Source organism: Microtus pennsylvanicus, chromosome 20, assembly GCF_037038515.1.
Source record: "Microtus pennsylvanicus isolate mMicPen1 chromosome 20, mMicPen1.hap1, whole genome shotgun sequence".
Classification (NCBI taxonomy): domain Eukaryota; kingdom Metazoa; phylum Chordata; class Mammalia; order Rodentia; family Cricetidae; genus Microtus; species Microtus pennsylvanicus.
Window position 1 is genome coordinate 30,287,653 of NC_134598.1, and position 71,375 is coordinate 30,359,027.

Genomic DNA, 71,375 nt, shown 5'->3' on the forward strand with positions numbered 1-71,375 from the left:
AGAAGACTGCTTCCTATTCCTGGAAGTCACTTGATTTGCATTCCATCACAACTGACCACAGAACCATTAAGTCTGTTTTCATACACAGTTTCTGGATTGTCAGTCCAGTTTCTTCTCCTTTGGATGCCTTCCTATCCCAGGGCTTTTCCTCCTGTGATCTTGCCCTGCTCATTGATCCTCAGGGTGAGTTCGATATTCACAGCTTATGTTTCCCTTGATCTACTTTTCTTTTGCTCTCCAGTTAACAGACTGAATTTATTTGGAGGCTCCTTCTTAACAAAACACTTGGTTGGAGAGATGGCTCAGTGGTTAAGAGCATTGCCTGCTCTTCCAAAGGTCCTGTGTTCAATTCCCAGCAACCACATGGTGGCTCACAACCATCTGTAATGAGGTCTGGTGCCCTCTTCTGGCCTGCAGACATAACACACAGACAGAATATTGTATACAAATTAAATAAATAAATATTTAAAAAAAACACTTAAAATCACACCTTTAATCCCAGCACTTCGGTGGCAGAGGCAAGCAGATCTACGTGAGTTCAAGGCCAGCCTGGTCTACAAAACAAGTTCCAAGACAGCCAGGGCAGTTACACAGAGAAAGCCTGCCTCCTCAAAACAACAACAATAACGATTAACAATAAATAAACCTTTTCTGTATAAAGTTAGTGATACAGACGTGTTGGAAGGGTTGAGGGTGTGACTTTTAGAACAAACACTCGCCTGAGATGCTCCAGGTTCTGGACTAGATCTTCAATACTGGAAAAATGCAGATAAGAGTGATTGTATTTCCATTTTATATAAAAAAAAGAAAATTACAGTGTGTAGTGGGTTAAAAGACAAAGTGTCTAGTTCCATTATTTTATTCATATTTCTGAGCTTGACAGATTCCATGGTTGTCAATTACAACAAGTCTTTATTAAGCATATTTTTTTTTTACTGAAAGTGCAATTGAGAGGGAAAAGGATAACCAGTTAACGAGTGTGGTGTCACGTGTCTCTAACCCCAGAACTTGCTGGACAGAGGCAGGCAGATCTCTGTGGGTCTGAAGCCAGCCTGGCCTACAAATATCAATTACAATGCCAGAAAGCAAAAGAAAAATTAGGGTAGGAAGTGAGGCGCAGAGTGCCAAGTTAGGAAGAGAACGGCAATCTAAATTAGAGCGAGTCTCACCACAAAGGTGCTTTTTAAGTGAAGAGTCTAAGGGAATAGGGAGGGGGGGAGCCATGCAGAAAGCGGAGGTGACATCTAGGGCAGACTCCCTAAGGCAGGAATAGGGTTTGCTGCAAAATCGTGAAGAAGGCAGTGACTGGCGAGTGGGAGGAACACGCTTAAGTCAGCCCTTGAGTGCAGCTGCGGTGGGGTCTGTAGTGGTGATTCCTTGGTGTAGTTTCAGGGGAAGCGAGCAAGGGGAAACCGGGGTGTTCAGTGTAGCATGGTAAGCCTTTGCAAATGTAAAGTAATAGCAGAAGATGAAGAGGAATTCCAAATGTTTTACTCATCCTTCTCCTTTGGGTCCAAGAATGGGTCTTTCTGTGTTCCCTTTCTCCATCTTCTTACTTTAGGTTTTAACTAAAACAAAAGAAGGGTTTGTGACTACCGTGTGGAGGCAAATGCCGGTCAAAGGTGAATTTGCTCTCAAAGAGTGAGTTATAAGGGCTGGGAACATCACCGAGTTGGTAAAATGCTTACCAGGCAAGCATGAAGTGCTGAGTTCAAGCCTCAGAGCCTGTGTATGTATGGTGGCATGCTCCTGTAATCCCAGTGTTAGGGGGGCTGACACAGTGTCAGGGAGGGTCCTTGGGGTCCAGTATCCAGCCAGCCCAACCTACTTGATGAGTTCCAGACCAGTAAGACCCTCTCTCAAAAACCAAGATGGGGCTAGAGAGATGGCTCAGTGATTAAGAGCACTGACTGCTCTGCTAAAGGACCTGGGTTCAGTTACTAGCACCCATTCTGTGGCTCACAACCATCTCTAACTCCAACCTCTCTGAGTATCAGGCACACATGTGGTCCACAGGCACACATACAGGCAACACCTTTACATATAAAGTAAATAATTATTTAAAAGGTGGACAGTGTTTAAGGATTGCACTTCTGGCCACCACACACATGTATGTGCACACACATACACTCAGAGCAGCATAGGACGACATTTGCACTCATGTGTGTAATATGCACGCCTGCACACGCACACACATTATACTTTGTTGGGACTGGAGGGATGGCTCGGCAATAGAGATCAGCTCACAACTGTCTGTGACTCCAAGGGATCCAACACCCTCACACAAACATACACGCAGGCAAAACACCAATGCACATAAAATTTAAAAAAACAAATAATTCTTGAAAAAAAAACTATACTTTGTTGAAATGAGCAACAGTATTACCTGATCAAAGAAATATATGGGCCCAGGGCAAAAAGGTGTGGTGTCAATAAATTCCTCCATTCTGCCATGAGACCTGAGGAAGGGAAAATTAGAAATCTTGAAAATGAATTTCCACAACTATAGACGATAATCCAAAGCGCCCAATGGTTTTAAGGTTCAGATGTTTTATTTTCAGTGAAGTGTACACCGTTCTGGGATGGACACCATTGCTCTTTTATCTTCTCCCTCATTTCGTAGTGGGGTCCCAGACACGACAGGATGCAACAGATGCAATAAGTGCTGCAGGGAGACTAAATGATGCATGACTGCCATCGCGGGCATTCTCGGTTTAGAAACTGCTGATGTTTTGGATCAAGTAATTCTTTGTACTAAGGAGCTTCCTTGTGCCTTACATAAAGGATGTCGGGCAGGCCAGGCGTGTGGCTCACACCTTTTATCTCAGCATCTGGGAGGCAGAGGAAGGCAGATCTCTGTGAATTCGAGACCAGCCTGGTCTACAAGAGCTAGTTCCAGGACAGGCTCCAAAACCACAGAGAAACCCTGTCTCAAAAAAACCAAAAAAAAAAAAAAATAATGATAATAACAACAACAACGACATCTCACAGAGGCAAACCTGGTCTCCACCTACCAATCTTCCAAGTGTGAATATACACACTTTATTCTAGGACTGGCACAATCCAAGAAGAAAGGCCTTCTGGTCTACCATGAGTCTACTGTGGGTCTACCTTCAGCAGATGCACTGGAAGACCGAGCAGCAGCGTGTGAGAACCAGACACTGAACTGTGTGGTACATCGATTATTCTTATCACCAGTAGAAATTAAGAGAGTTTTGCAGCCGAACAGTATTGGCATATGCTTTTAATCCCAGCACTCGGGAAGCAGAGGCAGGTGGATCTCTGTAAGTTTGAGGCCACCTTGATCTATATATTGAGTTCTGGGCCAGCAAGAGATACTCACTGAGACCCTGTCTAAAAGACAGACAGAGACAGAGGGAGTGGAAAAGAAAAGAAGAAATCTGTGCTAGCCTGTCACCAGAACATAAACATAAGAGGCAAATGTTAATTGGTGCATCAGGAGGAACTTAGCCCAGGCAGGCCACTGTGGCCAGATGCTGCTCCCGAGGATGCTAGTTTACTGGTTCTTTAAAGGCAGCAGGAAGCCATCTGAGACTGTCTGCGTCAGTCATCCTAGCACTCAGGAAAGCGATGCAGGAGGACCGCTGAGAGTTCAAAGGCTGCCGGAGCCACATAGCAAGCCCTGTGTCACCAGAGTGATCGCTCAATACCCTGTCTTGGAAAAACAATTAATGAAAGAACAACAGCAACAAAAACAAAACAGAGAAAGGTCAGAGTAGCAACACAGACTTTCCGGTGCTGAGACCCTGAATGGAAGCTGTATGACTCAGTGAGCTTGTCATCAAGCCCGATGTCCCGAGTTCCCTCGCTGGATCCCACATATGGAAGGAAAGAACTGACTCCTGAAGGTAGCCCTCTGATCTCCACAAGTGTGGTGCATGTGCAGGCACGCGTGTGTGCTCACACACACACACACACACACACAAACACACACACTATTAAATATATGTAATAAGACGTGAATTATATTTTTAAAGGAATTTAGCCAGCTCCATCTTCCACCTGTGCCAGCCTAGAGGTATCAACAGCTAGGGATCAAGTCTTCAACAGTATCTGTGCACCTTACAACATGCCTGTGTATCCTCTTCTGATGTCTGCGGGCACCTGCACACGTGTGCACAACCCCCACACAGGCTATGCAGAATTAAAAATAAGCCTTTGTTAAAAGAAGCCTTTTTAAAAGAAACTACCTGTGTGTACTGGGGAATAGAGCACTCGTTGGGCACTCACAAGGAAGGCTTAGGTTCAATTCTTTTTTTTGGTTTTTCTTTTTCTTTTTCTTTTTTTTTTTTGGTTTTTCGAGACAGGGTTTCTCTGTGGTTTTGGAGCCTGTCCTGGAACTAGCTCTGTAGACCAGGCTGGTCTCGAACTCACAGAGATCCGCCTGCCTCTGCCTCCCGAGTGCTGGGATTAAAGGCGTGCGCCACCATCGCCCGGCTTTTTTTTGGTTTTTTGAGACAGGGTTTCTCTGTGGTTTTGGAGCCTGTCCTGGAACTAGCTCTTGTAGACCAGGCTGGTCTCGAATTCACAGAGATCCGCCTGCCTCTGCCTCCCGAGTGCTGGGATTAAAGGCATGCGCCACCACTGCCAGGCTTTAGGTTCAATTCTTAACATCACACACACACACACACACACACAAACAAACATGAGAGAGGGAGGAGAGAGTGGAGAGACAGGGGAGAGAAAGGAGAGAGACAGAGAGATAGAGATAGAGAAAGAGAGAGAGGGAACATAAATAACCTACCTTCTGCCTCATCTGCTTCAAATTTTGAGAGCTCCCCTGGTTCTGACATGGAACACCTCCCCACCAAAGTTCCATTTAGAACTTTCAGCCCAGCTGATTCCACTCCAGACCTTTATCTTGACCCACCTTAGTCACACAGAGATAAGGTAGGAGACCATAACAAGCTCCTGGAACCTTGTCAAAGTAATAACAGTGAAAAACTGAAAAACAGCCGGGCGGCAGAGGCAGGAGGATCTCTGTGAGTTTGAGGCCAGCCTGGTCTACAAGAGCTAGTTCCAGGACAGGAACCAAAAGCTACGGAGAAACCCTGTCTCGAAAAATCAAAAAAAAAAAAAAAAAGAAAAAAGAAAAACTGAAAAACAGCGGTCTACAACACACAGAATTGGAGCAAGGCTTCGGGGGACATGAGCTATAAGGCTTCTTCCATCTGAAAAAGTCAGAAAAGCAAGCAGTAGGTGTGTAGACCGAGACTGCTTGTTCGCTCCCAGCCACCCAAAATAACCACGCCGAAACGGATTAATTAAAACACTGCTTGACCTATTAGCTCAGGCTTCTTATTAACTAACTCCTACTTCTTAAATTAACCCATTCCTATTATTTGTATTTTACCACGAGGTTGTGGCCCACCAGTAAAGTTCTGGCTGGTGGCTGGTGGCTGGTGGCTGGTGGCTGGTGTCTCTCTCCTTGGCAGCTACATGGCATATCTCTGACTCCTACCTCTTTTCCTCCTCTATCTCCGCTTGGAATTCCCACCTTGCTCTATTCTGTAGGCCCAAAAAAGCTTTTATTAACCAAAGGTAATAAAACATATTCACAGCATACAGACAGGAATCCCACATCACATGTGTGTGTGTGTTGGGAGGTGGGGCCATGACTCAGAATGGTTGAGGCATAGACTAGCATTGGGTGGAATAAGCTGCTGTTGAAGAGGGATCCAATTTTCCCTGTAAGAACAGGGGAAGCTGCTGGGTGGTGGTGGCGCACACCTTTAATCCCAGCACTCGGGAGGCAGAGGCAGGCAGATCTCTGTGAGTTCGAGACCAGCCTGGTCTACAAGAGCTAGTTCCAGGACAGGCTCCAAAACCACAGAGAAACCCTGTCTCGAAAAACAAAAAGCAAACAAACAAACAAAAAAAGAACTACCAGGGGAACATGGGAACTTCAGACACTAAATCTGCCACAGTAAGGTATGGGGTCAAAATGGAAGGATTAATTCAAAGTCTACATGAAGATCCTCTTAACCTGCTGGAGCAGTGGTTCTCAACCTTCCTGATGCTGCGACCTTCCAAAGCTACAGAGAAACCCTGTCTCGAAAAACCAAACCAAAGCAAAGCAAAACAACAAGCAAACAAACAAAAAACCACTATGACTAAAAGCAGCTGGGGAAGGGAGGGGTTTATCTGTCTTACACATCCAGATCGGAGTCAAAGGCAGGAATCCAGACCCGGGTACTAAAGCAACACTGCTATTGGCTGACTGTTCATGCCTTACTCAGCTTGCATTACTCTCTCTCTCTCCCTCTCTCTCTCCTCTCTCTCCTTCCTCCCCTCCATCCCTCTGTCCCTTCGTCCCTTCGTCCCCCCCCCCTTCCTTCTCTCCCTCTCTGCTGGGGGAGTATTCAAGACACGGTTTTTCTGTGTAGCTCTTGCTGTCTTAGAACTCCCTCTGTAGACCAGGCTGGCTTCTGACTCATAGATCTGTCTGCCTCTGCCTGCAGAGCACACCACCACCACCCAACTTTTCAGCTTGCTTTCTTATGCCACCCAGGACCACCCGGGGTAAGGGTGTCATTGCCTACAGTGGCCTGGGCCCTTTCACATCAATTATTTCATCAAGAAAAATGTCCCTAGATTTGCCTACAGGTAAATCTGATGGATGCATTTTCCCAGTTGAAGTTTCCTCTTCCTAGATGTCTCTAGCTTGTTTCAAGTTAGTAGGATAGAGGTCATTTGCACAGAGGTTATGGGGGAAGGTGAAGAATTCTACTGCTGAGTATCTAACATCTTACAATTGCAAAAAAAAAGGCTAATACTACATTGCAAGGTAAAAGTAATTTAAGATGTCATTGGATGCTGTTAAGATAGGAAAAATAGCAGAGGCAGGCGGATCTCTGTGAGTTCGAGGCCAGCCTGGTCTACAAAGGGAGTTCCAGGACAGGCTCCAAAGCTACAGAGAAACCCTGTCTCAAAAAACCAAAAAAAAAAAAAAAAGATAGGAAAAATAGGGTTGGAGAGATGGCTCAGCACTTAAGATCACTGGCTGCTCTTCCAGAGGACCCAGGTTCAATTCCCAGCAGCCACATGGCCGCTCACAAATGTTTGTAACTTCAGTTTCAGGGGATCAGACACCCTCCCAGAGATATACATGCAGTCAAAACACTAAGGCACAGAAAATAAAAATAAATCTTTCTGAAAAAAAAAAAGATAGGGGAAATAGTGCGAGGACAACATGTTTAATTCAAGAAAAGTCCACTCTAGACATGAAGGAGAGATTACGAGTTGCCAGTGAAATGAGTTTGAGATCCATGCTCCTCAAGCAAGGCGGTGAACCCCAATTCCTCCTTCATATCCTTCGTTTGTATCTCCTAGCAAAACTGTTCCTGTTGTCATGTCAGTGGCTCCCTAAGATCTGAAGCCTGTGCTATCTATGACCGTGCCATTGACTCCTCCGTAGCAGTTGATTGCCCGGGCAACCTTTATTTCCTGAAACATCGTAGCTCTTCACTTGCGTTAATCATTTTCTATGGCATCTTCTGTCTGACCATTCCTTTGAAGTCTCCTTGACAGAACTCTCCCCCCTCCACACACACACACACACACACACACACACACACGCACACGCACACGCACACACCTTGAAAACACCAGAGCCCTGCCACACTTGGGCCCACCGTATTCCTATCTCTAGATCCACGAGTCTCTCGGACTGCTGGGTATCTGTGTCTGCTTGCCCTGCAGCCATCTCAGACTTAGGATAGAGGCAGCTTATCTACCCTCCGACTACCATCCAAAGCCTTCTCAGCCCACTTCATCCCTTATCTCAGCGAGCTCTACCACTCCCCACCCAGGAACCCCGCCCAGAAACCTGGGTGTCATTCTTCTCCCCCTCTAAGGTCAAGGACTGTTACAGTCTCTTAATTATACTCCAGAAATATTTTTGTCACGCGGCCTCTTATCTCTGGTCCCCAATTATAGCCTTTGCTTAAAACTCCATCAATATCATTGTCAATGGTTAATTATCAATTCTCGGGTCCTCCTAGCCTCTACCATCTCTGTTCTAAAGAGACTTAAAGATCTTATTGCTGAGTAAAGTTTGAAGAATTGGCGTTGTGTTGCCTTTGGAAATTAATACCAAGGCGCAGAAGCCCATATCCTCATTGGGATTTCATAACGAATCAGATGGACTCTTTAACTTCAAAAAGTAGAAGCTACCACGTTTTCAGTGTAAAGTCAGGGTCTCTTCAGATGAGGGGCGCTGAGTTAGAATCTAGATGGCAGCAGAGAGACCTTTCACAGAGCAAAACAAGTACATCATTCCTCAGCTTGAGAGCGTATCTACATGGTCTAGATGTGGCTCATTTCCCTGGCTATGTAATAGTCATTGCATTGGCCGGCTCTGGATGTTTCTATCTTCTTCTATTAGGCACTTGAATTTTTTTCTATTACTAAAATCTAAGTATCCCTTGTTATGTAATAAAGACCATACTCTTTAGGGCTCCCTATAATTTGCCACCGTTTGCATATTCCTCAGCCAGAACTCAGGCTGGAGCATTTCATTTCTTTCATGCCCATGGTTTTCACCTGGGCCGTTCTTTCCCAGACCTTCGCGTGACTCGTGTTACATAACCAATGTGCCTCTCACCAGCTACATCCGTGTGTTCAGGCTCCATCCTCCAATGTGGCTCCAGCTGGGGACAGACTTGCTAAGGAAGTAATCAATATCAAATAAAGTCTCAAGAATGATGCACTAATCCTACAGGACATTTTTTTAATAATAAGATTCAGTCACAGCACATCTAAGAAGGGCATCTGCCAGCCAGGCGAGGGACCACACAGCATCTAACCTGACTGTAGCAGGCTCTTTCTTTTGGGCCACCAACCACCTCCCATGACACGGGCGGAGGCTTATAATCAGTTGTTAATGTTCGGCGTTAGCTTAGGCTTCTTTCTTACTAGCTCCTATAATTGAACCTGTTTTGCCTTTCTTTCCTTATGCATATCTTACTTTCACTGCTTCTTATGTCTGTCTAGCTGGAGGTTGTCTGGCTCTGGCCCTGGGGTGTCCCTCTCTTTCTCCCTCATTCTCTTCTCCTTCCTCCCCTTCTCCCTCCTCTCCACCTTTCTCCCCTCCTCCTAGATTTCTCCTCCTACTTACTCGCTCTGCTTGCCATCCCCACCCATCCCTCCCCTGCCTAGCTTATAACCCAGCACCTCTGACATCTTTAGGCCCCGATGCTAGCTAGCATCCTGTGACATCTGTGCTGGAGTTGCGGCAGAGATGGCCAAAGTATCCCTAGAAATGAGAGATAAACAGGAGATTCACAACAGATCCTGAATGCCATTGATGGAGCAGATGTCACGACTGAGGATGTTAAAAAGCCTCTCATACCAATTTAGCTGGAGCTTGGGGGAGGGTGACTTGGGGGACTCCCCCAAGACTCAACAGTACATCCTTGCTCCAGTATGAAGGCCATTTAGACCCACTAAGAGCCCCTCAGCTTTGTGAAAGATAAGCTTGGAGTGGAAAACAGAAAGTAAACCACACACAGACACACACAAACATAATTAAAAAATAATAAAGCTAATAAAATTTTAAACGAGTTAATGACTGTAAAATGCTGGGTACTTCTTAAGTGCTATTTAGTCAGTGAAGATTTACCGACTTCCTATGACGTTTTAGGCCTCAAACCGGTCCTGGAGACAGAAAAAGAATACGTATTTCCTGTAGAGTTTGTGGCAGATGGAGAGACAGCCAAAACATAAATCTGACAAATAAATTAGAAGTAGTGATGAGTGCCATGAAAAAGGGGGTTTACAGAGTCGAAGAGATGCAGAAGATGTAGCTCGGTGGCTGAGTGCTTGCCTAGCATGTAGACCCTGGCTTCCCCTCCAACACTGCAGAAATGGAGTTCAGTTGTAACAGGGGTTCTGAATTACAGAGCTGTAGCTATCCAGGGAAGTGACATTTCAGCTGTGGCTTGGAGGCTCATAGCTCCTGTTCGTCCCTCTTTAATCTGTGTCCCATCCCAATACTGGGGCAGGGCCACATACGTGCAAAGCAAGTAAGTCCTCTGAGCTGTAGCTTCAACTCCCATTTTCCTACCTACATAGCTGTTGCTAAGATCACTGGGAGCTTCCATACCACTAGATTCATCTGACCCTTTTTAGTCCTGTGACTTGACCTCAGCACGACTTAGTCATGCTCTCCAGTGACTCTGTCTCGCCTCTTCTGGACCTCTTTTCCACTTTAGTGTCCTTTAATATAGTCTGTATGTCCTACCTAGCCATCAAATGCCCCACCAGGCTTAGATCTAGACCTTTCATTCTTTCTCTAAACTTACATCACTCAACACAAATACTGTAAGATTCATTCGTGTAACATTTAGATTTCTATTAATCGGAGTTTAAAAGTAAAAAAACAACAACAAAAACAAAAAAAAGAAACAGGACACAATCATATAGTTTCTTTTATTGAACTCAGTGTTTAAAGATTATTCCCATAGGCAATCTGTGAGAATGCTTATACACTTATTATTTATTCAGTACAAGTTTTCGCTGTATAGCTCTGGCTGCCCTTAAAGTCACAGAGATACACCTGCCTCTGTCTCTTGAGTGCTGGGATTAAAGGCACGTACCACCATACCTGACATGTGCTTTTTTATGTTAAGCTTTTGTAGTCTGGCATAGATTTGACTTGATGGCCCATCTCTAATTGGACGGGCAGCAGTTTAAATACTTAGTAGACTCCTATGTGGTTACCATAATGAACACTATGGATAGAGATTCCTGGGTCTAGGGTCATTCACTGTGTGATCTTTGTCAAAGATCTGATTCTCCTGTATTAGCCAATGGCTAAATTTTTTAAAATTTATTTTTAATTGTGGGTATGTGTGTGTATCTGTTTGTGGGGATGTACAGGCGAGTTAAAGGTATCTGTGGAGGCCAGGGGCATCAGATCTTCCAGGAAGTTCTGGACCTCCTGAAGTGGACCCCAGAAATTAAACTTGGGTCCTCTGAAAGAGCAGTACCTGTTCTAAAGCACTGAACCACTTCTCCAGCTCCATCTCCATTATTTTTTATTCAGCCCCTTATTTCATCTAAATGCCAGTCCCTTATCATCATGTGCCTTCTTGACATTTCATTTGGATGCTCCCAGATGCCAGACTCAGTAATGTCTACAGCAAACTTATGATCTGTCCCACCAAAATGAGACTTTTCCTGTCTCTGTGACCTACATCACCATTTATCCGGCTGCTCCTTTACAAATGTAAGAGGACTCAAATATCTCACTCTCTCTCAATGTATAAAATTCATTACTAAATTCTACCCATGTAATCTCCCATCTCTCTCTCTCTCAACTCTATCCATTTCCTATCATACCCTTTGGTCTAAAGCACCACCACCTCTTCCCTGGCGAGGCAACAGCCCCTACCCTGGCTTTCCTGCGTTCCCTCTGACCACCCTCAGATCCGCTCTCCACACTGTAGCCATGCAGTCTTCCTCAGTCTGTTCAAGCTAACTACAATGCCACCAGGCTCACTGTGCCTTTCCCCTTGTAGGTACTTAGGAGGCTTCCATTGCCCTTCAGTACTGACGGCTCTGTACTCTCATCGCTTCCCTCCTGCAAGGCTGGCTCTTCCCTAACCAGCCTCTCACCACATCACACTAGCTTCCTCCTTCGCCTCTTCTCATTCTGGGAATTTTGATCCGTTTTCAGTTCCTGTTTGATAATTCCTGTTTCATAGATGAGGAAACAAAACAAAAAACCTGATAGGATGCCAGGTGATAGTGGCACACACCTTCAATCCCAGCACTCAAGGCAGAGGCAGGTGAATCTCTGTGAGTTCAAGGTCAGCCTGGTCTATAGAGTGAGTTTCAGGACAGCCATGGATGTGCAGAGAAATCCTACCTGAAAAAAAAACAAAACAAGCTGATACAGGGTCTGATGAGATGGCTCAGTGGTTCAAAGTACTGGCTGCTCTTCCAGAGGACCAGAGTTCAATTCCCAGCACCCACACGATGGCCCAAAACCACCTATACTTCCAAGTTCAGGGAATCCAACCCCCTCCTCCAGCTTCCAAAGGCCCCAGGCATGCATGCGGTGCACGGGCATGCGTTCAGGCAAAACACCCATACACATAAAACAAAAAAATACATCTAAACATTAAAAGAGGCTGCTATGAACTAGTCATGAGGGTATGAGTCTGTAATCCCAGTTTTGGGAAGGGGGAGGTGGGAGAGTCGAGAGTTCAAGATCACTCTTGGCTACGTAGTGCGTTCAAGGCCAGTTTGAGCCATCTGTGTCAAAAGAAAGGAAAAAGAAAGCTGAATACACAATATAGTGAAACAAAAGACAGTTCAAAGAGCACTGTAATATACCAGAAACACGCGCCTCTTTTGTTTCTTATTTTTGTTTTGACACAGGGTCTTATATAGTACAGCCTTGCCTTGAATTTACCTCACTAAGATGACTTTGAAGTCCGGACCACCCTTCCTGAGGCTCCTGAGTGCTGGGGTTCTGGCTCCTCTACGCACCTGGCTCGTCTCTTTTGTGCTTTCCTCATGTGCCTTTTGCCAAAAGCGTTTCTTCCATCCTGAGCCTTCGGATCTCACCCTAACTGCTCCCTCACAGGGGAAACTTCAACACAGTCCAGTCAACTAGCGTGCTCACCATTCTTTGACTCATTCATATCTGTTTTTGTTAGTTTGGCTTCTTGAGACAAAGACTCTGTTTTGCTTTGCTCTTTTCCCCCCATACACTGCTAGCTCCAGGCACATATTAGGTATTGAATGAACGGATAAAAGAACAAATTAGATTAGTATCGGTCATGCAAAGCACAGCCCAAGTGAAAGGAATTGTGGGTAGGAAATGCTCCAAGATGAGAAAGGACTTTAAAGCTGGGTGTGGCCGTGCGTGTCTTTGATCTTAGCAGGATCTCTGTGAGCTGAGGCTAACTTGGTCTACATAGAAAGTTTCAGGACAGCCAGGGCGACATAGAAATCCTCTCTCAAACAAAACAAAACAAAAAATAACCCAACCAACCAAAACCAAAAATGACCCCCAAAAACAAGCCAAACAAATAAATGGAGAGACTAAAGAAGTAGGTAAGGTTTGGCTCTTGGTAAGAAATTATAAGGATTTTGGATAAGTAATGCCTACTTTCTTTTTATTTCCCTGATGTGTTTGGTCTACTTTTAATATTGCTTGGTTTTTTTTGTGGGGGAAGGGTGGGACAGGTTTTGAGACAGGTTTTCTCTGTGTTGCTTTGGAGCCTGTCCTGGAACTTACTCTGTAGACCAGACTGGCCTCGAACTTGTGGAGATCCATCTGCCTCCCAAGTGCTGGGATTAAGAGTCTCTGGAAGGACTGGACAGGACTGCTTGAACCTTTGAGATAAATGTGCTCTTGGGTTTGTTTGTTGTTTGATTTTTGGAGACAGGGTTTCTCTGTTTAGCCCTGGTTGTCCCGAACTCACTCTGTAGAACAGGCAGGCCTCGAACCCACAGAGATCCATCTCTTGAACTCAGAGATCTGCCTGCTTGTCTTCTAAATGCTGGGATTATAAAGGCATACATCAGCCCAGCTGACTTTCTGGTTTTCAGTACTGGGGACTAAGGCAGAGCTTTTAGGGTCCCAACGTGTACTCTACCATTGAACTACACTCCCAGACCCTATTTTTTCTAACTGTGGCCAGGCCCATTTAAAGTAAAACCGCTAGCAATAAGAACTTTAGCACTATTTTGGCATCAATGAAGCTTGATACCTAGTTTAAAACTAATGAAAACTCTCTAGGTGGACATTCAGGAGAACTCCATAATTAATTGAAATGGCCAATCACCATCTGCTTATGCAATGGTCTAAATAAAAAAAAAACTGCAATATGGACATGGGATTCTCTAATAAAAGACTAGGGGTGAAGATATGGGCAAAATTTAAGTATACTGTTGGAGCATGTTAAATTAAAAAACCGAAAACTAAGAAGTTGGAGTGCGTGTTTCTGCGTGAGTGGAGAAGATCGTGTTCCCATTGGTCAGAACTTGTACTTGTCAGGAGTTAGAAAGTGAGAGAAGCGTGAGAAAATCTTATCCTTTTGTGTTGAAACCAGGTCTCTCTATCTAATCCTGGAACTCGCTATGTAGACCAGACTGGCCTGGGATTCTCCTGCTTGTGCCTCTTGAGTGCTAGGATTAAAGGGATTATCGCCCCCAAGAGACGATCCGATCTTCAATCTTCCGAGGTTTGGATTTACGAGAAAGGCAGAATTCCGGCTACCAAAATTATTCCAAGCTTCTCGACAGCGCCTTCGTAAACTGTGACAGTGAATTTAACGTAGTCCTCGAGACATCAGGAAATATGTGTAAAGAACACATTTTTTGTAACCCCCATCTCGTCGCGTCCTGTAGGAGTTTTTTTAAACCGGGAACGTTAAATTTCTCGTATCCGTGGCAGCTCGGGCACTGTGCAGCGAAGACGGTTTCCCAAGCCCGGAAGATGCGCACCGGGGATGCCCTAGGCTGAGGACCAGACGAGGGGGCGGACGCTGCAGCCGCGTGCGGCGGGAGTCCTCCGTCGTCCCAGCATCCCCCGCGTCCCGACCATCGAGAGCGACTTCCGGCGTCACTGGCGGCGGTGGGTGAAGACGGAGCGGGTCCTCGCCTCTCGCTCTCACTCCGTCGCTCTCTCTCTCGGGCAACATGGCGGGCGCGGAGGAGGCCGCGTCCTTCGGGAGCCACCTGAATGGTGACCTCGATCCAGACGACCGGGAGGAGGGAACCTCCAGCACGGCCGAGGAAGCTGCCAAGAAGAAGAGGCGGAAGAAGAAGAAGGGCAAAGGGGCCGTGTCAGGTAAAAGGAGTCATGTTGGTTTTTGTTTTTGTTTTTTTCGCAGTCCCTGCCAGGAATGGCCGAACGACTTGGCTCGGGCCCGGCACGGGTGGCCGAGCGCCGGGAACCCGGAACCGTGGCCTTCGTTAATCCCCAGGCCTCGGAGGAGTGGCATGGCCGGCTTCCTGTGCCGCGGCTTCTCGGGGATGGGGTGTGCGCGCGTGTGTGCGTGTGGCGGGGATGAGAGTGGCAGCGCCTGGGTCACGGAGCGCGCACTCGGCTCCACCATCTTCCACGCGGTTTGGGCTCCGCCTCAGAAATCCCTGCTGTCCCCGGTTGCGGCCTGGTGGCTGGACCTACCTATTTTCGTCGCGGGTGGGGGTGGGGGTAGTCGAGCATGTTGCCGGGACTGTGCGTCCTCCTCACACCTCATCCGCCTTTCCACTAGGGGCTTTGGCTGTGGACTGCAGATTTGGGGTGTGTGTCTAGGAGCGTACGTCCTCACGGACAGCTCATGTCACTGACAGTGGGTGCTGGTGCTGATTTTCACGGGCTTGCTCTCGCAGCGTGTTCGAGCTTTAGGGCTTGCAGGCATTTTGATGCAACTTGCATGCAGTGCAGGGAGGGTATTCTGTGCCTATGAATGGATTTTCTCGACTGGTAATACCTACCCCCCCCCCAGGCGAGGACAACAGCTGCCTGCATATCTTTGGACCGTGTTTTTGAGAAGTTTATGTCTCCACAAACGCCTTTATTTCAGTACAAAACTGTTTTCACCTGTTCGTATTTCAGATTTCATCAGATAAGGAATGAGAGAAAAATGGGGTTTGAATTAAAAGAAGCTGGAGAGGACTTAACCACATTTCTGAAATTAGTTGGTTGGATGGGAGCGGAAGAGTTTACTCTTGGTTTTTAGGTTTGTTTTTTGAGACAATGTCTCTTTCTCGTGTGTGTGTGTGTGTGTGTGTGTGTGTGTGTGTGTGTGTGTGTGTGTGTAGCCTTGGAACTCGCTCTGTATTCCAGGCTGATCTCGAACTCATAACCACCTGCCTGCCTTTTCCTCCCAAGTGCTGGGATTAAAGACTTAGGCACCACTGCCTAAGCTGTCTTTATTTTTTTGAGACAGGGTTTCACTGTGCAGCCCCGGCTGTTCTGGAACTCTGCCCCTCCACCAGTAGACAGAAGCTGTCCCCAGTTCACAGAGATCTGGCTGCCACCTCCTAATATTTGACACTTGTCTCTCTCAATGGGAACCCTCCTTCAGTAACCAGAACGTGCTAGAGTGTGTTTATCTATGTACACATATTGCTACTACAACTGAATTGTAATTACTTCAGCTGTGCTCAGATGTTTACAAACTTTATTTATTTTGATTTTTTCCCCCAGCTGGTGTGTAATAAATCCTCCTCCTAAGACCTTCAGCATGCATTGCCTATTCTGAATATCTGTTTAGTAATTAAAATATCTATTGTCATCTAAGTCTTAAGCATCCTTTAAGGTTAAACTGCATAAGAATAGGGACCAAGCCGGGCGGTGGTGGCGCACTCCTGTAATCCCAGCACTTGGGAGGCAGAGACAGGCGGATCTCTGTGAGTTCGAGGCCAGCCTGGTCTACCAAGGGAGTTCCAGGACAGGCTCCAAAGCTACAGAGAAACCCTGTCTCGAAAAACAAACAAAAAAAAAAAAAAAAAAAAAAAAAAAAAGAATAGGGACCAACTTAACATGCTAGCACCTTTATCTTAGCATGTATGATAAGAGACTTTTCTAGAATGGATTGAGTAGACAGTACTACTTAGGTCTGGAAGTTTTTTCCCCATGGTTTAATAAATTATATTAATAATAATGTTTTTTGTTTTATTTCCTGTTCCACTTATTGTAGAAGGATTTGTGAGCTGTGTAGGATCATGAGAATATATTCAGGTGTGGAAAAGTCCTTTATTACATTTGATTTGTCCTGTTTTGTTTGAACAGCCGTGCAACAAGAACCTGATAAAGAAGCCGCCTCCGTGGACGAAGTAGCAGGACAGTTGGAAAGACAAGCATTGGATGAGAAAGAGAGAGATGATGATGATGAAGGTAACAGTCCCTTTGCTCTTTGGTTTCAGAGGTTATTTTCATTCTATGTGTCTGTTGTGTGCCTGTGTGTACGTGCACCACTTCCAAGCTAGTACCTTAAGAAGCCACAATGGTGTGTTGGATATGGGGAGCTGGAGTTACAGGTAGTTCTGAGCTGCCTGGTGTGTGTGCTAGGAACCAAACCCAGGTCCTCTGTAAGAACATCAAGTCTCTTAGTTGCTGAGCCATCTCTCCAACCCTGAAAAATAGGACATTAATTTAGAAAAATATGCTTATCTGGACATCTAGTAATTGTCTAGCATTGGACTTGTTAAAATTTAATTAGTATCACAAATAAAAAGGAAAGGGTGTTTATTAGGGGTTCCTTGGCTGTGTTGAATACCTGCTCAGATAGCAAGATTTCAACTTTTAGATGTGTACTTGGCAGAAGGCCAAGTCCTGGGTAAGCGTGATAAAATTAGAGGCTGTTTATTGTAATGTTTACTGAACGGCTACTGTGTGCTATCTAGGATACTTTCATGTGCCTTCTCTTCTTAATCTCACAGAAGCAGCTGAAGTACATGTTGTTACTCACGTGTGTGGGTGTGGTGGTTACATGGTGCGGCTACTATGTAAAATAGTACCAACATTTGAAGTCCAGCCTCTTGTCCAAAGTCTGCGCCTTCCCCTGTCCACACCAAAGCTGGCTTTTATCATTCTCAGATGCACAAACTGGCATGTTTCTAAACTCAAGGGTATTTGGCTACTATAAGATTTCTTTCAAGACAGAAGTTGCCAGAATTCTAGTAGTTGATGCTGTTGGTGAAACAGTGGAGGAGAGGCGATTAGGAAAGCCGTTACTATTTTCCTTCCTGTTTTGGCACTGGAGTAGATGGGGCTTTCCCACTCTTTGGATTTTTGGTTGTCTACTGCCAGCATCAGCTCTCACCCTTAAGGACTGTAACCTATGGCTGTGCTTCAACTACTAGCTGGATAAGGATAACCTTTAGAAAGATGGGTTCACTGCCATCAAGAAGCTGTTATCTTTTCTTCTTCCTTAAGTGCATCTCTGTTCTATCTTGCTTCAGTTTATAGCTGTGTTTTGAACTTTGAACAAGAAAAGGATTGCAGATCGCAGGTAGCACAGTGGGCTGCTGTGGGGAGCACAGTGCGTTCTTGAAGTGTGCCTTGTTCCCTTTCACATATCAAGTTGCCTGACTCTTGTTGACATTGAAAGGAGACTTCTGTACATTATTAGATTGGTAGTTTTCTCTCAATTTGAGTTAATTTCTTTTCTAATTGACTGCCAGAATCAACATTACTTGTGTTTTTTTTAATTACCGTTAATTATTTTGTGTGTGCACGCATGCCCATGAGGCGCATACAGAGAGAGGTCCAAGTACAGCCTGAGTCAGTCCTTTCTCCTTTTCTACCATGAGTCCCTGGGTTCTAGCTCGGGTCATTAGGCTTGGTTGCAAATGCCTTTGTCCGACTCCTTTTACCTGCCTCTGTTTCCCAAGATTTGGTAATATAGGTACAGACACCATGGCTGGTCTCTCTGTTGTTAAGAATAAGCTTTGAAAGGGGTGGGAAAAAACAGAGATTTCAGAAATAACCTTTTAAAGAAAAACTGGTGGGGCTGGTGAGATGGCTCAGTGATTAAGACACTGACTGTTCTTCCAGAGGACCTGTGTTCAATGCCCAGTACCCAAATGGCAGCTCACACCTGTCAGTGATTCCACTTCCTAGGGATCTGACTGGCATCCTCACATATGCATGCAGGCAAAATACTAGTGTACATAAGATAAAAATAAAGTTAAAAAAAGAACTGGTTGGTGTGGTTGAGAGACAAAACCTAGAGGTGAAAAGGCACTCTGGTGTGCATGTTACAGTTCGGTGCAAAGTAGGTTTGGAATGTGGAGGTGGAATTTTGGAGTAGCTGAATTGAGGAGCTCTTGCTGGAAGCATTGGGGACTTGATTCATCCAAGTGGAGTATGGCATTGGTGGGTCTTGGAAGGCAGAGCCAGGCAGATCTCTTTAGAGGACTGCATAAATTACCTCTGGCACAATGCCTGGACTACCATAGCAAGTTCGAGGCCAGGGCTACATAGTAAGGCCCCCTGTCTCTAGAGGAAGAGGAGAGAAAAACCAAACAGTCCAAATGGAAAAGACCATTTATTTGAGTAGGGATTACTTTGAGAAAGTTTTGAAGCATGGTGAACAGTGCAAATGAGAGGATTCTTTGAGAGAGCCCGGGGAGACACAGAGCAGGGAAGATCATTTTTGAGGCCACTCAGCAATTGGCCATGCATGTAATAGTGGATATTTAAACTGGCTGTTGTAGACAGGGATGGAAGGAAGAGTTTAATGGAGCAAGGGGATAGGCCTTGGTACATTCCAGGGGTTGGAGTTGGATGGCAGGATATTGTACTGCTGATCAAAATGCTGAAGTCAGGGGTAGAGTTTCTTAGACTGAGGAAAGGTGTTTGCAGACAAGAAAAAAAATAATTTGATTTTAGGTGTGGTGAACTTGAAATTGTTGAGTACCAGTGGAAGAAGTTGATCCTGTGACCATCTGGCATTGTGCCAGAGGTAATTTATGCAGTGTGGGCCAGGTTGACTTTGACTTCAAAATCTTCCTGCCTCAGCCTCTGAAGTGCTGGTGTAGCAGGAGTCCATCGTCATTCCTGGCTTTTCATCCAGAGCATGTTTATTGCCAGGGTTCCTACTCGGGAGCCAGGTCCTCTCAGTTCTGCATCTTCCAGCAGGAGCGTTCTTCTGTAAGCTTTGTTTTTCCTTCTGTAGGCTGACAGGGCCAGGGGCAGTTGACACACAAAGACTAGCATTGTGCTTGGCTAAAGACCCTGGAAACTGTAGCAGCAGCCTCTGCACTTCCCGTCCTTGAAGTGGGAACTGGTCCTTTGCACCAGTGCTTTTTCTTGTGTGTCCTTCTCCATCTGGAGAGGAGATCCTTTCTGAGAGGCATGCTCACTGGTTTAGAGACCAGCAAGCTGTCCAGAATAATGTTTATTCTTTTTAAGTATTTAGATTAGTGGGTGTAGAAAAAATGTGCAATTGTGTAACCATGGTCACATCAAAAATATATAGGCTATTTATATTTAAAATACTGTGTGTGCATGTGTGTGTAGGTCAGAGACAATTTGCAGGCTAGATTCTCCTTCTACCCTGTGGGTTTGGGGGATTGAACTGAAAACATGTGGTTGGTGGCAGGCACCTCTACCCACTTAGTCATCTCACTGGCCTGTTGCCTGATTTCATTACTGTTCTCACCTGCACAGAACATTGCCTGGCATCCTTTAGTGTCTGCTGCTTTTGCTCCAGACCTTTCCCCTTGGCGTCTCTAATCTGTTCCCCATACAGTGTTGTCTTTCCTGAAAAAATCATGAATGCAGTTAATCATTTTCAACTTTTTGTTGTTGTTGTCTTAGTTTTACTTGCTATTGTGTGTATGTCTGTGTATGGGTGGATGTGGAGGCCAGAGGAGGACAGTGGGTGTCTTTCTCTCTCACTCTGCCTCATTGCCTTGAGTTGGGGTCTCTCACTGAGCCTGAAGCCCACTTCCTTAGCTAGGTTTGCTGGTTACCCTTGATCTGCCTGTCGTCCCACAGTGCTGGGGTTATGAGCACTTATAGCTATGTCCAACTTTTAAATGGGTGCTGGGAATTTGAACTCAGGTCCTTACCCTTGTGCAACAAACTTTCTTACCTAATGGGACATATTCCTAGCCCCTACTTAATAGTTTTGACAGTCATCAGTTGTTATGTTCCTTTTTAGGAAGTATTAATGCATTTTATTGCTAAGTAATATTCCAGATTTTGCTTGTCTGTTTATTCACTGAAGACTGTTGTTTTTTTGTCTATTGTGAATGTTCATCCAGTCATGTGTAGACATGTCTTTGTGTAGATGTGGTTTCATTTTTCTGGGCAAATACCTAAGAGTAGGATCCTGGTCACATGCACTTGTATATATCATATGAGATTCTAGAAAGGCCATTTGGTGCTATTTGCCTTTGGAAGCTACCTCATTTGCACATACCACATAATGCTATGCTTCATAAGAAACTGTCAAACCAGGTGTTGTGCCTGTATGTAGTCAGATCTCTGGGAGTTCAAGGCCAGTCTGGCCTACAAAGTAAGTTTCAGGACAGTCAGAGCCACATAGTCTGTCCTACAACAAAGAAAGAGACACACTGTTTTCCTAAGTGTGTCATTTATGTCAGCAGTGAGTACTCCATTGTTAGTGTTCGTGTAAGAAATTGGTAACTGTCAGCTTTTAAATTACAGCCTCTGTAATAAGTGTGTGGTTTAGTCATTGTAGTTGGCAGGTCCACAGTGACGGGAGCGTGTTGTCATGGTCTTTCTGCTCTGCATGCATACTTTGATTTCTATTTTATTTGTCACTGAGCTGTAATTGTGCTCTGGATGCCCTGGGTGCCTGGATGTGTCTTTACGGGTGTTTTCGCCTTTGTGGTGACTGCTCCACTTTGCTGATGGTATCGTTTGCAGTACAGTTTAATTTTGACGACATTCAATTTATGTCCTTGTATAGCTGGTGCTGTTTGTGTTCTCTCCATAAATGAAACCACTGTCTTTGAGGCCATGAAGAGTTTCTTTTTAAGAGTTTTAATGCTACAGCTAAGTGTCTTCTTTTGTAGTTTCTCAATAATGTGAAGATTGAATTAATTTTTCTGAGCCATGTTCTCTTGTAGCCCAGGCTGGCCTCAAGCGTGCTATGTAGCCTTCAGAACTTTTTTTTTTTTTTTAAGACAGGGTTTCTCCATAGCTTTTTGGTTCCTGTCCTGGAACTAGCTCTTGTAGACCAGGCTGGCCTCGAACTCACAGAGATCCGCCAGCCTCTGCCTCCCAAGTGCTGGGATTAAAGGCGTGCGCCACCACCACCCACGTGCTATGTAGCTATGGATGACCTAGAACTTCTCATCCTCCTGTCTGAACCTTCTCTGTGCTTAGCTTGATTTAAGTTCATGCTGAGAAAGTGTACTCTGCTGACCTGAGTTAGGTACACCTCTTAGCTAGCCCCTGATGTTCTGTTTTTACATAAGGGTATCAGTTGTCAATTCAGCAAATTACCCTGAATTGGGTATGGTATTAATGATGAAACAGTCTTTGCCTATTAGGAATATCTTCGTATGGTAGCAAGGAAAAACAACTTTTAAAAATGTAAATTTCAGTCTGTTAAAAGGGTTAGAACCATCAGCATGTATCAATATTCAGATCTGGCCATAGCCTCCTGTTACCAGCTAAGTTTGAGTATTATTTTGTACTGGTCACATGTGGAACATTGAGTTAAGGCTCGTAGCTTCCCAGGGATGCTAGAAGATCAAAGGAAGACTTTCTTATTCAGAGGAGGACAGTTTTTTTTTTTTTATATATTTTTTTTAAAATATTTATTTATTATGTATACAATATTCTGTCTGTGTGTATGTCTGCAGGCCAGAAGAGGGCACCAGACCTCATTCCAGATGGTTGTGAGCCACCATGTGGTTGCCGGGAATTGAACTCAGGACCTTTGGAAGAGCAGGCAATGCTCTTAACCACTGAGCCATCTCTCCAGCCCCAGAGGAGGACAGTTTTATTATCCCATTTAAAGTTTTAGAAGTCCCTGTAGAAAGAAGTTAAATAACATCCAAGTTCACACAGCTGGGAAGATTTTTAGCTATCTTTAAAATTGCTTATGCATCTTGAAGTCTTTGCTTTAGGTTAATGTTTGAAGCCGGATACTAGAGCAAAAACTATCTTGCAAGGCTGGAGAGGTGGCTCAGTGGTTAAGAACACTGACTGCTCTTCCAGAGGACCCAGGTTCGATTCCCAGTACCCATGTGGCAGCTCACAACAGTGACTCCAGTTCCAAGTGATTCCACAATATCACATATACATGAAGGCAAAACCACCATTGTATATGAAAAACAAAAGCTATCTTGCTTACTCCTCCTGTGCCTCCTGTTTCTTGATACCTAACAGATAGTTAATGGAATGATACATGTTACATATGATGAATTAAAGGACTTCAAAAGTTGTATATTCTACAATATTTTCATATTGGGCATTTCAACCAATATTAGTGTGTTTACCATACTCTCTGTAATGGGCTGCCTAATGCTATGTAATTGAACATAAGAAATTAAAACCTCCCTCTTAAATTGCTTCTTCCTTTTAAGTGAAAGAAAAAGAAACTAAAAGCATTTTTAGTAGACTGTAATTACCACTTTATTGTTACTGTGCCAGTTTGACAACACATGTCTGATGATCTTTTATAAAGCCCACAGAGAAAGAATCATTATAAGCCATTGATTGTGATTTTTTTGTGTGTGATTAATTAGAAGATTATAGAGTAGTAATAAAGAAAATTTTAGTGATTCTGTTATGAATCCAGGATTTAAAGGGGTATGCTTCAAAAAGAAAATGGGTCAATTAACTTAAAAAACAATTGTTTTGTGTGTGTGGGTGCTTTGCCTGCATGTATGTCTGTGTACCATTTGTGTGCCCAGTGCCTGTGGAGTCCAAAAGAGGGCATCAGACAACAGATACCCTGGAACTGGGAACTTAACTCTGTTCCTCTGGAAGAGAAGCCAGTGCTCTTAATCGCTGAGCCTTCTAAGCTCTAGCCCCTTGACATTGTTTTGTAGGTATAGATATCTGAAATCGCTGATCAAGTCATAGCATTAGATGGAACATTTTCTATATCACATGGTGAGCATATGACTGGATCGTCTGCTTACAGTTGTCTGGGGGCATCTTGTTTATATCCTCTTATAGTACTGTGATTTGTGGGTAGAATTGGGTATTTTGTAACATAGTTGCTGTTGTTTTTGTTTTTTTTTGATATATAATTTATTTTTATTTCATGTTCACTGGTGTTTTGTCTGCATGTCTGTCCGAGTGAAGGAGTCAGAAGCCCTGGAACTGGAGTTACAGACAGTGTGAGCTGCCACATGGGTGCTGGGAATTGAACCCAGGTCTTCTGGAAGAGTAGCCAGTGCTCTTGACCTGAGCCATCTCTCCAGCCTGGTAACATAGTTCTTAAGTCTCATTTTGAGTATTGTTGGTTTTGGTTTTTGTTTTTTTTTCCATTTTGAGATTGTAACCCAGTTGGCCATAAACTCACAAACATTTTACCTCAGCCTTCCATGTGCTGCGATTACTGGCGTGAACGCATCTAGCCTTTTTGAGACTCTGAAATCTGTATATGCATATTAATTTATGCATACAACTTGACCCAGAACTCTTTTTCTCCGATAACTATTGAAAAACAGACATTATAAAATATTGTATCCCAATATTCCCCACTAGATAAGAATCAGCTTACATTCATTCTGGTCTGCTTCCATCATTGACCATTGAAAACTGTTCAAGCAAGTGTGTTCAGCATTGCTTTTTACCTGATAGGATTGGTTTGGGGATTTGAAGTAAAAGAATTAAACTAGAACTCAGCCTGGTATGCACAGAGTTACACCTGTCTCCTGAGTGCTGGGATTAAAGGTGTTTCTGGTGAAGTACATGTGTGTAATGCAAACAAGATGCAGTATTTAGTCTTAAAAATATTTTCATTCTTGCTGGAGAGGTGGCTTTTGCAGAGCATCAGAATTTGTTCCTTAGGATACACATTGGGCTCTGCCCTCCATGAGTACTGAGCATGGATATGGCAGACATACATACATGTGAGCGTTCACACATGCACATAATAAAGTTAATTCTGAAAATAAGTATTTTATTCAACAGTTATTAGAGTAATTCAAATTAAGAGGTGCTAGTGTTTAATGTCACGTCCAATTCCTAGTTCTAGAAGCTTGGGAAGAAACTTGTAAGAGTGTTGAATGACACCAGTGTTGTTAAGAGGCATTGTGTGCGTTTGTGGGTACGCACCTTGTTCTTGTGATGGCTTGCTTCATTTCCCTGCAGTTTAAATGAATGTTTGAATTTTTTCTCAGATGGAGATGGAGATGGTGATGGTGCAACTGGGAAGAAGAAGAAAAAGAAGAAGAAGAAGAAAGGACGTTAGTGTCTTGTTAGATCAGTGGGGGCTGTTAACCAATGGCCAGGGGGGTTGGGGGCAGAGCGAGAACTTGCTGGATCATAGTGCATGTCAGCAAAATAGACAAGAGTTTGGGTTTAGTGAAACTAGTAATTTTGATTTAACAGTTTTATTGGCATTTTTAAAGTTGTTATCAGTAATGTTAGTATGCTATTTGCCTTTAATTACAAGTTAGGGATGAGATCTTAAAATCTATATAATTTTAAGTGTACATACTTTGTAGAATTAAGAAATTCTGCAAAGCGTGGTAGAAGCAATGCCACTATGGAGCAATAGGAAGAACACAGCTTTTGCCTATCTGCTAGCTTTGAAATGACTAGATTTTGGATAAATGGTTAATGAGAAGTTCCATAATTTAAAGTGTGAATACGGTGAAGTTTTATTAATAGCTTGCATATTGTGCTGTTTCAGATACGATTCTGCTACACTGTTTTTATAGATAGTATAACTGAATATTTGTATCTCACAGCAAAAGTTCAAACAGATCCTCCCTCAGTTCCAATATGTGACCTGTATCCCAATGGTGTGTTTCCCAAAGGACAAGAGTGTGAATACCCACCCACCCAAGATGGGTAAGAATCCTAACTAGCTTCCCATTTGCCTCTGGCTACTGTAGTTTAGCAGTAAAGTCAATTTAGCTTTGCTCAGAAATTTACTCCACTAAGCCGGGCGATGGTGGCGCACGCCTTTAATCCCAGCACTCGGGAGGCAGAGGCAGGCGGATCTCTGTGAGTTCGAGACCAGCTTGGTCTACAGAGCTAGTTCCAGGACAGGCTCCAAAACCACAGAGAAACCCTGTCTCGAAAAACCAAAAAAAAAAAAAAAAAAGAAAAAAGAAATTTACTCCACTCTTTTATTAAAAGTCTGTGACTTGTCGCAAAGAAAATACAGTAGAAGCCTTTTTATCCAAAATAATTGGGACCAGTAACGGGTTGGTTAATCAGAAAAGCATTTTAGGGTAGGTGTCTTTCTAGGTAAGGGTAAGTCGTTTGTTTTTCCCTTAGTCTTTCAGGATGGATTTGCATTAGATTGCAGTTTCTTCTCTATAAAATGTTCATAATGCTTTATCTATTAATTTCATTTTGGGTTTCTGGGAGGATGAGCAAAATGAAGAGCCCTGAGAGTTGATGTGTGCTGTGTGTGACATTTTCCCCTGAAAACGTTTACAGTTCATGTCGGAGTGTGTGGATTGTGTGTGTGTGTCTGTCTCTCACTGAACCTACAAGTTGATGTTTTGGCTACTGTGGGTGCCCAGTGATCCTCTAGGGTCTGCGTGTGTGCCGCCTGCAGCGCTGGGGTTTAGAGGCACGCACCGTTGGTTGCATGGAGCTTTTTTCCTAGGGTGTTGGGGATCTAAATTCAGGTCCTCAGACTTAGTATTTTACCCACTGAACCGTCTTCTAGTTCCCAAACTTCTTCCTTTTCTAAATGAAGGAAACTGTGTTTGGACAGCTGTGGAGTCAGCTGTCTCCTTTCGTATTATGTGGGTTCCAGAGATGGAGCTTGAGATGTTAGGGTCCCATGGCAAGTACTTTTCCTGCTTTGCCATCCTGCTTTTTTCCTAACAGTTACTACACTTAATTTGACAAAAAAGAAAACCTTTTTAGAGATGTATTTATTTTCTTTTTTGTGTGTGAGTGTTTTGCCTGCGTATATGTATACGTATCACATGCATGCTGGTGCTTGTGGAAGACAGAAGAGCCTCCGTGTGGGTGCTAGGAGCAGAACCTAAGCCCTCTGCAAACAGCAGCAAGTGTTCTTATCTGCTGAATCTTCTCTCTAGCCCCAGACAGAAAAATTTTTAATGATTTGTCTTTAATTCATTTTATGTAGCATAGTAAGATTACAATGACATAGATAACTCAGCAGGCTTGAGAACAAACTCATCTGAAATGTAGAAGTGTTCTGTAGGGTGTTTCAGGCAGTCCACAGAAACTCATAGAATTCTTTCCATGGGTTGACTGAAGATGGAAACTGAGACCATGCCAGGACATTTGAATCTCTCTTCTAACACTTTAATTGGCTTTATCATCCAGGCAGGTAACTCATGCCTATCCTTTTATTACCTCTTCCATAAAGTGAACCCTGCATAGGACCGCTCTGCAGCTGTTGGTAGACGCAGAGCCCCAGAAAAGCCACAGATGCATTGTCAGCTCTGTATAAGTTAGTGCAGCTGCCAGTACGGGAGCCTGCTGGCTGTGTGTGCCTTAAAGAAGGAACCAGGAGCATTGCCGAGTGCAGTTCCTGCAATAATTGGTTAAGAAAGCTTCTACTGTAGCCTTGCTTCATTGACCTGTAAACATAGAAATGAACAATATTACTAAAATTTCATCTCCCTCATTCCCAGATAAGAGTATTATTAGGTAATCTGGAACATTCTGAAGTTTTATAACATAGATATCTTTTCTTTGAATTCGTCTATTACTATCCCTACCTTAAAATGTAATAAATACATGGAATTTACATTAATTACATAAACTCTCATAGTACATATGATGTGATCACATTTATTTTCAAATATAATCTTTTAATTATTTTTTTATTTTGCTTGTTCCCTCTTCTTTCCCTTCCTTCCAGACCCATGTTAACCACCTGGCAGGTAGTCTTCCATATTTTTCTATGCTCATATATGTGTGCTGTTGTGTGTGTTTCTAGGAGGGGAGTTTTTGGGTATTCATTTTATAAAAATGGAATCATAAGCATTTTTTTTTCACCTTTCTCAATGAGTACTACCTCTTGGAAGTTCCTCCAAGTTAGAATAATAACTCTTATTCTTTTGAATGGCTTTAGTATTCTGTGGTTTAGTGTATCATATTTTTTTCTCTTGTTTTTCTAATTGATGAGCTTTACTTTGTCTCCTACGGGTTTTTTTGCCTCTATTATTTTTTATAATAAATGTTTTGGGTAAATAGGTAGTGTATCTTATGTGTGGATAATTTTATTATTATGAAATAATTTCCCAAGAGTGGGTTATAGAATTAAGCAATATTTTAGTTAATAATGATTATACTGCTAGTGCTTTTGAAAATCTTTTACTTGTTGACTTTTTGTTTTTGTTTTGCATTGGTAAGGGGAGGAGAAAGGCAGGGCCCTGTATCCCAGGGCTTGGTGTGGGGGTCAGATTAATTTCTGGAAACTGATTCTCTTCTTCTGGTGATTGAACTCAGGTCATAAGGTGTGATGGCAAGCATCTTTTACCCACTGAGCCATCTTGCTGGCCCTGTTTTTGAGACAGTAACTCATTTTGTAACTCTTGAACCTCCTGCCTCTGCATCCTGAATGCTTGGATTAGAGGTATGAACTCTCTCATGCCTGGCAGTGTTCACACTGATTTTTATACATCTACCACTGACCAATGTATAAGTTCTTATTTTTTTTAATTAATTTTTTGAAAAGATTTGTTTATTTTTATTTTTTACATGTATGGGTATTTTGCCAGCATGGAACAGGAGTTAAAAAATTAAGATTTTCTGTGATTATGGTTTCTGAAGTTTGTTATTCCTTTTTATAAGTTTCATGATAAATTTTGAGCGACAGCTGTTATTTTTACAGGCAATATATTGCTTAAGAAATGTTGATGAAATGAAAAATAATAATGTCCTTGATTCTGCCAACAAATGAAACCTTCTCCAGGCATTCATTTCTTTTTCCAAAGCCTCCTGATACGAGTGTGCATTGTATATACTTAGGGATGTGCCCACAAGAGGTGAGCGTGTAAAGGCGCCTGCTGCCACACCTAATGACTTGAGTTCAGTTCCTAGATCCCTGTGGTGAGAGAAAATTGTTCTGTAACTTCCACGTGTGTCATGGCATGCGTGTGCACCCACACACACCGTACACACAAATGTAAGAAACAGAGAAAGGCACCTGGGAACTGTCCCACATGGCAGTGTAAGTGAGAGAGGGGGCACTGAGGTTGTTGGTAAAGTCTCACTCACTGCCGACACTGAGCAGTCAAGCATCTCTGTCCTGTGTGCCTTCTCTCAGTTTTGATGGTGTTCACACACTAATTCCTTTCACTGGGCTATTTAAACATAAGCGCTAGATATTTGACTATGATTTTGCACAGCACCTCATAAATGTAGTCTGAATTCTCACATCTAAGGTGACTGTCATGGACTCCCCACAGTATGGAAATAAACACTGTATATCTAGAATCCCTACCCTTTTTGGTTTTCTCCATTTTACTCCTTTAACAAATTCTACACTTGTAGAGAAGTCTCACATTGTTAGATTTCCATTTTCCTTTGGCAGTAAGCTTTTGTTATCTCTATGAACTGTAATTAGGGTTAGATAAGTTTAGGTTAAATATCTAGTAATCATGTCTGACAGGGCTATGTCATAATCGTTTAGGCCACAGTATGTATAAGTATTATCAGACTAACCTGTTACTCTGCTGAGTTTGAGTACCCCCTCTCTCCCTCCTCCTCCTCTCCTTCTCTTCTTCCTCCTCTTACCCCTCTCTCTCTCTCCTTCTCCTCCCCCTCTCCCTCCCCACCTCTCTTTTTGCAAATGTGATGAGGTGTGTGTGAGTGCCTTCCCCTTAGCTCTCTGCCTTACTTTTTCTTATTCACTGGAGCTCACCAGCCAGCCCCTTGGACTTGCCTGTTTTCTTTTCTTTTCTTTTTTTTTTTAAATATTCTGTCTGTGTGTATGCCCGAAGGCCAGAAGAGGGCACCAGACCCCACTACAGATGGTTGTGAGCCACCATGTGGTTGCTGGGAATTGAACTCAGGACCTCTGGAAGAGCAGGCAACGCTCTTAACCTCTGAGCCATCTCTCCAGCCCCGGACTTGCCTGTTTTCATTACTCTACCCCACTTGAGCTTTATGTGAATCAGGTCCTGATGCTCCCACAGAAAGCGCTTTACCCACTGAACCATCTCTTCAGCTTCAGCCCCCCCCCCCCATGTTGTTTGTTTGTTTGTTGTTGAGACAGAGTCTCACTGTATATCTCTGACTGACCTGGAATTCACTACACAGACCAGGCTGACCTCAAATTCATTTGGGAATCTACCTGCCCGGCGCTATGATTAAATGTGTGCCATAATGCCAAGCAGATTTTTCTTTTGTTTTTAAGATACCCTTTGTTTTTGTAGTTCCCAGGTGATCGGTGATCCTTTGGAACCATTGGCATAGTTAGCCTTTCATTTGACCACTTCTCACTTAATTATTTTAATATCTAGTGATTTTTGTTCTATGAGTTTTTCATTGGAAACTATAAAATAATAAACTTTCTAATTATATCATCCCCTCTACATTATTTTTTTTTCAGAAGATGAGTGTTCTCTTACCAAGCAGAAATCAATTATGGTTTATTTGTAGTTGAACATTTAAAATGTATTTTACTCTTGACCAGTTTTCAGAAAGAAGGATTTTTACTTGCCTTTATATTTTAATTACTTTGAAGCTAAAGGCATACATACACAGAGATGTGTGTGTATACACACACATGATACAGTGCTTTAAAATGCAAGTGAAATTTTAAATTTTGCTTTTAAGTTTCCGTGTATTAGATTCAATGCCAGAGGTCGTGCACGCACCTTTAATCGCACCACTAGGGAAACAGAGGCAGGTCTAGTCTGCATAGCCAGTTACAGGACAGCCAGAGAAACATACAACAGCACAGCACTAGCTACTTTAAATTAGTATTTAGAGACCTTTGGTCTTTTTATTTTATTAGTTATTTATTTATTTGAGGCATTGTTCTGGTGTTCTGGAACTCACTGTTTAGACCAAGCTGGTCTCAGACTCACAGAGATCCTCCTGCCTCTGCCTCTGCCTCCTAAGTACTGGGATTAAAGGCATATACCCCTTCTGGTTTTTTTCTTCCCCTATCTTTGGTCTTTTATTTTTACTTACCCACTGATAAAATGTCAAAAATTAAACAAAACGAAACATGAAGTTGAGAGTGAATGATGGGGTTGAGAGTGGATGTAGCTGAGTTAGAAAAATGCCTGCCTTGAATGTGTAAATCCCTGGGTTTGACCACCAACGTGGATAAAACAGGCATGGTGGTACATGCCTGTTTGAGGGAGGTAGAGACAAGAGTATCACAATTTGAGGAATTATCAAAGATGAAGTTATATACTCTGTAATTACTTCTGTCTTGCTCAAAGCCTGACTTTAAATTAATATACTATTTTATTTGGTCATACTAGTGAATAGTTAGCATACGTTTCTAAACAGAAAAACAAACGTAAGCCGTTTCTATTGTGCTCAAGTACAGTATCCTTCCATCAAGTAAGCCATTTCTTTGGGGCCTTTGTAGGAAGCTTGAGATGCTAGGTTTACAGTAGTATCAGCAACAGTGGTTAGTTGTTGCTTGACACTGTTACAAGGAGTCAAAACATTTTGGGATATTGACTTAGAAGCCTCTGGTTTAGAACAGTTGTATGACTTGTAAGATCATACAGTATTAGGCCTTGAATGTTACGTTGTATGAAAGAAGCTGTAGAGGACTGGCCGTGCTGCTCAGTAAGAGCTCTTTCCTAGTATATTTAAGTCAGAGCCACACAAGCATGAGGACCTGGGGGTGGATCCTTAGTACAGTGTAAAAAGCTAAACATAATGTGTGCCCATAATCCCCATGCTGTGGAGACAGATGGTGGCTAATTGTGGTTCTTGCTCAGTTTGTGAGCTCTAGGTCTGATGAGAGACCCTGTCTCAAACACTGACATAGGAAGCCAATCTGATGTTGATCTCTGGCCTCACTCATGCACACACTCAACACAAATGAAGCCATAGACGGTATATAACCAAATATGTGTAGCTGTGTTGTAGTACAGTTTTACTTACAAAACAGACACCAGGTGGATTTAATCTTCAGACTGTGGTCTGCTGAATCACTGGTTTAGAGACAGATATGTGTTAAGTCAAAAATGTGTACAAAGCCGGGTGGTGGTGGCGCACGCCTTTAATCCCAGCACTCGGGAGGCAGAGGCAGGCGGATCTCTGTGAGTTCGAGACCAGCCTGGTCTACAGAGCTAGTTCCAGGACAGGCTCCAAAGCCAAAGAGAAACCCTGTTTCAAAAAACCAAAAAAAAAAAAAAATGTGTGCAACTAGCAAGGAAGGATGTTTCAGTGGTTGAGAGCACTCCCTAGGTGCTCTTCCACTGGACCCAGGTTAATTCACAGTACCCACATGGCAGCTGTAACTCTAGTTTCAGAGATCTGATGCCTTCTGTTGGCCTCTGGGCACCAGGCACATAGGAGGTACAGAGAAAGATATGCAGGCAAAACATTTGTTTACTTTTTTTTTTTTTTTGGTAGCCCTGGCTGTCTTGTGTAGACCAGACTGGCCTACATAGCGTGTTTCAGAGCAGCAAGGACTACATAGCTGAGACCGTATCTCAACAATCAAAAAGAATGTGTGAAAATTGTAACAGTTTCTAAAGTTAATTCATTCTGAAATAGTCAGTGTTTTTGAAAATATGCTGCTTCGTGATCAGTTGCTTTCATTTCCAGATAATAAATATGCTACGTATTGTGGACGGTGGGGCATAACGATCAGGAGTTTGAAGCCAGCCTAGACCACATGAGAGTGTTTCTTAACACAAAAACCATAGTAACTGCAACAACAAAAATTGTTAGCCAGGCTGACTGTCCTTGTGTCCTATGTCCAGTGCTCTGTCAAGTACAGGGCATGCCTACAAACCATGGAGCATGGGTGGTGTGGGAGGGCCTGGAGACTCACGGTGGTAAACAAAGTGAGAGATGCACGGGGCCTCAAAGGAGGGGAGAGCCATTGATTGGCAGCGAAGGCTATGAACCTGCACCAAGGAAGAGTTTCGCGGGCACCCCTTCCCTGGGGATGCATCTCACCCAGTAGGTGCAGACTTGGGAAGCTTGTGTGTTTAGTTTTTCTGATCTGGGATCTTACTGTGTGCCTTAGGCTACTCTGAAACTTACCTAGTATCCCAGGCTCGGATTTGTGGTAATTCCTCTTGTCTCGGCCTACGGAGGGCTAGGATTATAGGTGTGAGCCCCTACCTGGCTTGTACAGATGTTTTTGTGACTGGTAGACCTTAAAGCAATACAACCTCTGACTGAGACAGCGTTACCTTGAGCTAGGAGTTTGAAACAGCGGGAAGGATTTACAGCAGGGATTCTACCTGAGTGTAATTTGACTTGAGCAGTCCTCCTGTCCACAGAGTGGTAAGGATTAGAGGGGTATCTGGAACCAGTTCCCCAGCAGATAGTGATGAGGAAAGTCCTGATTAACTGTTAGCTGTTGTATCCTTTGAAGGCTCCTGTATGTGTGTATGAGCTTAGGTGCAAGGATGACCTACCGGCAGTCACACCTGCTTGACTTATGGAATTCTTATATTTCTGGGGTTTTGCCATTTTTTGTTAGTAGGAAATTAGTCTCTCTCTGACTGTGAATGAAATCTTAACTTGAGGATTTTGTTTCTCTGTAAGAATCTTTTAAAGAGGTTTCATGTAAATTGGATTAATTTCAAGCATGTGGCTTTTAATGTAATATTTCAAAATTTTTGTTAAATATATAGAAACTGATGTTTTATATTACTTGCTGTATTTTTTATATCCTTCAGCTTTTAATATTCTTGTGAAGTTTTTTTTCTCTCTCTCTCTTTTTTTTTAATGGCTCATACTATGCTATGCCTATTCCAAAGGCGAACAGCTGCTTGGAGAACTACAAGTGAAGAAAAAAAGGCATTAGATCAGGCTAGTGAAGAGATTTGGAATGACTTCCGAGAAGCTGCAGAAGCACATCGACAAGTTAGAAAATATGTTATGAGCTGGATCAAGCCTGGGATGACAATGATAGAGATCTGGTAAGAGGGCTGGGCAGGTGGGCACACCTTGGATCTCCCGAGTGGGAGGCAGAGGCAGGGGGGTATCGGAAACTTTTAAGGACCAGCCCTAAAAACTTTCAGTCAGGGTTCAAAAAGAAGCCACAGTAAGTGTAGGAACTACAGTCTGATGGCTACAGGAAAAGGATCTTCTCTCACACGTTCTTTCTATTCATGTTTCATCTTTCTCTTCTTTTTATTCTACTGCCTCTACCCTAATTCTTCTGTCCTGATTGCCTGTAACTTCTTAGCTCTAATTCTGTCTGAATTCTAATTCCAATTCTCTGTTACACATCTCTGTTCCAGTTTATTCTTGTTCTAATTACATTCTTTTTTTCTTCTTCCTGTTCATCTTATTTCTTCTCAATCTGTATCTCCTGTGGTTAGAAATTCCCAAGCAAAAGCAAATATATATCCATTCATTAGCAACTTTTTAGAAAAAAAAATTACAAGAAATTCTCAGGGACACAGGCATTCTTTGAAGATAGCAAGGCTTAACAGCTAGTTCATAGCTAACCGCAGCTGCAGCTGTGAGGGGTCCCGACCATCTTTTAAAGGGGCCACTACAGGCTACAAAGGGAGAAAAGTAAACCATTAGAGATCTAAGGAAAAGGCAAAGAGTACCTGTATTATTTTACATTTCTTAAGTGTGAGTAATAATATCTGGCCATGGTTAGTCACTTAGGTGCTGTTGGTCTCTTGAAGGACAGATACCTGCACCACCACCCTAATTCATCATAAATCCTCTGCAATTTCATAAGTAAAACCTGCAAAAGTTCCCTGTGTGCTCTGTCCAGAAGGATGTGTGTCTAAGTTTCTCCCTGTAACGTGGAGGACACGTGTATACCCATAAGAATGAGATGTAATCATGGGATTACATGTACCCGTTACATGAAAATGCATGGTCATGTGGAGATACCATAGGTGGTTGCACAAGCAATTTCCAGATGAAAGCGAAAGTTTTCAGTCAGTGGCCCTGCCAGCTTTGCCGGGCACACTTCCTCCATCTGAGAGTAATTTCTCGGGAGGGGGGTGACCTGAATTATCAATTGCTGTAAACTAATTGCATCATGGCCCATAATAGTTCATGATAAATGCTCCTGACAGGTGGATCTCTGAGTTTTAAGTCAGCCTGGTCTGCACGGTGGCTTCCAAGCCAGCCAGGACTATTTAGTGAGACCCTGTTTTTTGTTTTTGTTTTGTTTTGTTTTTTTAAGAGACTGGGGGAAGGTATTCACTTTATACTAGCATTTATATAACTAGCTCTCTAGTTAACAGTGTTTGTTTGGCTGTTGTTAATTCTTTGCCACTCAGGTAAAGATTCTATAAATGTCTCCTGAGTTCTTGTCTTGCTATAAAGCATGCACTCATTTGTGCATTGGGTGTGTTCTTCTGTGTATATTTGGGTGTGCTTGCATACACACAGGCAAAACACTCATATACTTAAAAGTTAAAATGTGTGTGTGTGTGATATGCAGCCCTTAAGTTTGTTGTGAGACCTTGATTGCTAGTAGCTGAAGTCCAGAGTAGACTGTTCTCTTGAGCTTGTGATGGAGTTGATTTCCGTAACTTGCACAATGGGCTGATTGTGCCTCTTTGGAGAGCTGCTGTATATGTTTAGAAAGTAACCAGGGTTTTAGTGAACTTTTGTGATTGATAGGCTATAAGGTGTGGTTCTAAAAACAAATCCCTTTTTCCTCTAGTGAGAAGTTGGAAGACTGTTCTCGAAAGCTAATAAAAGAGAATGGGCTAAATGCAGGCCTGGCATTTCCCACTGGGTGTTCTCTCAACAACTGTGCTGCACATTACACTCCCAACGCTGGGGACACGACAGTCCTACAGTATGACGACATCTGTAAGATAGACTTCGGGACACACATTAGTGGTGAGTCTAGGTGATCCCTCTTCACTCACAGGGATGCCGTTCTGTGTACGCGTGAGATGGAGCTGGAGAAACTGAGCCTCCACATTTTGTTGTCTCCCTTGTGGAAAGCTGTGCTGAGGCAGAGCTTTACCTTTGCTTTAGGTTAAAAGCACCCTACCTAACCTGGAAACTCTTCGGATAATTGGCATTTACTTTGTTTTCATAAACGATTGTATTTTTTTTTCCACTCAGGTCATTGTTTTATTCAAATACAAAATATTTTGCTAGGGCTGGATATATAGCTCAGTAGTCTGACATTCAGTCCCCAGTGTCACGTTTAGGGAGAGAAAGCTGAAAGCCAGGCATGGTGGCACTTTGATCCCAGTGCTAAGGAGGCAAAGGCTAGGGGATTTCTGTGGACTCACAGCCTATCTGATCTATATAGAGTTCTAGAATAGCCAGGACCACATCCTGAGACCTTGTCTCCATTTAAAAACAAAGGAAAACAGGTTTGATGGTGTACATCTTTAATCTCAGAGTAAGGCATGTGGGCCCCTGTGAGGTCAAGGCCTGTCTGATTTACAGAGCAAGTTCCAGGACGGCCACAGCTACACAGTGAAACCCTGTCTTTTTGGTTTCTTTGAGGTAGGGTTTCTCTGTGTAGCCTTGGAACCTGTCCTGGCTCTCGCTCTTGTAGACCAGGCTGGCCTCGAACTCACAAGAGATCTGCCTGCCTGCCTCTCAAGTGCTGGGATTGAAGGCGTGCGCCACCATTGCTGGGTGTGGTGGTGCAATTCCAGCACTTAGGAAGTAGATGAGGAGTTAGGAACATCCTCGACTACATAGTGAGTCGGCTAGACTGGAATACATGGGGCCTCATTTCAAAGGACAGCAAAATAGTATTTGTAGAACTTGGTTTGGTCGGTGTATATGTTTGCTTTTCTAAATTTCCCTAAACTCATAACACCTAATGTACCTTTTGTATATTACTTAACAGTCAAGGAAGTGAATTTAGATTGAATATTTACTTAAGATTTTAAGGTTTTCCTAATTTGGATAAGTGACACTGTGTTTAGGGGTTTGTGACTAGATTTTTCTCTGTCCATACTGTTGTTCATATTTCCTCCGTGTTTTATTTTATTTCTGTTTATTGTTTTGTCTGCGGGAACACCAAATTGAGCACTATGTAATAGCTTATAATTTACAAATTTTATTCTGAAGTCACTGATTCTAAATCATCTCTGGGAACTTGAATGCCATCTTCTAACTTTTAACTGGCAGGTTAGTAAGGTAAGTGCTGTAAGGAAGGTAAATCAATTTAAAGATGGCCTTTTTTTCTCTTTCAGGTAGAATAATTGATTGTGCTTTTACTGTTACTTTTAATCCCAAGTATGATATGTTATTAAAAGCTGTAAAAGACGCTACTAATACTGGAATAAAGGTATGTGGACTCCAGCGCTGTGTAACAACGTTGTTTTCAGTTCTCTCATAGGTTGTTTAAGGTCTACATGGTGGTTTAGGTGATGTATAGAACTCACTGGTTAGTTCTCCTGTACTAGGAACTCTGAAGTAGTTATGATTACTAAACAATTTGGATCTGTTTTTGCCTTTAAAAGTGATTATTTTTTGTTGTTAATGTTTTGTTGTTTTTTTTTTTATATTTATTTATTTATTATGTATACAATATTCTGTCTGTGTGTATGCTCAAAGGCCAGAAGAGGGCACCAGACCCGATTACAGATGGTTGTGAGCCACCATGTGGTTGCTGGGAATTGAACTCAGGACCTTTGGAAGAGCAGGCAATGCTCTTAACCTCTGAGCCATCTCTCCAGCCCCTGTTGTTAATGTTTTATTTTTGAACAGTTCTGTTTACACAGCAAGACCGAGCAGAAGATGGGGAAATTCCCATATAAACTCTGTTGACACACACGATTACTTTTCCACTGCCTGAGTCTCCAACAAAGTACATTCCTTAGAAAAGTCACCTCACCAGCAGTGACTCTTCATCATCATCTAGAGCCCACAGTTCGTATTCGGAGTCACTCAAATACAGAATGACAAGTGTCCCAGTATAATACAGTACAGTATTTCCACTGCCCCCAAAGCCAGGCCCTGAAGCAAGCACTCGGCTTCCCCTCACATTCGGTCTGTCTGTCTCTTTTGCTCATTTTTTTCTTTTTTGGTTTTTCAAGGTAGAGTTTCTCTGTATCCCCAGCTGGCCTCGAACTTGCTCTGTAGACCAGGCTGGCCTGGAACTATCCGCCTGCCTCTGCCTTCTGGGTGCTGGGATTAAAGGCGTGTGCCACCACCGCCCGGCACATCTTAGTGTCTTTAAGTACACGTCCTGTAGAAGTTACCATCTTACATTCCTTAGGTGTTTCGTAGCTGCTGCTGTACTTTCTACAGGGATTGTACTGCCTTGTTCCTGCTACAAGTGCTCGTGTCTTAGCTCCCATTCTCTAGTGTGTGTGCTTATTGTTTTCGGTTTGTTTTTTTTTCTTTCTTTTTTTTTTCCCATCATCCGAATGGGAGTTAGACTGTGTCTTTTGCAGTTTTGACTTGCCGTTCTTTATTGAGTGTGAGGGGCACCTTTTTATGTGCTGGCTTATTGTGGGGTTTGGCAGATTCCTATTCAGGTCTTCGGCTTTGTTTTTCTCTTTTTAAATGTTATTTTTAAAAAAGTTGCAAGTAAAAAAAAATATTCACACTGAAATTAAGACCCGAAGATGATGCAGCCCGATGAAGTTTTATATAGTAAAGTAGCCATTCAGAAAGGACGCTCCTTTCCTGGGCCGTCAGGTTGGAGCTTATACTTAAGCTATTATATTTTTGTGCACTTTGCACCACCAAAAATGAAAAATCTGGTTTGAACTAGAAAACAATTGCCTTTATATCCTCTTTTAAAAGGCTAGAGCTTGTGTTTATATTTGTATTCAGTTTCAATCCTTTATTATCCTCTAGTAGTTAGTTTTTTGTTCTCTTCTATATGTTCTGTTGTATCCATATGGACATATTGTTATATATATACATCAAGTTCTTTGTTTTATTGTTGAGTTCAGAAGTTCTCTGTATATTATGGATCTTAGTCCTGTATCCAGCATATGATTTGCCAATATTTTCTATCTAAAGTTGCCTTTTATTATATTGATAATGTATGTTTGCTACCCGGAATGTTCTCATATGAAATGCAGTGGGGTTTTTTGGCTTTATTTGTTTTTGTATTGTTGCCTGTGCCTTTGATTTAAAACCACTGTCAGATCCAGTAGTGAGAAGCTTTTGACTGTCTGCTGTGAGAGTTTTACCGTTGTGGGTCTCATGTTAGGTTTGGGGAAAGTGGATGTGTGGGTATTTTGCCTGCATGTATGATTATGCACCGTGGGCAGGCAGTGCCCTCAGAGGCCAGAAGGGGCTGGACCCCCTGGAGCTGGAGTAACAGATAGGTGTGAGCCATGTGGGTGCTGGGAGCCACACCTGAGTCCTGTGAAGACTAATTGTGCTTAGCCCTGTGCTCACAACTGCTGGGCGTCTCTCCAGCCCACTGTTTAGAGATCACCTGCAGTCCTCGCCTGTTGAGGTGTCCTCCCCTTCCTTTACAGTCTGGATGCAATTGTTTCTTTTTCTTGCTTAATTGTTCTGGACAGAACATTCAGTCACGTGTTAAGCAAAACCAGCAAACGGCAGTCGTCTTGCCTTGTTTCTGACTTTCAGCAACTGTATTTCCTGTAGGTTTCTTCTGAAGCTTTTGTTATTTTTGAGGGTAGTTTTTCTATTTTTTCTTACTTTGTTGAGTCTTTATATTGAAAAGTATATTCTAAATGTAAATCCCATTGAAATGATTTGTGCCTTTTCCTCAAAACATGTGTTTATATTGATGAATTGTTGAATTGCCCTCAGGAATAGATTCTGTGTGTGTGTGTGTGTGTGTGTGTGTGTGTGTGTGTGTGTGAGAGAGAGAGAGAGAGAGAGAGAGAGAGAGACAGACAGACAGACAGACAGACAGACAGACAGACACAATGTTGCCTTTGCTGCCTCTAACTTGGGCTCAGGCTTCTTTCTGGAGAGCTTCCATCTTCTGAGTATGTGGAACTACAGGGATGTACCACTGTGTATCCCCCTTGTGGTTGGAGCACTGCTGCTGTCTAAAAGATAGAATTGATTGAACTAACTTTACCACCTGATGTGTTTCCTGGAGGTTTTAAGATGGTTGATCCCAAGATTCCTACCATGAGATCAGATTCTGCTTGTGTAATTTTGCTTAGGCAGAGATTCCTGGTAGATTCCCGAATATAAATGATTTTAAATATTGTGTGCATGAGTATTTTGCCTGCATTATTTAAGCGCACTACGTGTGTGCATTGCTTTCAGAGGCCAGAACAGGGTATCAGATCCCCTGGAACTGGAGTTACAGTTGAGCTCTATCATGCTGGGTGCTGATTACCAAATGAGGTTTCCTCTACAGGAGGAACAAGTTCTCTTAGCTACTGAATCATCTCTCCAGCTGCCACCACGCCATTGTAATTCATTATATTCCTTACGTTTCTCCAAATAAACCATACTGCAGATCTTACAGGCAAAGAGGGTCTAATTGGTTGTGTGTAATTAAATATCCTTCACAAAGTCTTATATAATTATTTGTAATATACAAATTAGTTTTTCTGGTTGTCCTTTATTTGCAAAATTAAAATACACATTATTTTTAGTGTGCTGGGATTGATGTTCGTCTCTGTGATGTTGGTGAAGCCATTCAAGAAGTTATGGAGTCCTATGAAGTAGAACTAGATGGGAAGACTTATCAAGGTAGGTCCTTTACAGTAGGCTTCTGGTCAGCTCGTGTGTGGGAGCAGTGCCCTGGGAGCTCTCTGGGGACTCAGCTAATCAGTAGCTACGAGGACGTCCATATTTGAACCAGGCTTCTGGGACATTGTGGATGAATGAGGAGACCAGAGTCTTGTTGATGGGTGATTCTGCAGAATTCGGAGGCTGGTTAATCTGCTGTCTTCAGCTGCTGCTGTGCGGTGTCAGAGCCGTCTCTTGTGCTTTGTGGTGCTCTGCACCCGTCACTCCAGGTCTGTCTGATCCTCTGGCCACGCTCCTCCTTTCTCTCTAATGCTCTGAAAGTCATGAGATTGCAGGAAGGGGTCTCAGAAATTAAGTGGAAGACTGGGGGAGTAAATTTGAAAAAAAAAAAACCCAGCCATTTTGCATGTCTGAAATTCTCAAAAGAATAAAAATATTATAGTTAAATAAAAGTAATAAAAAGGAGAAATTGACTGAATCTTCTTAAGTCTAAGTAAATAAAAGAGTTAAAAAGAAAAAACTATTAGGGTCTGGAGAGGTGGCCCAGAGGTTAAGAGCACTGGCAGCTCTTTAGGGGTCCTGAGTTCAATTCTCCGCAACCACATGGTGGTTCATAGTTATCCGTAATGAGATATGGTGCCCTCTTGTTGCGTTCAGGTATGCATGCAGGCAGAACACTGTATCCATAATAAATAAATATTAATTAAAAAAACCCAAACTTTATTTTCTTTATGTTTTAGAGGATAGGGTCTCATTGTATCCAGTGTTGGCCTTGAAACTGTTAAGCCAAGGGTGACTTGTTCTTTGGTTTGTTTTTGTCTTTTTGGGGAATAGTTGGCTAAGACTTAGAATAGTGCTGTATACGCTTTAAAATAAATTTACCTGATTATAAGTTTTTTGTTTTTTAAAAAGATGATTGATACTCTTTTATTGTTATCCCACTAGTTTTGTTTGTTTTTGGGGTTTTGTTCTGTTTTTCCTTTTTTCTTTTTAAACCTACATGGTTCACATGATGAGACTACAATAATCAACAAATCTTAAAAAAAAAAATACAACCTGAAATTGAACAGTTTTGACTAAAGAGCTCCTTTCTTCTCCCATTAAACCTAATATTCTAGAACTATCTACTTGTTAGGTCATAGACATTGTACTGCAGCGGGGATTAACTATACCAGCTGCAGCTTCTTCCTTTCCAGGACTGAGGCAACCAGCATTCCATTCTTGTATGTGGTCTGGTCCTATCACTAAGAAGCTGAACGCCTAGCATGTAGCAGTCCCCTAGTGGGGAGGGACAGAGGACTCACTTCCAGTTGGTCAGGCCTGCCTAGCCCTAGTGAAGGTTTTGTGATCTACCTGGTGTACAGATCAACAACACCACTCTGAACGTTGGCTTCCTCCTGCGCTCCCAGTGCAGACCTAATGGGTCCCCTTCACTGTCGTCACCTGGGTGTTCTTGCAGTCTCCTGTCTGCACAGACCTGTGCCTGGTGTTATTCCCAGGGCGGGAAGTTATCCTAGTATGAATCGCAGGAGTTAGCCCAGGTTGGGGTTTGGCCTTGACCTTGCTCTGGGCAACCTGGACCCTCCTCTTCTGTGATTTCTTGGGTATCATACTTCTTGTGAGCCTTCCTAAACAGACACCGGTTTGCAGTTGCCTGAAGGTCCCTCCCTGGTTGTAGGTAGAGCTTATTATTCTAAAGATTCCACTACAGAAATGTAGCTAGGGCTTGGGTTGCAGAAATGGTAGTGTCTTTCTCATCTAATTCTCAGTGGGGACAGCTGTTCAGCAGTCTGGACAGGGGTCCTTGTTCCTCTCTGGAGTGTCTTCTGACTTGACCTTCTCCCTTCTCCTTCATTTATACTAATAACAATGCATACGCTAAAATTTCACCTCCCCATTGAACTTATGATGTCATTATTTCATTATTTTATTTCTTTTTAAAATCTTGATATAAGCCGGGCGGTAGTGGCGCACGCCTTTAATCCCAGCACTTGGGAGGCAGAGGCAGGCGGATCTCTGTGAGTTCGAGACCAGCCTGGTCTACAAGAGCTAGTTCCAGGACAGGCTCCAAAAAACCACAGAGAAACCCTGTCTCGAAAAACCAAAAAAAACAAAAACAAATAAAATCTTGATATATAATTCTGCTCTTGAAGAAAGGTGCCTTCTTATCAATGCTTCAGAAACTACATAGCTAGATTTCCTAAAGTTGTGGAACATAATTAACATTGAAATGCACAAAACATAATTGACTTGTCAATTGAAGACCGTGTAGCTTTATCCCTTGAGAGAAGTCTTTGCTTCCCAGAAGGCCTCCAAGCTTGTCATGTGCTCTTATGCTCTGTAGCACCTCCCACTGTTACACCCCCAACACCACTGTACTGGGGGTTAAATGGGAACCTGAGGGTCAGGCAGAGCTTAGCCACCCTCACCTTTCCAGTCAGAGCAGCGATGCTCCAGTGAGCTATGGGCATCAGTGCTGGTGTGGCGTCTGCTTCTCTGTCTTTACTAGTTACATGTTCCTAAGAAGCAGTTAGACTTGAGATTTGAGCCTGTGTATACATAGAAACGTATAGTGTGCCTCTAGTGCCGTTAATCATTCCATATTGTTTAGTCTACGTACTCCTTGCTTTCTGTTTTCATCTTGGAGTAATGTTACAGGCTGTGTGACTTTATTGTTGTGGTTGCAGGAAATTGAGTTTGTTTTGTAACATTTAAAACAGTACAATTTAAATTTTTGTAAGATTGGTTTGACAGTGTCCCCGCCTTCACATTATCTTTTGTTTTAATATATATCCTTAAGGTTCTTATTTCTAAATACAGTATCACCTAGAATTTATTTTTTCTTCCATTCTCCTTTTCGGTGATTTTTTAATGATGTGTTTGTGTAACTGGGTTTGTGCAGACGATTACTGGTGCCCATGGAAGCCAGAAGGCATTGGATCTTCTGGAGCTGGAATTTGAGGTAGTTGAGCCACTTGACGTGGGTGCTGGGAATTAACTTTGGTCCTCTTCAAGAGCAGAATGCACTCTTTAGCAGCTGATTCTTATCCAGCCATCTCTTTGGTACTTAATAAAACAAACTACCCTTTTTTTTTTTTATACTTTATCTCTGTGAGAGCCTTGATTTTGTTTGTTTGTAGCTAACCTTAAACTCGGAGATCTACCTGCCTCTGCCTCTCAAGTGCTGGGATTTTTTTTAATGGTTGTGCGCCACCGTGTGGTTGCTGGGAGTTGAACTCACGACCTCTGGAGGAACAGCCAGTGCTCTTAGCCACTGAGCCATCACCCCAGTCCCCAAGTGCTGGGATTTAAGTGTGTGCCACAACTCTTGCTCAGTGTCTTTAGTGTAAATGCTTAAACTCTACCAAAAGGCTAAGAATCTGTTTACCCTTGAGAGAGCCTAAACATTTATTTCTTTATTATGACAGTGAAACCCATCCGTAATCTAAATGGACATTCAATTGGACCTTATAGAATACACGCTGGGAAAACGGTGCCCATTGTGAAAGGAGGGGAGGCTACAAGAATGGAGGTATGTGAGTCATTCCCGCTAACAAGGGGCGCTGGTGTGCTAGGAAGGTGCACTACCGCTGTCCCCCTTCAAACTCCCACTCCAGCCCATGTCAGTTTTGATAAGGGATATCCAGTGACAAAGGCCGAGCAGCCAAGCCGAGTAAGACTTTGAGAAGCCTATTTCCTGTTACTTCTTTATTTTGTGGGAAGCTGATTAGTTGTGAATTGTTTTTCTCTCTTTGGTCCTTCTGTGTTTTGAAGGAAGGAGAGGTGTATGCCATTGAGACCTTTGGTAGCACAGGAAAAGGTGTTGTTCATGACGACATGGAATGTTCACACTACATGAAAAACTTCGATGTGGGACACGTGCCAATAAGGTGAGACTATCGATCTCTGCCAGGGTGAGATATTTATAAATGCTACAGTTTGGAGTCTTATCATTGAGTCCTTTGGGTTTCTGTAATACAACAGAAAAATTACCACGGGGTGAAAATGAGAGTGGCAGACATTCAAACAGTTGCTGATACTGCAGTATTTGTTTCCTGGCATTCTAGGTTTAGGAGGGTCTCGTCTTACCCCCCCCCCCCCCCCCGCCTTGTTTTTTCGAGACAGGGTTTCTTTGTAGCTTTGGAGCCTGTCCTGGAACTAACTCTTGTAGACCAGGCTGGCCTCAAATTCACAGAGATCCGCCTGCCTCTGCCTCCCAAGTGCTGGGATTAAAGGCGTGCGCCACCATGGCCTGGGTTATTTAATGTTTTTCCTATTGGTAAATGTCCTATCCCAGTTGACATTGTTTTTTACTCTTGATAGAGATTGGTTGTAGGTTGGATTCATGCTTTCATGGGAGAGTCTTCCAACTTCTATAATTCTCATTTAGGATTTTAGCACACTTAAGTGATCTGATTCAGCAGGTCATGCTCAGCTGTGTCTTTGGGCCATTACATATTTCAGTAATTATCAGTAAAGAAATAGTTAGTGTTGTGAACTCAGAGTCCAGGTGCAGCACTAAGATTTGAATTTTATAATGGGGGAAATTGATTAGTTACCCAGCTATTAATCTTTGCTTTTCTCCTCTTAGGCTTCCAAGAACAAAACATCTGTTAAATGTGATCAATGAAAACTTTGGCACCCTTGCCTTCTGCCGCAGATGGCTGGATCGGTTGGGCGAAAGTAAATACTTAATGGCTCTGAAGAATCTGTGTGACTTGGGCATAGTAGATCCATATCCACCACTGTGTGACATCAAAGGGTCATACACAGCACAGTTTGAACACACCATACTGTTGCGTCCAACTTGTAAAGAAGTCGTCAGCAGAGGAGATGATTATTAAACTAGTCCAAAGCCAACTCAACTTTGTTTTCTAAGCTTTGTTGGAACACATTATACCACAAGTAATTTGCAACATGTTGTCTGTGTTAACAGTGGACCTGTGTAATACCTTTATCCATGTTTCAAGGAGTTTGATCAAAGGCAGACTGTCTACATGTAATTAACCCAGGAAAAGGCTTTCAAGACTTTGATGTTAACTGTTTCTCCCGTCTAGGAAACGCTCTGCTCCCTAGTTAGGAATTACTTACACACTTTGTTTTGAAGACCTAAGCGATGCTTTTTGGATATTTATATTGCCATATTCCTACTTGAATGCTTTGAATGACTGCATACATCCAGTTCTGCACCTGTGCCCTCTGGTGTTGCTTTTTAACCTTCCTGAAGTCCATTTTCTAAATAAAAACATTTTCAGATCTGAGAGCTACATTTTAATGTCTATAGTTGTAATTCTAAGCAGAAAGTAGTTAAAATATAGATGTTGTTCTTTATGCGGGATGTATATACCTACAGATTTTTTGCAGGCAAGATGTCTGTCAGTTCTTAGTATGTGTGGAGTGAGCAAAAAGGAGTATGCCTCCTTAGGGACGCTTTGATTTTTTTTTTTTTTTTTTTTTTTTGTAGAAGCATGTTTAACATTAGTCTTCTTTCTTGTCATTGGGAAGGTGTACTTATTTACACATCGTGGGGAAAGATTGTGCGAACTTTAAAAACCTTCGTGAATGAAAGTCCCTTAACTCAGTGGTCATATATAGGGTATGTAGTCAACAAATTAGTAACAAAAACAACATTAAAGCCATAAGCAAGAGAAGTTTGGATCTTGTTCTAGTTAGAAAAGCTAACTTGAAATTGGACTTTTTTCTTCATAAGCCGAATACTCAACATCCATGGCCCTTAGCAAATTAAGTATCTTAACATCACAGATTATACCATGGTGGCGCACACCTTTAATCCCAGCACTCAGGAGGCACAGGCCTAATCTACAGAACAAGTTCCAGGACAGCCAGGGCTTTACAGAGAAACCCTGTCTCAAGCCTTCCTCCCCTGAAATGAGGTCCTTTTATAAAGTCAGGGGTGTTATTTGAATGTAAGGATACAAAGTTTAGCTTGTTTGGAAGCCCAGTTATTTAACTGCTTAGATTCTTAAATGTGGTTTGATACAAATGTTCCATCATAGTTTGCTTTTGTTACTTGTCCAGATAGAGCCTTAATTTGTATATGCCTTAGCACAGTGATGCTGTATTGCCTCTGGGATGCTATGTGGTTTTAATTTTGTTTGACATGGTCCCTGAAGAAGAGAAACAAGATTTATGGACCTGAATCGTATTCTGCCTGAATAGCTGCTCTTTCTATGTTCCAGCTCTAAGTGAATGCTGCTTTTCTTTGTGGGGAACAACCTAGTTTTCAGCTGTGTGTTTACAATGCTATTGTTCACATTGCTGCTCTTGACTACGATGTCTGTTTTGACACGTTTGTGCAGGATGCTCCCCAGCTGGCTCCTTCTGTGGCTCTGGATTCACAGGCAGGTGATTTGAGCAGCTTGAGTTATATCCGAAGTCAGGATTTTCAAAACTGACTCCTAATGAAGCGCTTTAGGGTTTTCCAAGGTCTTTCTCAGCACATTCTCCTTCGTGCGGTCCAAATTTAGAAAGCTTTTGGGAGCATCATTCTGTCCCCAGATGCCTGGAAGTAGTATGGCCTTATAGTGGTTCTCTGCCTTCCTAATGCTGTGACCCTTCAATATATAGTTCCTCATGTTGTGGTGACCCAACATAAAATGACTTCATAACTGTTATTTTGCTATTATTGTAAATCGTAACGTAAATAATCTGTTTTCGGATGGTCTTAGGCGACCCACAGGTTGAAAACTGCTGTTTAAGGAAAGCTGGCACGCAGAAGAACCCTCCTTACTAGCTTTCACTCCTCCGAGTCATTGTTACTTTTAGTGATGGATCTCTTACTGGCAACGAGTCTTAGTTTGCTGTTATCGGTAGTGCCTTCAGTAAATTATTTACAACCCAAACTATTGCTTTTTTTTTCGTTGTTGTTATTAAAACAACTTAGAATCTAGGTATCATGTTGAGATCTCAGGAATTTAATAAGAAATCTGAGTTTCTGTTCATCATTTGGGTTTTGTTTTTTCAAATTGCTCTCCTCTTTTCCCCCCTAAAGAGCAATTTTAGGATCACAACACAATCTAGTGAGAAAGTACTATAGTTCTCTGGTGTGCTACCCCAACACATGCTTAAGCCCAGGTCACCTTTGACAGACAGCAGCACTTTGTGTTTTGTGCTCCTAAAAGTTAGGAGCAGTCCTTTAATCCCAGCACTCAGGCAGAGGCAGGTGGATCTCTGTAAATTCAAGGCCAGCCTGGTCTACAAAGCGAGCTCCAGGTCAGCCAGGGCTACACAGAGAAACCCTGTCTCCAAAAAGAAGAAAAACAACCCACTAAAGAAAAAAACAATTTTCAAAATTAAAGGCTAGACTGGGTACCTTTACCACATAAATCTTTAATGAGGTACAGTTAACAGTGTAGGCAACAGTTTGCATAGGTATTGGTAAATGCACATCTTCAGGCCTGACTAATACCCAGCTGTATTTGGGACAGGTGATTTGTCGACACTCTGGTTGCAGCTGTCAGCTGCCCAGGTGACACTACTCAGAGACCTGCTAGTGAGACCGCTTTCTGGCTTTAAAAGTAAGCTGTTAATAAACCCACGTTAGCAAAAAAGGAAAGGGACGAAGGCTCTCCCACTGGCTGACAGGGACCTTGAGGTGTTAGAGACTGATTCGTAGGCTGGTGGAGCACCCCTTTCTGAATAAATGAAGCTGGCAGCACCAGGGCTTTCCTTAGAACACAGCAAAAGAATTTTCTTGCTTTCAATAAAATTCAAGTTTACATAGTGTTTTTAAAAGAGGTAACCCTGGCCCTAAGAGGGTCCCAGTAGTTACATAATCCTAGCAAGAATAAAAGATTGATGCATAGGTTACTTTGGGGGAAAAAATGAGGTCCTGGTTATAGCAAATCACTCACTGGTCTTGAACAGTTTCTTCTGCCCTAAGCTTTTCTCCCCCTCTTGAAGACTTATTCCTTTGAACTAAAAATCTCAAGCATTTAAGAGCTCTACTAATGTAATTAAACATAAAATTAACTCATTCTCAAGATAAACTACATTTGTATGAGATCATCATATATTAGTTTGCTAAATTCAAGCTCTTGTGACTTCTTTATTAGAAGTGTGTTCCACTGTCCACGGTTCCAAAGTTCATTTAAGTACACTGTTATGAACCTGCTGTTTTTGTTATGAGTTTGTACTCGATAAAGAACAATCACGGAAGCAATAAACTGTATAGTGAAAGACCAGCAACTGCATTACGTCTATCCTGAGCCTTGTGCTTCTGCATGTAGCCTCAGGAATAACCTTTGGTGTTTGACTTCCAGTCTGTTTGCCTTTAAGGGGACAGAACTGAAGTGACTGTATCAATGGCTTTCTTAGTCAGACTCTGAAGAACATACCCTTCCTATGTATTTAGATCTATAGAAAACAGCTACAAAAGATAAACAATATATATAAAATGATGCCACTTGAATTTCTTTAGTAGATTGCACAAATTCATGATTTGAGGCAATTAAGGACATCAAAATATAAGAGGTAAACAATAGCTTGAGGTAAACAATAAAAGTATAAAACTCAAATAATTGAAAAATGTTTAGTTGGCCTATATTTGATATACATATATTTATAGTATGTAACAAAAACAAAACCTTTGTAGTTAAATACAAAATGTCTAAACATAGCATGCACTGATCATAATTAAAAAATAAAAACAATGAGGCTCAGCATCGTAAGTCAGCCCATTTAAAAAGTATATATACAAATAATGAGCGCCCACTCTGGATCAGCTAAGGACTTCATTAGAAGAGGCGTCGGTTTCTTCACTGTGATGCTGGCTACTGGACAAGAGCTCAGGAGGCAGGAGTTTAGAATGTCCGTTCTCAATAACTCGCTGGGTATAAAATAAGATATAAGCTTGGGCCTTGCGTACTTCATCCATAGTGCACATGCTTAGCTTGGAATCGTTACAGTGGACCCAGAACCCTAGAGTGAAGCAAAGAGAGTGGACGTTTGTAAAAGAGTTCCAAACGTGTCTACTACAAAAGCCTGTGTAATGGAGTTTCCTGAAGGAAAGGTAACGGCTGCTTCATTTTCCTTATAATGAGAGAGTTACTCTAGTGTTGGGGAATGTTATTTTCAGGTGTTTGACTTCTGTTTACGCTGCATTTGTTCAACTCTGTGAAGCTGTGTTACTGTGCCTGTCTAAAGCACCTGATGGTCTAATAAAGAGATGAATGGCTAATAGTGAGGCAGGAGCAAGGATAGGCGGGGCTGGCAGGCAGAGAATATAAGGAGAACCAAGGAAGAGGAGCAGCAAGAGAACAAGGAAAAGACATCAGGGACCAGCCATCCAGCCAGTTCCGGGGAGAGAGAAGTAAAGAAAGGTACAGAAATAGAGAAAGTTAAAACCCCAGAGGCAAAAGGAAGTCAGGATGATTTTAAGATAAGAAAAGCAGGCAAGAAACAAGCCAAGCTAAGGTTGGGCATTCATAACAAAGAAGTAAGCCTCTGTGTGATTTATTTGGGAGCTGGGTGGTGGGGCCCCTCAAAAAGCCAAAAGAGTAAGACTTCACACAATACTCTAGAATTCTTTTAGGTTTCTTTTATGGCATAGCCTATTTTATTAGTTTGGAGTTACAGAATCTGACAATGTATTTGGCATGCTCCATTCCCAATAGAAATACTAAGTAACTAATGCTTCAGCCACTTCCTACAAAACACAGTATACCCTAGTAGTTTCCTTTGTAGAAGAGCCAGGCTTTTTGCTGTCTGCACTGCTAGGGTGTGTGTATGTACATGAGTTCATTTTTCAGTGGTCCAGTCACCTCTGCTAGGAAAAGGATTTTGCGTGTTAAAGGTGAACAAATATCTGTGATCTACCAGGTCATTAGATACTTTGTTCTTTGATGAACCAGTGAACATAGGAATTATGACTTTTAGAAAAACTGGCCAGTACTGGGCCTAGTGTGGGAGATAGAGGCAGGGGTATCTCTGAGTTTGAGGCCAGTCTGGCCCTTGTGTATGGCACACGTCTTTAATCCCATCACTCGGGAGGCCGAGTTCAAGGCCAGCTTGGTACCCATAGGAAATTCGGAAATAGCCAGAGTTCCATAGAGTATGAATTCCAAGCCTATAGAATACTTTCTATGCCCCTGCCCCTATCAACCAGCAGCACTGACTGCGGAAAGCCTTTGTCTAGAAAGACGACAAATGGTCAGGTGACTCAGTTTAGAAATTGCTAAGCACAAGCTTCAATTCTAACCCAAGATGGGATCGTTTTCCTTGGCTTTACCTCCTTCAGAATTGTAGCAGTAGGCAGTGTAGTGTCCTGAGCCAGATCCTTTCCCGTGGTGGATCACTACAGCAGATAAAGTGTAGATAAAGCATTCTGGTCTGAGCGCTTTCAGGGTCTCCCTGCAGCAATAGGGCTCCATGTTTAAGGTTTCCTCAAAGACAACATGAACACCAATCTTCTCTCGGTTATTACGTCCTGACCATCTGGGAACAAACCAAAGGGAAACAATCAAGGGGAGAAAGTTTGCCGTATGTTAGCCTGGACAGCTTTAACAGTGGATCCCAGAAACCATGAAATATGAAGACTAAACGTAGCCTTTCAATACTGAGTTGGCTGTACGGGGATTTAGGCTTACTTTGCAAAAAAGTCCCATCAAGATTGCTTCATTAGTTTAAGAATGCATACATGTTGTGCTGGGAATCCTGTTGAGGCCTTGGACTTGCTAGGCAAGCATTTGACCATTGTATCCCCAACCCTTCCATCAGTTTGTTACCATATGGATTTTTGTTGTTTTTTGTTTTCAAAAGTTCTCATGTAGTCAAGTCCTGAATTCCCAAATGTGTTTTTTTTCTAACTTCTAAGTGGGATTACAGGCTTAAAATAATTGTCTTTAATATAGAAATAAAACTTAGAAAATTATAGCTCTACGAGTTTTAAATTATCTGTTGAATGAAAGGACCATCTCAAGTGGGAGGCTTTGATGGGTTGGTATGAGAAAAAACCACACAGGTATCTCTTAATTTCTAAGAACTCTACACTAAGTAAGGTGATGTCGAGTGACAAATCCCCATAGTGTTACTTTCTCAGTGTGTCCCATTACTGCAGCATTTTATCACTGTTTGGTACAAGAGGGAAAATCACAATCTAGATGTGCGTGATGCTGTGTATACCTGAATATCAAACAATAAATATACTAAATTCACACGAAGCAGGTCACAGTCCCTGCTGGGATATGTGATATACTCATGGGCACTCAGGAGAAGGGTACTCAAATTGAGGCCAGCCTGGGGTACATTGCACAGCAAGTTCCAGGCTACCCCAGAGCTGGCTCAGAAAAACAGTAACAAAGTTGGGTGGTAGAGGTGTGGCCTTTAATCCCAGCACTCGGAAGGCAGAGATAGGCCTTGTCTACAGAGTGAGTTCCAGGACAGCCAGGACTACACAGAGACCGTGTCTCAAAACCCAATAAAAACAAAACAAAAAAAGCAGCTCAGTTATTGAGTATGGATGATGTCTACTGTTCAAAGATAAAGACAGGAACTATACTTTTCTGCAGGATGTCATCCAGGAACCAAGTATTGGAATCTAGCCCATCATATATGTACGTTAAGTTCGGAAGCATCTTAAACAGAAAGAATGACAGGATCACGCGGCAGACAGCTGGCTGACAGCTGGCAGACAGCTGGGACTCACGTTACTGACCTGAACCGTTTGAGATGTAGTCTGAGAACCTGAGGCAGGTGGCATATCATAAGCTGTTTCTGGGCTGCTGTGAATACAACTGGTTTTGACGAAAACTTTCTACGCTTTGCTAAAATACGAGGAAAAAGAAAACTCAGTTTCATAATACAAGGAAAACTTAAGTAAACTCTTTCACATAACTCTCCTGCTTTGTTAAGCTGCAGCAATGTGCTAGAGATGAGCATAGGCTCTGACCCCCACGGAGTGCTTGATTTCAAACAGATGAGTAGTCAAGTTAGACGTGAGGGTCAGCACAGGACTCAGAGCCCTGTAAGGGGTGGAGAGGACTCAGCACATAAGAGTGTGCGCTCTTGCAGAGAATCCAGACTGTATCCCAGGACCCACGTGGGGGCTCGCGGCTGCCTGCAGCCACAGCTCCAGGGATGCCCCGCCCTCTTCTGGCATCCGTGGGCTCTGCACGTGTGGTGTGCTTACACACAGGCCAAACACTCACGCAAAATTAAACTTAGTACACTGCTCTCCTTTAAAGATAGATTTGACTATGCCAGTGACAGGAGAACGTTAAAGCTTCCCCTACGTATACTTAAATATAAATTTTCCAGACTTGTAAGGAAACTGTCAGTCAGTTAGCTTAGTGCCCAGGCACGCAGGTGTGTACTGCTCAGAGCACGCCTCCCCCTCTCAGCCCCACCCCAGTGCTGGTGCAGCCAAGGGCTGCCTCACTCAGCGCCATGCTGCTCTAGCAAGTAGAACGCTCTAATGTCTACTCAGGGACTGTGCCCTGGACTCTGCTAGACCATCTCCTCCAGAGCTTCTGCTTGCTGGTCAGCAGCTGTCCTTGGGCTTATATGACAGCTCTGACCATGGCAAGGACAGCAGAGCCTCTCATGTCAGCTCGGGGCAGGTCCCACTAACTACTAGAAGCTTCTCCCCCAGGTATCCAGCTGCTGCTAACTTCTGGACTGCATGGGTATGGCTGCAGGGTGCCCGGCCTATGACTTGTATATTAAGCAGCTATTTCCAGGCCTGCATTTGTCAGCCTCAACACACACACATGACTACAAGACCATAGCCTCCATTTATAATACTGTCTACTCTAGGATTTGGTGATGAGGATGTTTGGGACATTCTACTTTGAGCTGCCATGTGGGTGCTGGGAATCGAATCCTGGCCCTCTAAGAATGCCAGTGATATCAGCCATTAATCCATCTCTCCAAGAAGAATTTTAATGCCGTCGATACTGACCATGGCAAAGGAGAAAAATAGTATTTCTTTTGTGGAACTGAAAAATGCGTTTCCATAGCTCCTCTTTAAGCACTTACAGCTCCCTCGTTCTCTACTGCTAACCCAAAAAAGCACAGCGAGCCCGTCTATACTCACAGTTACAGTGGTCACACATGTAGATTTTCCCTCCTAACGCTTCGGCTTCGGTAAATTTGCCCAACATATCGGTAACTAGGCATGGCTGGGAGGTGGCAGCGTCTTTCCCGCTGCATTGGTATCTCTCGGGGAACTCCAGGGACAGGTCCCAGAACGGTTCTATTGTGTTTGATTTATTATCACACGCGAGACACGTAACCTGCAAAGAGAAACATTGCTCTGGTTTACAATTTCTCTGTCAAAACATGAACTTTCACTCCAGGCCATTGCCAGTGAACCATCCCAATGATGAATAGCAAGTTTTATAATCTGTCAGGACAGTTAACCACAATTGTTTTTTTCTTCAAGAAGATATTAGGGCTGGCAAAATGAGGCACCTGCTGCCAAGTCTGATGAACTGACTTGGATTCTCAGGACCCAAAGGGAGGAAGGAGAGAATATAGTTCTAAGTTGTCCTCTGACATCCAAACACCACACACACACACAGACAGACACACACAGAGTTGTCATTTTAGACTGTCCTTACACACACACACACACACATACACAGTTGTCATTTTAGACTGTCCTTACACACACACACACACACAGAGTTGTCATTTTAGACTGTCCTTACACACACACACACAGAGACTTAACATTTTAGCCTGTCCTTACACACACACACACACAGAGTTAACATTTTAGACTGTCCTTACACACACACACACAGACTTAACATTTTAGCCTGTCCTTACACACACACACAGAGTTATCATTTTAGACTGTCCTTACACACACACACACACACACAGAGACTTAACATTTTAGCCTGTCCTTATAAACTCATTACAAAGGTGGGCTCTGATTACTGGCCCATCAATAATGGCGAAGCACACCTTAACCCCAGCAGTGGCTCTCCAAAGCCTGAGGTCACCCAGGTCTACATAGTGAATTCCAGGCCAGTTAGTGCTACTCAGTGAGACACTGTCTCCAAAAATAAAATAAAATAACCAGCCTAGGGGGGAGGGAGGTAGGGGCTCACACCTTTGGTCTTAGCAGAGGCAGGCGGATCTCTGAGTTTGAAGCCAGCCTGGTCTACAGAACAAGTTCCAGAACAGCCAAGACCACATAAAGAAACCCTGCCTCAAAAAACAAAAATAAACAAACAAAAAAACCACCCCTCCAACATTAGTCAAATCTAGGATTTAGGGGAAAAATATAAAAGACCCATTTAATAAGCAATCTATTTGTATGTGTACAAAAGCAACATATAGTTACATGCATTCAGTGCATATATGTATGCATACATATACAATATATAATTCATGCATTTAATAAGCAATGCATAGGTATGTGTACATATGCATTATATAGTTATATGTATTTAATGTATTGTGTATGTGTACATATTCTGGTTATACATGCATTTAATAAACAATGTATATATGTGTGTGCACATACAATGTATAATTACATGCATTTAATGTATATATGTCATTAGACTTGAGGTTTATCACCTTTTCCTTCTTCGTCTATCATTTGTTTGTTTGTTTGTTTGTTTGAGAGGGACAGTAACTCAATCTCTAGCCCAGGCAAGCCTGGGACTCTCTGTGAAACCTAGGCTAGCCTAGACTAGGTCCCCAGCACGAGAAAACAAAACCCAATCAAAATATAAAAAGCAGTTGGGAAAATAGTTCAATCTCATGAAGATCTGAGTTCCATGTCCAGAACCCCCACATCCCCCGTCCCTAATGGACACATGCCAAAACAGGAATTCTAACAACCACAGACAATTAGTGATTGGGATGCTTAATGCTACCAACCCCGCACAGAAATAGTTGAAGACATTATGAGCTGCACACATCATGAAAGGCAGCAGAGTACTCATATAAACTTTATTTTCTGGCACAGACAACAAAATAAGGGGCTGAAGAGATGGCTCGGCAGTTAAGAGCACTGGCTGCTTTTCCAGAGGTCCCGAGTTCAATTCCTAGCACCCACACAGGGGCCTCACAACCAGCTATAAAGGGATCCAATGCAGTGTGCAGGTGAATAGACAACAAAATAAGAAAACTCCAATACAGACTTTAGACGTAATGAACCGACAAAAGGAGCCCTGCTAGAGGTAAGTCTAGAACTCAGCATGAAGGTCAGGTTCTGAGATGGTCTTGACTTCTCCTAGAAGTCTATTACACATCTACAGACTGGATATAGGGCTCAGTGGTAGGATGTAAGGCCCAAAAGAGAAGCAAAATGTTTCTATAACAAATTTTATTAATTTAAAGATTCACTTATTTTAAAAGAATAAAAAAGAACTTAGCCACTCTCACACTATACCAGAAATCTAAAGTGAGAAAATAACTTACTGAAAACTAAAGTATCAACATTTACCCAAACTACTCCTTCTCTTTAAAGTTCTGTGTGCTTGTGTTGTGGGTGTGTGCTTGTGTTGTGGTTGAGTGAGTGATGGTGCTCTCTGAAGCCAAAGGTACTGGATCCTCCCAGGGCATGAGTTACAGGCAGTTGTGGGTGCTGGGAACTGAACTTGGGTCCTCTGCAAGAATAATACAGATCTTAACCACTGAGCCAGTTTCCCAGCCCCCAAGCTACTCCCTTTGGATAAAGCAATTCTTGGACTGTGTCACATGGAAAACAGGAAAAATACTAACTTATCATGATATAATGAAAAACTGGAAGTAGTACCAAATCTACAACAGAGGGATGATTAAATAAGCTATGGTATAAGTAGGCAGATACAAAACTGTTTTGAAAAGAACAATCGAAACATGTTTAAGATTTATTTTTAAGGGGACTGAAGAGATGGCTCAGTGAAGAGATGGTTAAGTGAGTTTGAGGCCAGCCTAGTTTACAGAACTCATTCCAGGACAGGCTCCACAGAGAAACCCTGTCCTGAAAAACCAATGACTGAATAGATGAACAAATTAATTAATTAAAAAGTATTGGCTGACCTTCCAGAGGTCATGAATTCAATTCCCAACAACCACATGGTAACTCACAACTATCTCTAACTATACTACTATACTCCCATGGGATCTGGTGCCTTTTTCTGGTGTCTATACGAAACATCCATAGACAAACAAAACACCCATATACATAAAATACATAAATTTTTAAAATTAAAAACAAAGGATTTGTTTTCAGTGTGTGTACGCGTGTGGCAGGTGGAATATGTGTACATGAATGCAGGTGCCCTGGAAGCCAGAAGCGTTGGGTGCCCTGAGGCTGGAGTTAGAGGTGGTTGTGAGCCACCCGCTGGGGGGACTGGAACCAGACTCCAGCCTTGTGCAAGGGCAGTAACCACTGAACCACCTCTCCAGCCCCTTCCCCCTCAGCTGAGCAGACAAAAAGAAGAGCTGCGTGTTATGGGAAAGAAGGGGACTCATGTCTAGGAACAGTCTACCAGTCCTGGTCAGAGAGCCACGACTAGACAGAATCCATTTTTTTTTTTCACAACAAGGAAAAGTGAAAGGAGTCATGGATATAAAGGATTATTAATTAGGATTATTAATCTAAACAAGGTTATGTTTGTTTACCTTAAAAATATCCCTACTGGGCTGGAGAGATGGCTCAGAGGTTAAGAGCATTGCCTGCTCTTCCAAAGGTCCTGAGTTCAATTCCCAGCAACCACATGGTGGCTCACAACCATCTGTAATGGGGTCTGGTGCCCTCTTCTGGTTTTCAGGCATATACACACTGACAGAATATTGTATACATGATAAATAAATAAATAAATAAATAAATAAATAAATAAATAAATAAATAAATAAATAAATAAATATTTTTAATAAAAAATATCTCTACTTATTTAAGCAAAAGGCTCCTGCCCCCCTTCAAGACAGGGTTTCTCTGTGTGGGGCCCTGGCTGTCCTGAAACTTTCTCTATAGACCAGACTCAGAGTTCCACCTGCCTCTACCTCCTGAGTGCTGGGGTTAAAGGTGTGCACCACCACCGCCCGGCTCAAAAGGCCTTTAATTCCACAAATACACGTACGATGCACAGAAAACTGTATGCGAATGGACGATTTTTTTCCTGGAAAAACTTCTTAACACACTAGCTATATGGGGAATACCCCGTGGTAGGGGCGCTTTAAGAATATCCTATGATGACAAAATTGGGAAGAAAGCCGTACCTGACTAAGAAGTCGTCCGTGAAAAATGTTATTTACAACATTCAGAACTTGCTCAATCAGTTTTCTTTGGGACGTGGGGATGAGAGCGGGGAACCTGGCTCCCGTGGTCTCCAGTTCGCGCTGTATTTTATCCAGAAGCTCACAGAGAAACTCCTGGGCATCCTGTTGGGCGTAGCCTCGGAAAGCAGGGATCAGCTTCCACACGGAGTGGAGCATAGCAAACGGGGATACCAAGGCCCACTCTCCAGACCACATGACCTGGAACAGCGTGTGTAACTCGTGGCAAAGAGAACTGTACGGTGAACTTGGCTCCCGGGGCTGAATGAGCTCCATGTTTCGGCTCTTGGAGGATCCGCCGCTTAGGCCTGAGGAGGAACTTGGGTGTCTGGAGCACGCGAAGCCTTTCTCTTTCTCTTGGCCTTCGTGCTTCTGCTGAGCTACGGCAGCTGTGACGGACGAGTGCTTACAGGGGGACTTATCGCTAGCAGCCACAGCCAGCCACTGGTTCAGGTCAAGCTTTAAGAAACACTGCCGGAAAATAAGCAAATGGCTCAACACTTGGAGAACAGAATTCATATAGCAAGTATTTCCTAAATTCCTCAGTCCTGTTACACCGGGGGTTACTACTGGCCTTCGTCTGATTAAGGAGTCTCTTACTTTTCTAAGTTTGCCGTTGTCCAATGTAGGTGTCAGCGCTTTCTCTTTGGCTGGTAACGCCGGAGCTGGTGGTGGCTCCGGCGCTGGAACCATTTCTATGGCAGCAGGCTCAGTGACACCCTGTAGGCGTAAACTCTTTCGAGGAGGTGTGTTTTCCAACTCGGCTTTCACCTGCGGCTCCAGCTCTTGTGGTCTTTTCTTCACTTCTCTCTTGGCTACCACTTTCTCCTGAATTTGTTCCTGCCTTTTTCTTCCAATGGCTGACCGTTCAAACCAAGTTCGAAAGATTTTACCCATGAGCGTCCTGGGCCAAAGGGCAGCGCACATTCCGTCTTCATTTCCAGGCTGAGATTGGGCACCATCGTGTAAGGAGGAAGAATCATCACGGGTATCCACAGGTGGTAAGACCCTGCTCCTCTGAACCGCACAGGGGTAATTTCTACTTTTGATTGCACTTAAGGTACTTCGTAGTGACTTCAGGTCTCCGGCTGCAGTATCATTTAGAACATAATCGTTACAAAGATAACAAAAAACGTACATGTCATTCACCTCGAACGCCACGGGATGGCTGCTCTCTTGGAAGTGCTTCAGGGCGTGCTCGGCGATGTACCTTCCGCAGGCGACGTGGGAACAGCTGAGGCAAGCCCAAAGCGACTGGGTTGTGCTGCAGTCCACACAGAACCATTTCTGGGGGTTGAAGACGGAATGACTGCGGGCGAGCTGCAGGTGCTCGATGTGCCTGCACTCGTCCATCGCTAGTACCTCTGCATCATCCAAACAAGTCTCTCCTCATAACCCCGGAGGCACCTGAAAACTAAGCAGACCAAGGTCAAGATCTCAGCCAGGAGCCTCCTTATACTTTCCCAAGACCAACGGCGTAAATTTACTCCTGACCCTTATTTCTGAGATGCTAGGGCTTTGAGTTTCCTCTCTCTCTACTCTTGCCCACGTCTCACTTAGTTTTCTCCCTTGGGTCCGTGTAAAAAAACCTCTCGTTTTTGATTTTCTGTCATCACCTACTGATGAAAAACTAGTGGCATCTTTTCACTCGATTAGAATATTTTTATCCAACAGACCAACAGCCGTTTCCAAAAGCACGTTCATACACAGATACATACAAATGGATGGATGGATGGATGGATAGATAAAACCAGATAGATAGATAGATAAAACCAGATAGATAGATAGATAAAACCAGATAGATAGATAGAAAGATAGATAGATAGATAGAACCAGATAGATAAAACCAGATAGATAGATAGATAGATAGATAGATAGATAGATAGATAGAAAGAAAGAAAGAAAGAATTGGGGCTAGCAGTATGAGGGGTTAAAACAAAACTGAGTCGAATTGGTAGGAGTCAGAGAGGTTTGTAACCACAAAGGGCTACAGACACAACCCAGTGGAGGGTCTTTCCCTAGCATGAGGTCGCTGGGTTTGATCTCCAACGCCACATAACAATACATAGAAAACACAGCAAAAAGTCCTATCTTAAAAACAGTTGACCACGACGCATTCTTTCATTGACTTAAGTAAAACCGAACACGAACTTCAAGATGAAGGTGAGTACCTAGTTACAGAACACAAGACCACCGTGGCATACCATGTGATGAGAAGGCACTGTGTAATTGTAATTACTGCAATGGTACCTGCAGATGTCACCTCCAGGGACCAAGGAAAACTGCAAGTAACCTTGACTGCTGGTGCCTTCTTTGTGACGCTCTTTGTGACGAATCTGTTATCAGCCCCAACCCCCAAATCTCAACTGCTCATTTTAAATATAATTCTCAGCCAGCAGAGGTGCACACACCTTTAATCCCAGCACTCAGGAGGCAGAGGCAGGCGGATATCTGTGAGTTCAAGGCCAGCCTGGTCTACAGAGCTAGTTCCAGGACAGGCTCCAAAGCTACAGAGAAACCCTGTCTCGAAGAACAAAAATGAAAACAAACAAACAAAGCCAGAAAACAAAAATTAAAGAAGAAAATTGTAGAGCAGGGGACCTGTTTATGTTGCCGACTACGAAAGAAGGGAGTAATTGGTAAACAGCCAAGGGGCGAACAGAGGTGGAGGCAGGGCTAACAAGGTAGCTGCGCCCAGAGACTCCAGCCTGCCGTCCTGCCTGCAGACACAGCCGACAGGTAGCTAGGTCACCAGCCCCAAAGGTCCATCTCACAGAGATCTAAGAGGCTGAAGGGAGAGGAGGATGAGGGCATTTCTTGACCCTTCTTATTTTCCTCTCGGGGTTCAAAGCCCTTCTTTTCATTTGAGAATCAACCGCTCCGAGAGGAGGCATTAACTCTGCTTGGCTCCAGAGCGTCAGATAGATGGTTTGGGTGCAGTCATTTGAGAGAGCAAAGACAAAACAGAAAACTGGCCTCACTCCCAGATTCTGGGAAAATATTACTTGTGTGTATATAATAGCATTAAATCCTTACGATGCTCTCAGAGAAAGATGCTGGTAGGGACTTAAATCATCTGAACTATCCTCCTACACATTTTTAAATGTGTCACACATGACATAAGCGGCTATTAGACGGCTGTTTAAAACCACATATGTACTTACAAATGTTGTAAACGCTTCTGGTTACTCTCCAGGGTTTAAAGACAATGAATTTTTAATTTGCTCACTGCATTAACGTGCTGTTTCGTGACTCAGTGAACAGGGTTCAGACCTAACAAACAGACTCGAGAACAAAATTTTATAAGCAAGTCTTGTAAGAACAATGAAGCCTAAACATTCTCTATGCAAGTTCACTTCTTAAAAAGTGCTAGTCATGGGCCTGGAGAGAAGGCTCAGAGATTAAGAGCACTAGCTGCCCTTCCAGAAGACCTAAAGTCAATTCTCAACACCCACATGGCGGCTCACAACTATCTGTAATGAGATCTCATCTCCTCTTCTGATGTGTGCATGCAGAAAATATAAATCTTAAAAAAAAAGTGCTAGTCATAAGATAAAAAAGATAGCTCAATAGGTAAGACAGGCTCTCTTCCAGAGGACCCAGGTTTGGGTCCCAGTGTCCACATGACAGCTCTCAACCTTGGTTCCAAGGGATCTGGCGCCCCCTTCTGGTCTCTGAGGGCACCAGGCATGCTTAGGGCCTATATGATTACATTCAGGCAAAATACCCATACACATAAAAAAATTTAAAAAAATGCTAGCTGTGACTATTTTCATAAAGCAGATTATGAATGCAGCAAGAAAAGTAATACATATTTGTCAGTCTTGTATTCAAAATTCTTTCGGTCCTGTGTACGCCAGCCAAAAGAGCCACTTCCAGTTGACTTCCAGAATTCATCCCCATTCCATAAAGACTTTCCAGGCAAGAGTGATGGTTCCCCCTAACTTCCTAGGGGACTTTGGTTGCGCCACTGCTCCAGGAGCCAGTGTCAACCTCTGTATTTACCTGCACACGTTCCTACTTTGTCACCCTCTGGAGGTGACGGAAGGGCTACCAAACATTCTTTAACATGGACTGGTAGAAGAAAACCAACTTCAGAAAGTTGTCCTTTGACCTTTGTACATGCCTGCAAGAACACGCACACACACACAAATAAAATTAAAACCCAGGGGCTTAATGAAAACCCCAAGAGTATATAGCAATATTGTTTTAGCAAATTCTCAGAGCAAGCAAATAACTTGAATTGCAAATCTGTTCTGTTTTTGAGACAGGGTCTCATTGCGTGGCTCTGGGAGTCCTGGAGCTCAGTATGTAGGCTTTGAACTCACAGAGATCCTCTTGCTCCCACCTCCTAAATGCTGGAATAAGGGCATGCGCCACCACGCCGGACCCCTTGATTGCAAATCAATTCCTTTATAACATTTACACCAATGGCTGAATACAGGAAGTCATTGCATCTAGTTCCGGGGTACTCTCAAAAATCAAATACTTCTGGACAAAGTTGCCACTCTCCCCAACAGTCAGTCCTCATCAGTTTCTGGATCTTTTCGTGACATGGTAATTCTACTTTGTTTTAAGGGGCTTCTATGGTCATACCAACCTAAATATGCCCAATCTCATCTGAGTCTAGAATTTACTGTCATTTACCGGTCTGTAGTTTGTGGTGAGCTTCTTGCTCAGTCTAAGTGCTGAGATTACAAGTGTGGCAACCACAGCCATACTTCTCTATCTTAATCACATGTTATAGAAACAATTTTTATAATTATTACAAAATTAAAGTCTTCAAAGACCAAAGAATTAATTTTAGAGTCCTTTACATGGTACATTACTCAAATCTCAACACTGTGCTCACTTTTCTGCTCTCATCTGTCTAGATAGTTCCCATATATCTGCTTAAGTGTTTTTATATTGAAATGGCTGTGCTGACTTCCATGTTTTTAAAGATCTTTGGAACTGGAATGAGAACTCGTGTTTTACAGGAAGCAGACACACAATTTTATATAAGCACACACCTTTTACTTCAAGTAAGAAAAGACATGGATAGGGATATACCATGGACATACAGTGCTTGCCTAGCGTACAGAAGGCACTGGGTTCAGACCCAGGAACCACCACAACGAAGCAGGCGCCACTGTCGGTTAAACAGAGAAGAACTGTATTAGAGCAATCCTGAAAGTCAGGCATTGTGTGCATGCCTATTTTTCAAGGCTGAGGCAGGGTATCAAGTCCCACAGCAGGCTGGGCTGCCTGGGAGACCCTGACTCAAGGGGTAGGGAGATGAAGAAGAAATCTGGAGACTTCCCTCAGGGAACATATGTTAAAGCAGGAAACGTACTGCATCTCCTAACAAAGGTGATTTTTATAGTAAGTTCTGTCTTCTAAAGTTTTACATTATTGTTCTGTGTGTTCACATGTGTGAATGATGGGGATGGGGACCACATGTGAACCACACGTGACACAGCACGTGAAGGTCAGAGGTCTATTTTCTCTCCCACGTCCCCCTTCCACTGTGGGTTCTGGGGAAAGACGCTGAACTCAGATCCTGGTGTGCTGAGCCATGCTGCAGGCGGGAGTTTCTTTTTACTGTTGGTAAAGACGGTTACAAGCGGGGAAGATTAGCATTTTCCAGCAGCGGAAAAATAGGAGGAAATGGCCATTTCAGCGGGAGGTAGGCTTCAGGCATTACAGACAGCAACAGTTACGTGAAATAACGTTATCCCTAGTTAATAGCTAATCAGGTAAACCCTGCCTACTCCTTGTAAATAATTTTCAGTTTTCTATTTACTCTGCGCGACCACTGCAGAAGCTCGCCCTCTTAAAGGGATGTTGGTGAAACGTCCAGGGCCAAGGCACAGTGTTTGGTGGACAGAAGGGGGTTCAATATTTTTGAAGGGACAAACTATTGAGTACAGTGAACACAATAGGCTCTAACTCCCCCTGCTCCCCTGTTATCCCTATTGTGTGTGTTGGCACCTCTCCATGCCAAGCATGCTGTATCTCCTTCCCTTCCCTCCAAAAGGCTCTGGCTAGTCTTTCTTCCTATAGAAATCCAGGATCTGTAATTACCCGCTCCTCCTGATTAGGCAGTGAAGAATTAGCCTTTCCCTGGGCATCCTTATATCCTAGCTGAAGGGCTTTCTTTTTTTTTTTCCTTTCTTTTTTGATAAAGCTAGTACAAAGCAAACTCTACCTCCAGGATAGTTGAATTACTTTCTCCTGTTCCAGCTCACAAGAAATGAATTTGGGGCCAATATTATCAGTGTCCCACCAATAGACAGACATCAACTTCCTGCGGAAAACTTTAGCAACAATAGAGGAAACATTAAAAACCAAAAGGAAACACTGCATTCAACTATGGGGCTAATAAACTGAATTAAGATACGTTTTGTATAAAACGTATTTGTTAGTGTGCTCATGATGTGATCTAACAAACACATCTTCAGATGACAAAAAAAAAAGTTTTCATCCCTATGACTGACAAAAATCACATTAAGAATGAAGTCTTAAGTTCTCACAGCGTCTGAAAATGCTGTCAAGAGCTAGGTAATGGTGGCACTGGCCTTTGATCCCAGCAGAGGCTGGTGGATCTTTCAGTTTGAGGTCAACCTGGTTTATGGTGTGAGTTCCAGGAGAGCCAGGGCTACATAGAGAAACCCTGTGGAGTTGGGGGCGGAAGAGTGTGGAGAGAGAGAGAGCAGGAATAAAGCCCAAGAAAAATAGCCCAAACATTCAAACGTTCTGTACTGTACTCACTGAACTATTTACTCAATATCAGAATGTCTCCAATTAAATTTGGAATAGTAATAAATACTAGAACGAAAAATCCAACACCATTGCATAAGGCTGGGAGTGCCGACCAATCTCTGTGAGTTCCAGGCCAGCCGAGGCTACCCAGTGAGGTCCTGTCTCAAAATAACAGCAAACAAACATGCAAACAAAACTTCGGAAATCTGGAACTCAGAGGAGAAACCCCGAGTTGCCACGTGCTTAAAATCTTTTTCAAATTACCCGAGATGCTAAATTAAAAAACAATTACGTGTTCTAAAAAAATACACTTTTAGGGCAACTAGGTACTGAATCTCATTGAGATTGTGAAATCTTCAAAGATGCGTTCAGCTCCCGTTTGGCTATGCCTATGATTACAAATACAGTCAATTCTTCTTTTGTTTACACTAAATACTAGTTTTGAAGAAACCTCACACTTAAATTGCCAGCTCAAAGCTTTCTCCATCCCTACTCCGGTCCCACAGAAAGACCTAACTGGTCTCAGCAGATAAAAAGGAATTGAAGACCTGGGACTGAAGATCGTACTTCCATGCTAATTTCACAGCTCGGCTATTTGCAAAGTGATATAAATTACGGTTTAAAAGGGTGGGGCATCTTGAGGAAGTGACCCTTCCAAGCTACTAATCCTACAGGAAATTATCCAGCTATCAGTAGAATTTACATCGGCATAATATATCCCACTTGAGACAATGACTATTTTTCACTTTTTTTCTTAACGTGGCGGCGCGGCGCGACCTGTCCTCTAACTTTGAGCAGCCGTTTCCCATCCTCACGGGGACATCACTCCTACACCGTCCCTTCTCCTCAAAGACGGCGGAAATGTTTTTAGAAAGCTGGTATTCCAAACTCCGACCCGACCCAGGGAAGGCGACTGTCACCCCCCCGGCTATCGGAGCTGGCGACAGGGATGTGGTTAGATGTCCCCGACGCTTGCACCGCAGCGCCCGGCCCGCATCCTCCCGGCATCCGCCCCGCGCCCCCTTCGGCCGCGGCCGCGCTCCGGTCCACCTGCAGCATCTCCGGTACCCGGGAGGTGGCCGGCTGGCTCCGGCTGCAGGACCGCAAGACGCACCGAGACTTCCCAGAGGCGCCGATTCGAAGTTCGCCGCCCTCGCCACCGCGCGCCCCTGGGCTCGCTCCCTCAGTCCGTCCACGGCCCCCTCTCCACCCGCAGGATCCCCTCCCAGGCTGCCTGTGGGCGGGAAAACTCTGTCAGGTGCGTCCCGCCCCCGGGCTCCCGTCCGACGTCCGCTCCTGCAGGGGAGCCTCGCTCAACCAACCGCCGCCGCCGCCGCGCGCCCCTCGCCACTCACCGGCTCGAGCCGGAGCAGCCATCTTAGCGCTCGCTGCGCGCCCCGGGCCCCCTAGCCCGGCCGCCTCTGCGGGGGGGGGGGGCAGGGTCCCTGTCACGTCAACGGAGACGCAAGGCCACGCCTCCATGATGACCACGCCCATAGCCACGCCCCCGGCATCCGACCGCAGGCAGCGCGACCCGGGCCCCCTATTCCCGTCTCATTTGGGGGGCGGGAGGGAGGGGGAAGGAGGGCAGGGGTCCGTGCTACGTCAGCGGAGACTCGAGGCCACGCCCACTGCCACACCTCTGCACGAGGCCACACCTACGTGCGAGAACACGCCTCCGGCACGCCAGCACGAGCGGCGCTGCGCTAAAGGATGCAGACGCTGGCTGTGCCCGCGTCCCACGCGAGGCACGTGGCTCTTCATGGACAGCAAGTCTTCCTCTCTGCGAGGACTTTCCCCTTGCCGCAGCCTTCGAGGTCGGGACGGCTGAACCCGCTGTGACCCGCATGCGTGTGAGATGAGGAAGAGTCCACAGACAGGTGCGTGTTCACAGAAACGCCACTCGCTCCAATTTCGAATCGTCCGGCAGCGACCCGAGCCAATTCCTTAACTTAAAAACCTGCTCAAATTCGCAGCTGTAGAACTCTTCCCCCCCCGTGATAAGATTTAACACGGGAATGCTTCTAGTTCACCACGATCCATGTAAGGCAATGACGTTTGTGGGAAAGAAACGGAGAGAATAGACAGGGTGGGGTGGGAGATCTTCATCGCCAAGTCAGGCCTAAAGGTCCATAAAAATCTGTTCATCGGCGGAAGCGGTGACTCGTTAAGAGCGCAGGCTGCTCTTCCAGACAGAGGTCCCGGGTTTGATTCTCAGCACCCACAAGACCGCACACAACCCTCTATTACTCCAGTTCCAAGGGAACTGACGCCGGCTTCGCTCTCCCTGGGAAACAGACACACACACACACACACACACACACACACACACGCACACACACACATTTATACACTTAATAGCAAAGTTCTTTTTTTAAAAAAAAATAATGCTTGCTGACCTCTGGAAGCCATTTCTTCCTCAGCTACCCCGCGAGACACTAAAACTGAAGGCACGCTTTCCAAAGAGAGCTCACTAAAAAGACAGACAACCTCGCGAACTTAATAACAGTGGAAAGCTAAATCTGGCGTTATTTAGGGCAAGCTAAAATTGTTCGTATTTTTAAACACACAAGCATACTCTAGGGATTATCTTTCAGTAGTGCGGTAACGAGAAAAATGAGCACAATAGTTGAATGGATAAAATGTCTAACTGAAGGGAAACGGCAAATTTAACATCTAGCATAGCAACCTCTTGGGAGTTCTTAGGTTGGTAACAAAATAACAGTAGAATGTAAAAGAGTCCTATTTTAAAATACCAAATACATGCATGAAAGTTGCAAATACAGGAAATCCAGTTTTACAAATAAAGACAAAAGAGAAGGAGCGAGTCTGCAATAAGGTAAACACCTGGTTAGCACACAGTTCAATTTTTTTTCCGACTGCATTTGCCCCCCCCACAAATTTAATATTCATTTGTGTGTGTGTGTGTGTGTGTGTGTGTGTGTGTGTGTGTGTGTGTGTGTGTAGGCACTGAATGCCACGGTCTGCATGTGGTCAGAGGAGAACTTGTAAGTGTTGCTTTTCTCTGTTAGGATGATCTCTATCTTGAGTACAAGTTTGGATGGTGCCATGCGAGAAGGGATACCAGAGAAAACCCTTTCTAGAGTTAAATACAGAGAATGTTTGTAACACTTTATGTTTATTGTTACAAATTCCCAATGCTACCATCTAGTCCCGCTCTTCCCACCAATTACGGTGGGCTCTCACTTCCCGGAGTTCAGGACACGTCTCTAGTAATCACATTAGGGCGGTGTTGTCAGAGGCTTCTTTAATTTCTCTTTTGTTTCTAATCAATCTCATCAAATCTGAGCTTTTCCTCACACTGCTTTTCAAGATGCCTTCTTCCCATCTTTACAGCTGATTCCCGACACTTACCTATTATAGTCTTAAAACCGGTCCCCACTCTGGCCTTTAGACTTAAGAGGTCAGTCATTTTATCATCTCCCAGGCTTCCGGCACGTCCCGCCTTTAAATCAGGGCCGATATTGATGTTTATTTCCTAAGCAGAAAGTCCTCTGGTTTCAACCCTCCCAAATGATGACAAGTTCTCACAGGGCTGGCCTAAACTCTCACCTCCTGGAAATCACTTTCCTAGGAAGGTGGGGGGGGGGGGTCCCCGGCTTCCCATCCCCCATTCCAGCCGCTCATTATTATGCAGCCCTTGCTTTTGTTCTGAGTTCAGAGCCTGGTTCTCTCCCTTTGCCTTGCAACCTCTTCTTTGCGGGGTGAAGACTGAGGCTTTGCCCCCGTTTGTTTACCTCTCCACCACTCGGAATCTAGGGTCAGCCCAATACAGTCTGACAATTCCTAATGGAAACAAGAGTGGAAGCTGCCTAGCAGAAGATGGGGTTTCGGGGATGATGTGTGCCCAGTCGCCTTTGTTCCTAACAGCCCAAACTGGGAGAAATGAGAATTTACTCTTTTCCCCAAAGCAAGCAATTTCTTAAGAAATAATTTTAAGGACTCTGACTCCTAATTAGTAGACGACTCGTCATTCCTGAAGTCCAATCCAAAATGAGCTTGTCCCTAGTACTCGAGGGCAGAGTATGAATACACGCAGGACAGACACAGCACACTTCGTAAGGTTCAGACCTTGCTTTTTTTAGGCTTTGTGTTAGTTTTTAGAATTTTTTCTAACCCACTCTTTTGTGAATCAGAGATTGTCTTTGTAATTAGTTGTAGAGTAAAGAATTAATGACTCTTAAATTTTAGGATATACAAGAACTTTCATCTCTTCAGGATGTTCCCACCCGCTAATCTTAAGATTTACAGACCGCTTTTGGAACACCTGTGTACCAGGCATTGCAGCCGGAATTGAAATATCCACAGCCTTCATTTCAATGCTCTGAGGAGATAAAAGGATTGAATAAAGGAAACAGATTAAGAAACATTGCAGCAGAGGGGGTTGGGCATGTAGCTCTGGGGTAGGGTGCAGGCCCAGGGTTCAATCCCCGGTTCTGCCACAAAACAAAACACCCTAAAGAGCTTAGCTGGAAAGTTTGATTGAAGTGTATGTAGCAGCTCACTAGAGTTGCGTTTAAGTGACAGAAACCCAAAGGATCTTAAGTTTCAAATGTGTAAGAAAGAAATGGTTTCAGAATTTTCTTTTTTAATTCGTGTGACAGCTGGTGAGGGGACGGAAGCTGAATAAGTGGACTTGTTCCGAGAGGACATTTTCTCTTCCTTCTTCATGTTTCGGTGCAGGGAACTGAATGGATCTGGCAACTTGTTCATGGTAGGCTCTTTGCTGGATTGCACCGCAAGCCTCTGAAGAACTTTTCCAGTATATGTTTTGTGGTCTGTGAGGGAAGTTTGTGTTTTGGAGGCAACTTTTCCAATATATGCATTCTAGAGACTGCAACTGAGTACTGGTTTAGGTCGGAATGGGTGCAAAATTGTGAAGCCAGCCGTTCAACTTCTTAAGGGCATCCCATCTTCACCTACTTGTGTCCAGGGTTTTACTGCACTGTCTTCTCTTCTTTCTCTTCCAGTTTTCCCCATTTTTGTTGTGAGCCTGAAGCCCCAACCTTCCATTGTTGAAGGTGTTCTATTATCATGCAATAAATTCATCTACTTGTGAAGTAAACGTTCATTAATCTTGCTTTTGCATTCATTTAAAGAATGTGCTAAGTAGAGCCAGTAGTCACCTGAAGAATGACATTTCTAAAATGAAATTAGAAACCTTGTTTTATGTCTGCACTTAAATACCAATATATTTGGGGATCAATACTATAAGGTTAAATTAATTGTAGTACCCTGATATAATTGACAGCCACGTTTCAGCATCCCTTCCTTTTTTTCAATTGATTTATTTTTTTAAATATATAATATTTTTTTATTTTATGTTCATTGGTGTTTTGCCTGCATATATGCAAAGACCTCATACCTGTCTGATCTGCCATGTGGGTTCTGGGAAATAAACCCAGGTCCTCTGGAAGAGCAAACAGTGCTCTTAACCGCTGAGTAGTCTCTGCAGCCCCTCCTTTTTTAAACTATATTTTATGTGCAGTGATGTGAAGGTGTCAGATCGCCCAGGGACTGGATTTACACACACTTATGAGCTGCCATGTGGGTACTGGGAATTGAACCCAGGTCCTCAGTACTCTTATCTGCCCAGCCATCTCTCCAGCCCTCAGCATCCCTTCCTTATAGGAGGCAGAGAGTCCAAGAAAAGAAGAGACAGGGTCTGATCCTAGGAATTAAAATGTTAACTTTTAAAGGCTCAGTAAAAACTATGGCAAAAAGATACCTGTCTTTTCTCTTTTTAGTTTTTATTTGTTTTGTTTGTTTTTCAAGACAGGGTTTCTCTGTGTAGTTGCTGTCCCTGGACAGAATTTGATCAGCTTGTTCAAATTTGCAGAGTCTGCTCTTGGGAGGTTGAACTTGGCGAGGGAGAAGGAACATTTTCCTAGCCAGATCACAGCAAGTGCTGCTGCCTCTGTTATATTAAGTTGATTTGGTCATGGTGTCTCTTCACACAGTAGAGAAGTAACTTAAGACAGTTCATGAGGGTAAAATTAGAAAAAAAATTGGATCAGAGAATTTTGCTAGCAATGTCTCTTCTGTTAGAGAAGCTTCCACCCCCAAGGTGATTTAAGTATGCATTTCAAGGTGTCTAATCCTTTCTGAGAGCCTCTTCTGTTATACTTTATAGATACTCTTGTACCATGATTTTGCATTTGTAGTTAAATTCATGACTTTTGGAGACTAAGCTCAAAGTTAGTATAGGTCCAGAGGCAGATCACATGGAAGGCCCTGGGTACAGTCCCCAGTGCTGCAAAAGAAAAGCTAAACTAGAGGGCTGGAGAGATGGCTCAGTGGTTAAGAGCACTGGCTGCTCTTACAGAGGTCCTGAGTTCAATTCCCAACATACCACATGGTGGCTCACAACCATCTGTAATGATATCTGGTGCCCTCTTCTGGCATGCGGGCATACATGGGAGGAATGTAGTATACATAATAAATAAATAAAATCTTTAAAAAAAAAGATAAGAAAAGTTAAAATAAAAGAGAACATGACCTGGGATGCGGCTGGGCAGCAAGACCAAGGCAACTTCCAAAGGAAGGAATTGAAGTTGGCTTATGGTTTCAGAGGGCGATGGTTTCTATGATGGTGAAGCAAAGGCACAGCTGAGAGCTCACACCTTGATCCATAATCGGGGGGCACAGAGAGGAACACTGGGACTCTCACGAGTCTCCTGAAACCCCTTAGCTTGTCTCTAGTGACTCAGCTCCAACAAGACCACACCTCTTCATCTTTCCCAAATAGTCCCAAGTATTGAAATAGACGAGGACCGGGTATTGAAATAGATGAGGACCGGGTATTGAAATAGACGAGGACCGGGTATTGAAATAGACGAGGACCGGGTATTGAAATAGACGAGGACCGGGTATTGAAATAGACGAGGACCGGGTATTGAAATAGACGAGGACCGGGTATTGAAATAGACGAGGACCGGGTATTGAAATAGACGAG

At 43.3% G+C, this 71,375-nt stretch overlaps 2 protein-coding genes and 1 long non-coding RNA gene across 3 annotated transcripts; 1 reads left to right on the forward strand and 2 right to left on the reverse strand.

The window, feature by feature from the left end:
• Positions 1-911: 911 nt before the first annotated feature.
• LOC142838840 (uncharacterized) lies at positions 912-4,971 on the reverse strand. The gene is made up of 3 exons (XR_012908639.1): positions 4,766-4,971; positions 2,387-2,459; positions 912-1,568 (listed from the first exon to the last, which is right to left on the reverse strand). It is a non-coding gene; the product is annotated as an uncharacterized LOC142838840 (long non-coding RNA).
• A 9,601-nt stretch (positions 4,972-14,572) lies between these two features.
• Metap2 (methionyl aminopeptidase 2) lies at positions 14,573-45,674 on the forward strand. The gene is made up of 11 exons (XM_075954677.1): positions 14,573-14,830; positions 16,781-16,885; positions 24,832-24,897; positions 25,405-25,507; positions 33,571-33,732; positions 35,454-35,635; positions 36,961-37,055; positions 40,315-40,411; positions 43,840-43,943; positions 44,186-44,301; positions 45,003-45,674. Exons 1-11 carry the CDS (start codon positions 14,680-14,682, stop codon positions 45,253-45,255), a joined length of 1,434 nt encoding a protein of 477 aa, XP_075810792.1. The 5' UTR covers positions 14,573-14,679; the 3' UTR covers positions 45,256-45,674.
• A 3,477-nt stretch (positions 45,675-49,151) lies between these two features.
• Positions 49,152-59,037, reverse strand: Usp44 (ubiquitin specific peptidase 44). Its single transcript, XM_075954676.1, has 5 exons — positions 57,599-59,037; positions 53,466-53,664; positions 52,086-52,194; positions 50,661-50,866; positions 49,152-49,351 (listed from the first exon to the last, which is right to left on the reverse strand). The coding sequence occupies exons 1-5, from the start codon at positions 59,006-59,008 to the stop codon at positions 49,152-49,154; spliced, it is 2,124 nt and encodes a 707-aa protein (XP_075810791.1). The 5' UTR covers positions 59,009-59,037.
• Positions 59,038-71,375: the final 12,338 nt, after the last annotated feature.

Coding starts and splice junctions, on each gene's coding strand:
- Metap2 (XM_075954677.1), top strand. CDS start 14,680: ATGGCGGGCGCGGAGGAGGCCGCGTCCTTCGGGAGCCACCTGAATGGT. Junction 14,831..16,780: donor GGGCAAAGGGGCCGTGTCAG/GTAAAAGGAGTC, acceptor TTGTTTGAACAG/CCGTGCAACAAGAACCTGAT. Junction 25,508..33,570: donor TACCCACCCACCCAAGATGG/GTAAGAATCCTA, acceptor CCTATTCCAAAG/GCGAACAGCTGCTTGGAGAA.
- Usp44 (XM_075954676.1), bottom strand. CDS start 59,008: ATGGACGAGTGCAGGCACATCGAGCACCTGCAGCTCGCCCGCAGTCAT. Junction 52,195..53,465: donor CATGTGTGACCACTGTAACT/GTGAGTATAGAC, acceptor CTCGTATTTTAG/CAAAGCGTAGAAAGTTTTCG. Junction 49,352..50,660: donor CTGCTACAATTCTGAAGGAG/GTAAAGCCAAGG, acceptor GCTTCACTCTAG/GGTTCTGGGTCCACTGTAAC.